General features: G+C 52.4%; 2 protein-coding genes across 3 annotated transcripts; one reads left to right on the top strand and one right to left on the bottom strand.

Moving 5' to 3' along the window:
* Positions 1 to 3,277: 3,277 nt before the first annotated feature.
* LOC142072440 (tripartite motif-containing protein 72-like) lies at positions 3,278 to 12,876 on the top strand. 2 transcript variants are annotated; one of them, XM_075129137.1, is made up of 4 exons: positions 3,278 to 3,372; positions 5,914 to 6,024; positions 9,431 to 9,488; positions 11,432 to 12,876. In XM_075129137.1, the coding sequence occupies exons 2-4, from the start codon at positions 6,013 to 6,015 to the stop codon at positions 12,010 to 12,012; spliced, it is 651 nt and encodes a 216-aa protein (XP_074985238.1). In that variant the 5' UTR covers positions 3,278 to 3,372; positions 5,914 to 6,012; the 3' UTR covers positions 12,013 to 12,876. The 2 variants fall into 2 exon arrangements, with proteins under 2 accessions (XP_074985238.1, XP_074985239.1); XM_075129138.1 differs by lacking the exon at positions 3,278 to 3,372 and adding an exon at positions 4,513 to 4,624.
* A 21,920-nt stretch (positions 12,877 to 34,796) lies between these two features.
* On the bottom strand, positions 34,797 to 44,114 carry LOC142072439 (tripartite motif-containing protein 72-like). Its single transcript, XM_075129136.1, has 4 exons — positions 44,018 to 44,114; positions 41,369 to 41,479; positions 37,967 to 38,024; positions 34,797 to 36,241 (listed from the first exon to the last, which is right to left on the bottom strand). The coding sequence occupies exons 2-4, from the start codon at positions 41,378 to 41,380 to the stop codon at positions 35,661 to 35,663; spliced, it is 651 nt and encodes a 216-aa protein (XP_074985237.1). The 5' UTR covers positions 41,381 to 41,479; positions 44,018 to 44,114; the 3' UTR covers positions 34,797 to 35,660.
* Positions 44,115 to 70,272: the final 26,158 nt, after the last annotated feature.

Genomic DNA, 70,272 nt, shown 5'->3' with positions numbered 1-70,272 from the left:
CAGGGGGTCCTGCACCCCAACTCCGCAGTCAGACGTGACTCTCAGCCAGCCAGTAAAACAGAAGGTTTATTAGACGACAGGAACATGGTCTAACACAGAGCTTGTAGGTGCAGAGAACAGGACCCCTCAGCTGGGTCCATTCTGGGGGGCAGTGAGCCAGACAACCACGTCTGCACTTCACTCCTCTTCCCCAGCCAGCCCCAAACTGACTCCCCCTCCAGCCCCGCCTCCTCTGGGCTTTGTCCTTTCCCGGGCCAGGAGGTCACCGGATTCCTTTGTTCTCCAACCCTTCAGCTCTCACCTTGCAGGGGGGAAGGGCCAGGACATCAGTGGCCAGGAAACAGGGTGTCGACCCTTCTCTGTGTCCAGACCCCTGCACACACCTGCCCTCTAGGGCTCTACAACGATCATACACCCTTATCCCACCACCTAGAGACTTAAGATCTGCACAGGGAAAACTGAGGCACCCCCACAATATTCAGAGGAAACATTAAGAACAGTCCCACGCTGTCACATTAATATCACTGTGAAATGTCTGTATTTAAACTAGAGGAAGAATTATGGATACTCACTGATATGCTTTAAAGTGTATGTTGAAAGAAAGGGAGAAACAGGTCTCTCTCAGACAAGAGGGAAGGCAGCTATCTACTTGTCTCCAATGTAAATGAAACCTATGGAAGCCCTGTTTACATAGGAATCAGTAGTGGGGTGGGAAGTCAACAGGAAGGGGAGAACAGCAGGGGATCATCCTGACTCTGGGGACAAAACAATGAGTTTTGGGAAACATAAGCAGAAGCAAAAAAACATTTGGCATCTGTTACTGAGGGACCATTAGGTGCAACACCCTGCAAGCCAATGAAGGTTGGGTCCCCTGGTCTGGAGCACTAGAGATTCTGATACCTTGATGTAAGTTAGGAAATTGCTTAGGCCAAGATTGTAACTTGCTAGAATTAAGTTTTAGTCACTTGCAAGTGTGTCTTGTTTTGTTTGTAACCAGACCCAGCCAGCTGGGCTGTCAAAGAAGTATCCGAGACACAGCAGAGAACATGAGTCTTTGTTGGCTGTGGCCATGCACGTTGCTCCATCCACACAGCAGGAAATTTGCCAGGTTGAGTGAGCACTTCTTTGGGAAGCTGTCTCGCCTCGTTCCGTCAGACATGGGGGGATATCGCCACCAACAAACGGGTGCTAGATGTCGTCACCCACGGCTAGATCATCCAGTTCATCTCACTCCCCCTTCATCCCTCTTCAGGGGCCCTTCTCCCAGGAGCCTTTTACAAACAGAAATGGCCTCGCTGCTCCACCTGGGAGCCATAAAGGAGCTGGCTCAGGAAATCAGAGGAAGGGATTCATAGAATCATAGAAGGTTAGGATTGGAAGGGACCTCAAGAGGTCATCTAGTCCAACCCCCTGCTTGAAGCAGGACCCATCCCCAATTTTTGCCCCATCGCTTAATGGCCTCCTCAAGGATTGAACTCACAACCCTGGATTTAGCAGGCCAATGCTCAAACCAGTGCACCATGTCTCCTCATCCGGAAGAAGAAAGTGGTGGGGTGGGGGGTCTTCAAGCCTTCCTAGTCTTGAGGAAATCAACCAATACACGCACTGCCTCAGGTTCAGGACGGAATCGTTTGCCTCCACCAGTCCGTCTCCCTCCAGGCTGGATCGTGGCTCTCTACTGGCAGACGCCTGCTTTCCTATCCACCATCCACCCGGCCCACAGCAAGTATCAGATTCACGGGGGCACGTGAGCAGCCAGCCATCCAAGTACAGGTAGCTGTGAAGTCCCAGCTTCCTTAGATGCCCTGCCACCAGGCACTTCGTGAACACCCCTGCTGCCGTGGAGAGACCAAAGGGCAGTAACCTGTACCGGTAATGGCTGAGCTCCCCTGTGGGTCTTCCTAGTTGCCTTCACGCTGGCATGCAGAGTCAGTGAGATCCAGGCCCTCACGGCTGGGTTGCTCTACACGTCACCCCACAGGACAAGGTGGTGATGAGACCAACTCATCTCCCAGGTGGTCTCAGGATTCCCCTTGAATTCTTCCCAGAGCCGCACCTTTCTCCGGGGGAAAGAAGCTTCACACTCGAGATGTCTCCAGAACCTGCTCTACCCCCCGGACAGTGCGACAGATATTGCAACCCCAGGCCGTATCTTGGGGAACCACGCTATGAAATCTATGACTGGTTTGTATGATTATCTTCTGCTCCATGGGGGAGGCTAACGGCTCCTCCAGAAACTAACACCAGTTGGGGTGGTGATTACCCCGGGATTGTTAACAGCTCCAGAGAGCCACCACCCGCCGGAGAGGCTTGTATGGGCTGGCTCAGGCTAGGTTTTCCAGAGACTGAAGGCTTTTGTTATACAAGGCTGAGTTTATCCAGCCTCGTGGCCTCTTTCTGATCCAGCAAACGGACAGAACTTTTGGTCCAACGGACCCGAGTAGTCTGAGGAAGGGTTGGGATTTTAGCCTCCCTGGTTGGGGGATTTCCGGTGCATTCAGTGTGCCTGTAAATCCATTTCTTGTCTCCATGTTTTCTCTGGAGGCTTTTCTCCTGAAGAAGTGAGCTTGCTTTGGAGACACCGTTTGGGTCACTGGTCAATCGCTTGTCATGTCTGTGGAGAGTAAGCACGGCACAGGTGCTGGCCTGATGGCAGACCGGCTGCTGGGGATATCCCAGTGAACTACAGGGGGCCACAGCCAAAAACCTCCGGTCAGATGGGAGTGGGTCACGGGCCCCTGCCCGGAGAGAGCTGACAGCTGGAGGCCTGAGACCCAAACAGGCATTTCTACAGCAGGCCACGGAGAGGATCAAAGGTGTCTCCAACTGTGACAACTGTATGCTAAGTGACTATTCCTTTTGGTTTTCAGCTCAGAAATTTCAGTTTAGATTTTTTTTCCCAAAATGTCAAAATATTCCACAGAAACAATCCCCCAGTTTCTGACCAGCTCCATCAAAAACCCTTTTACCTGCCTAACGCTTTGGAAAATTCTGGCCTTAAGTTTTCCCCTCTTTAGAGTCTAGAGGGAAGAAGAAGGCTGGGCCAAGAAGGAAAACTTAAAGGGGGATTTTTATGGGCAGGGTAGAATTAGTAAAAGTGAAAGTGACACCGGGGAAGAGTTAGCAGCTGGTTACACTAGCCACACTGTGAGATAACAACGTGACTTGAGGCAGAGGGGTGGCTCGTTCTGTGATAGCCAATGGGATTGCAGGGACCTGCATGCTGTACAGCACTCCTGCGCTCTTATTGGCTGGGGCGGTATAATTCCAGTCGATATAATTACAGACCGACGGAATATCTACACCGGTGCTTGCCTCAGCCCTTCAGATCTTCCCTCAGCCCTGGGGCTGTGAGTGCCTGGCTCTCGGCGGGTAAGTCAGTCCTGCTCCATGGGGTTACCAGTCGCTAGATGGGGGGAAGGATAGCTTGGTGGTTTGAGCGTTGGCCTGCTAAACCCAGGGTTGTGAGTTTAATCCTTGAGGGGGCCATTTAGGGATCAGGGCAAAAATTGGGGATTGGTCCTGCTTTGAGCAGGGGGTTGGACTAGATACCTCCTGAGGTCCCTTCCAACCCTGATAGTCTATGAGAGAACGGGCCGTGAGGGAGCAGCGTTGGCTAGTGACTAGGGCAGGAATGAGAGATCTTGGGTCTCTCTTGGCTTTGACTTTAACTCCCTGGGGAGTTTGGGCAAGTCGCCCTTGGGCCGGGGGGCCGCTGGAAGAAAAGTTTGCCCTCGCGTCTGATGAGTGAATTTGGGCTGCACCTTGCCCGCTCCCTGCGCCCCCAGCCAGCCGCGGGCACCCAGCCACAGCCACAGGCAAATGGGGCTTCCCTGGGAGGGGAGCCATCCCTTCCCCGCTCCCTCCCCTTGTCTGGATTCATCCTGCTGGAGGGGTTTTCCCTCCCAGAGAGGAAGTTTTGTCTCCCCCCACACACACACACTCTGGTCAGCACCCCCTCCTCCCCGCATCAGGACGGATTGATTCCCTTCCCCTGGATCCATTCCCCGACCCCCCCGATCTTTGGGAATTTCTCCCATCACATCCAGCCCAGTCCCCTGGATCAGCTTCCAGCCAGGAGCCTCCTTCCCCTGGCAGCACTAGGCAAGCAGCCAGCAGCCCAGCGAGCAGGGGCGGAAAGGGAAAGATAAATGTAAGCGGGGGAATAGTCCCGCTGTTGTGGGGAACTTTCCTGGCTTCTGCACTACCCTGGTGAAGTGGGCCAGCGAAAGGATCTGAGTCCTCGCTCCCACTTCCTTTACCCAGAGGCCTCCCTGCCCTTGAGGACTCCCCTTCCACTCTCCTGTCTGGCAGAGTCCTCGTAACCCCAACAAGGCTGCCCCAGGATTCCTGGGGGGCTCAACCCCCAACCCTGCTGCAGTCACCTAGGACAGGGGCTAGGGTGTCCCCACTCCAGGGCACTCTCTCTGCACTGGGCACTTCTCTGACCCACTGACCATTACGTACAAGTTAAAGCAAATGCAAGTTATTTAATCAACAATTAATCTTAAAAAGGATAAGGGAAAATGGGGAAGGTTAAAGGAAACACATCAGCCCGCTCTGTGGCAGGGAACATCACAAACCGTGTCTCTGGAACGTCCGGGCAGTTCACAGTCTGCTCCTGGTAAGTCCCAGGCCTTCTTCTCCAGCCCTGGCCCTGCTGCAGGGATGCTGGGGGTTGGACACTTGCTCTGGTGGGGGCCACACGCTCTCCGTGGTAGGACCCTTCTGCCCAGTGTCGCCCCCGCCCTGTCAGAGTTAAGATCCAAGCCTGGCCTGCAGAGCCCCTTGGCTGAGGCGTCTCCCTGTGCTGGGCCCGCTGCCCAGGGTCCCCCTCGCTCTCCCCAGCTGCTCACCGCACCCAGCTCCGGACAGCTCCAGCCCCAGCCCCACCACTCGGTCTCTGCTGCTCGGCCTCCAGCTCCCTGGGCTGCTTCTCTCCCCCCTCTGGCTCTGGTTGCTGCAGCTCTGCTCCCAGGGCAAGTCTGCTCTCTCTGGCCTGTGCCTCTGGTCCCTCTGGATCTGGCTCCCCAGCTCTGCTCCCCAGCTCAGCTCGGGCCCCTGCTTTCTCCTTAGCTCAGCCCCACTCTGTCTGACCCAGGTAAATCCAGCTCACACAGAGGACGGGATCTCCCTGGCCTCCTGACTCCCTGATTAGCCTGCCCGCCCTGTCAATCAGGCTGACCTGGAGCATTGGCCTCTCCCCATTGCTCCTGGGGGCTGTCAGGCTCAGGGTCCTGATTCCCCATCAACCCTTCCCCCTCTTTAGTACTGGGAGCTAGCAACTAAAACTCCCCCTCTGAATGTTAGTAAGGGGGCAACAGTCCCCTGACATAAAGGAAAATAATGAAGCAGGAAGCCGCCTTTTAAAGCTTTGCTTTCACTGATTGCAAAGCCGGGAGCCAGTCACGCTCTCCGGCAGGACATTAAAGACAAACCAACCCCCCAAAAAGGCAGAAGCCCGAAGCCACCCAGCCCGGGAAAGCCCCCAAACTAGCAACGTGCTGCTTAAGGAAATGAAATGGCGATTACACACACACAGAAGCCAGTCTGTGCTTGTTCCCCCCTCGCCTTTGGCCATGTCCCACCAGCTGCTCCCCTCCCACAAACGTTGCAGCGTGTGTGAGAGTCCGCGAGCTTCAAAGCGGGGGGTGTGTGTGGGGGGGGTGCAGCCCTGGGGACTGGGAGGAGCTGGAGCACAGACACCTGCTGGGCTGGCGGCTGGGGGGAGAGGATGGGCACCCCCCCAAACTGACAGAGGCCCCCCAAACACAGACACCTTGCCCTAAAGGCAGGAAGGGGCAGAATGGAGAAAGCAGTGGGTGGGAGGCATTGGGGGTGCAGGGGACAGTCAGAGAGCCAAGAGGTAATGATTAAATCCAACAGGGATTAACGTGGATGTGTGTTTTCTAGGAATAAAGCAGAGGCAAGAACATCCCCAGATCCACTTAGATCTGGTCAGTCAAATTGCCTGGATCAACTTGAGACGAGCCTTGGAACTGGAAATTGGCGATGGCTGCCCCGGTAGGTAGATTTTTCCTCTTTTTGCTCTAAGGATCGCGGCATAAGTATCCCCCCCACCCCACTCATCCACTTCTTTTATTAAAGTCGTAATTTGATCACTGGTCAGCATGAAGGGTGATATTAACTCAAGTGAATAAGGAAGAGTAAATTGAATTAGCAATTAAAAAGACATGCATAGTCTGGGGTCACGTGTCCCTCAGGCTGGAGAATAGAAAAGCACGTCAGAGAAGTAGCGTAACTCAAGTCGACGTAGCTTAGATCTACTTGCCGTGGGGTCCAGACCGCACTGGGCTGATGGGAGAAACTCTCCCATTGACTCCCCTTACTCATCTCGTCCCAGTGGGGTACCAGAGTTGACATCCGAGGGATCAGTGGTCAATTTTGCGGGTCTTCACTAGAAGAAACTCCTGTGACCTCCTGGATAGCACTGGCCAGAGAACGTCCCTGAAGTAATCCCTGTCTTTGAACAGATCTTTGGGAGAAACATCCCATCTAGATTTAAAAGTTGCCCGTCATGGAGAAGCGCCCTGCTTCTTCCCCTCTGTCCTTTATCCCCTCCCTCCTCTTCTTTACCTAGCTCCTCTCTCTGAAGTCAAGGAAGTGAATTTGGGAGCCTAAAGAAGGTTAATGAAGCCACTGCTCCATCAGTCCAATTCTGAGGGAAAGTGGCAAATGGTGACCAAGAGCACCCAGAGCTAAGACCTGAACCCTCACAAAAGTGGGACTCACACCCATATGGAAGTCTCCTCATAGGTTTTCAAGGGTCAAGTTTTTTAAAATCCCCCCTCCTGCTTTGAAGCCAGGCTGGCTTAGCTGGTGACTACGCATGTCAAATCTGCGAGGAATGGATTGCTTTTGGATTCACATCTCCAAATAGCGATCCACCTCAAGTGTTGTGTTCCCTTTGAGAGAAACTCTATTTTTTTCCCCACTGCATGCATCCGATGAAGTGAGCTGTAGCTCACGAAAGCTTATGCTCAAGTAAATGTGTTAGTCTCTAAGGTGCCACAAGTCCTCCTGTTCCGTTTACGGATACAGACTAACACGGCCGCTGCTCTGAAATCTATCAAACAACAGTATGAAGCCAGCACATTTGCAATGACGTTTGAAGACAAAACACCCTGTGCATGCGGGTAGGTCAGTAGAATGTTTTCCAAGAAAGCTTTCCGAGTTCCAAACTTTCCAGCTTAAAATGAAGAAAGCTTCAACTCTTTTTACAAAAGCACTCAAAGCTTTGTATGCCCTCTCCCGTCCTGTAGCAAAACCCAAGAAGCCGTACGCAATTGCAGAACATCTAATTCTGCCTGTCACTGTGGTGCTTGCAGAAAACTCTCAGGAAAGTACTGTTACCAAGTGACACCGTGTGTCATAGAATTGAAGAAATGGCTGAGGACATTGTCTCTCAACTTGTAGAGAAACTTAAAATGCCAAAAACATTTGCCCTTCAGCTTGATGAGCCCCCGGATATTAGTGGAGAAGCTCCGCTGATTGCCACTGATATCAACGAGCACATACTGTTTTGCAAAAGTATAAAGGCAAACTCAACCGCAGAGGCCATTTTTAAAATAATTGAGTTTTCTTTCTTCTGAACATGATTTGAGTTGGAATTTATGCAAATTTATCTGCATTGATGGGGCTGCTGCAATGACCGGGAGAGTGAACGGACTTGTAGCTAGGATCAGGAAAGAAAATCCTTACAGTGCAAGGATCATACATGGAAGATGAGTTCTGAGCTTCCAGAAGTTTTGAATGATTCCGTCAAAATTGCCTGCTTCATCAATCCAGACCACGCCATGGGCTCACCTGTTTCACATTCTTTGCAAAGAGATCGGGTCAGAACCTCAGCAACTGGTGCTTCACACAGAGGTTTGCTGGCCGTCAAGAGGGAACATACTCGAGAGATTGTTTGAATCATGCACAGAAGCTCACGTTTCTTTCTGATCATTCATCCCCTCTTGCCTCTGGTGTTTGACAGCACTGTGTGCTTAGCTCAACTCGCCGAGCTCACCGATATATTTAGGTTTCAGAGTAACAGCCGTGTTCGTCTGTATTCGCAAAAAGAAAAGGAGTACTTGTGGCACCTTAGAGACTAACCAAATAAATTGGTTAGTCTCTAAGGTGCCACAAGTACTCCTTTTCTTTTTGCGATATATTTAGCAGGCTGAATGACCTAAATTTGTCCATGCAAAGGCCCTGACGCTAACATTGTGAATCTCTATGACCAAGTGAATGCTTTTATCAAAAAAACTGAATTCTGCATGTCCAAATATGGAGACAAAGACTTTACCTGTTTTCCACTGCTTCATGCATATGTCACTGATGTTGACATAGGGGAAAATGAGCAGAGGAAAATTAAACAAATAAAAGTAGATCATTTTTTTGGCCCACTTGACATCTGAGTTCAAGTCATATTTACTCAACATTCAACGCAGCTCCGCTCAACCCGACTGGGTAGGAAACCCATTCCTTTTTTCAGATGTGAGCAGCCAGTCCTATTTTCCATTAGCCACAAATTCAATACGCCCAAGATCAATTTCCCTTCCTTGCTGGGAATAGGCTGTACAGGTCTGAGCCCCTTTAGACCAGTCTAGGGCATCCATAGTTAACACATCACAATTTTTGTGCCTAGAGAGGAGCACAGCAGCAATATGAGCTCGGTCACCTCCGTCCAGCCCTGATTTTACCGAGGCTGTCAGAGCATGCTTTGCTGTGACCTCTCACACCTTTCCCGATGGGGATGGGCGTTCCCTCATTTTGTCATGTTTGGGTCGGTGGTGGTTGTAGCTGAAACACCTTAAAACTACTGTGGGACAGAGTACTTTTTGGACTAGCATAGAACCCAGGAGTCCTGGCTCCCAGGCCCCCTGCTCTAACCCACTAGACTCCACTTCCCTCCCAGAGCCAGAGATAGACTCGAGCATTCGGAGGCAGCATTGCCCAGTGTATAGGGTAATAGACCAGGGCTCAGGACACATGGGGTCTCTTCCCAACTCTGCTACTGACTATTTGTGTCACCTTGGCCAAGTCATTTCCCCTCCCTGGTCCTTTGTTTCCCCTCCCGCTCTTTGTCTGCCATTTCTACTTGCTGTGAGCTCTTCGGGACAGTGACAGCTTCTCATTGAGTGTCTGGGCAGTGCCTGGCACCTGGGAGCCCAGGTCAGAGTAGCGCCCGGTGCAACGGGCTGCAGTCTTGGTCAGGAGGTCTGAGCAGCACCCAGTGTGATGGGGCCCCTATCTCAGTCAAGGACGGTCTGTGGAGTGCCAGGGTCCCCGATCTTCCTCGGGGCAGGTGGGGGGGGTCTGTGAAGTGCCCTGCCCCATGGAGGGCCCCAGTGTTGGTCAGGGTCTTTGTATAAAGCAATGGGGCTTGGAGAGATTCTCAACTGCCCTTCTGCTCTCCCACCAGAGCAATAAAATGTGGCCAAGGAAAAAAGCTACCAAGAGTGGCCACGAGGACATACCAGGTGAGTGAGGCGACTAGCCTGAGACCAAGTATCTGATCCTGCACAGAGCCAACCAAGGGGGGAGCAGGGGCAAGAATGGAGAAGCTGGAGGGGAAAGTGGGGGGAGATAGAGAAGAGGAGGAGGGGAAGCTGGGGAACGTGAGGAGGGGGGAGCTAAAGGGGACAAAAGCCAGGCCTCAACCCCCCCCAACAGGAGGTCACAGCTTCCCCCACCCTTGGAGTGGTGCAGGGGGAAATCTGGGGGGTTAGGCCTATAGGATCATCAGGGGTCTCCCATGGCCTAGTGTACGTTCCCAGGCTAAGCGGGGTGAGCGTGGGCAATGACTCAGTTTCCCCCCTGCCCTTCAGTGCAGTCCTGGCTGTCACTGGGCAGGGGGAGCGGTCCTGCTGAAATGACCCCCCGCTGGCCGGAGCGCTGGGTAGAACAATCCTTAGGGTCTCTCGTCCCATGGGTCCCCAAAACACGTCCCAGACTGGGTATAACTCTGTGTTAGCAGGAGGGGGGCACGTAAGACACAGGAGGTAACTGTCCCACTCTACTCGGCGCTGGGGAGGCCCCGGCTGGAGAACTGTGTCCAGTCCTGGGTGCCGCGCTTTAGCAGAGATGTGGGCAAACTGGAGAGAGTTCAGAGGAGAGCAGCAAAACTGATGAGAGATTTAGAAATGCTGACCTGTGAGGCAAGATTAGAATAACTGGGCATGTTTAGTCCGGAGAGAAGTCGGAGCGGGGACCGGATAACAGTCTTCAGATATGTTACGGGCTGTTATACAGAGGACGGGGATCCACTGTTCTCCATGGCCACAGAAGGCAGGACAAGACGTAATGGGCTTAATTGGCACCGAGGGCAATTTAGGTTAGCTATTAGGGGAAAGTTTCTCACTCTAAGAGCGGTTAAGCTCTGGAACTGGCTTCCAAAGGAGGTCGTGGGATGCCCGTCACGTAAGTTCCCTCTAAGCCGCGTGGCCGTGCAGCAGGCTATCAAGGGCCGCACAGGGGGGGAGAGGTGCCTCTCCCCCGTCCCCGGGCTGCTGCAGTGAGAGAGCGCTGGGGGGAGTCCTCTCTCCTTGGGGCAGCCCTGGGGCAGCCTGCACCCCAAATCCCTCATCTCGGCCCCCCCCAGAGCCCAGCACCACAACCCTCTGCCTCAGCCCTGAGCCCCCTCCCGCACCCTGAACCCCTCATCCCCGGCTCCACCCCAGACCCCACATCCCCAGCCAGAGCCCTCACCCTCCCGCATCCCAACCCTCTGCCCCAGCCCAGAGCCCCCCTCCCACACTCCAAACCCCTCTGCCCCACCCCCACCGTCCATCACCTTCATATTGGTGCACATACAATTCATTCCGCACATGGACGTAGAAAATTCGAGGGAACATTGCCCGTCCCTGGAGGTTTTTAGGAACAGGCTTCACAAACCCCTGTCAGGGCTGGTCTAGGGTTCCCTGTCCCTGTGCAGAGGGCTGGTTTAGGTGACCTCTCGAGGTCCCCTCCCTCCCCACATTTCTAGGATTCTGTGATTCTATAACAGGGATCCGTCAGCTGGCACTGAGATGCGGCCACCTCTGGGATGGGGCAGCTGTATATACACCCCACTGCCGGCCGCACAGCACCCTCTAGCGCGGCATGACTGGGGTGTTGGGGCCAGCACCGACTGAAAGGGGAGAGCACCCCTCACTGAGCCCCCTGCCGGGCTCCCTGCAGCACCACACCCCCTGCCGCCCTGCTGAGTCCAATGGCAGAGTCCCTCCCAGTGCTTTCCAGGGAGATCTCCCCTCCAAACCGCGACCCGGCCCACTTCTGCTTAGCATGAGATGGGCTGGGCTCACAGCACGGGTGGGAAATCTGTGGCCCTCCCCAAAAATCAATATTAGCTGATGGCTGTGATGGAAACAGCCATAAACCTGCAGAATAAAACCCTTCCCCTGACCCCCTCTGCCTTTCCCAGTGGAGAAGGAGGATCTAACCCTGGACCCAGACACGGCCCATCCCGATCTGGAGATCTCAGCGGACGGGAAGGAGGTGAAATGCGGGAGTTTCAAGAAGAACGTCATCTCCAGCCCCAGCCAATTCGACACGTCCAACTGCGTGGTGGCCCGGCAGAGCTTCAGCTCAGGGCGGCACTACTGGGAGGTGTTCGTGGGCCAGAAGCCGCACTGGAACCTGGGCATCGTCTCGGAGCGAGCGGATAGACGGGGCAGATTGATCCAGAAGACCTCAGGGTCTTGTGAGGTCTGTGCCGAGGGCTACTGGCTGATCGGCTACAACAAGGAGAAGGCCGGGAAGCCATACAGGGCCTTTGACACCAACCAGATGCCCTTTGACTGTAGCCCCCACCCTGAGACTATCGGGGTCTATCTCGATTACACGAGCGGGGAAGTGACCTTCTACAACCCCGATGACCCCGATAATTTGATCCCCCTGTACTCCTTTTACAACGTTGCCTTCAAGAACGCCCCAGTCTACCCCTTCTTCGACCCCTGCTGGCATGACAATGGGGGCAACGCCCAGCCCCTTAAAATCCTGTGAGCGGCTGATTTACTAGTGGGGGTGGGGACCAAAGCCATCCCAGCCTTGGGCTACCAGCATATACCGCGGGCTAGCCAGCTTCACGGCACTGTTCTGAGAGCCACACTAACCTCACCCAGCGACCAGGCAAAGCCGGCACGGTTAGCTGAGACAGGCCGGGGGGGTTGGGATGGGGCTGAAAAAGCAGCGAGCTGAGACCATGAGATACTCACTCGCTACGGGATATTCACCCTCCTTCCCAGAGCTATTGGAGGGGGTTTCCCTTCAGCAACACCCCACCCCCACCCCCCGCCAAGGCCCTTCCTCCAATGCGTTTCTTACTATCACAGTATCTAGGTTACCCCTTGCAGAGCCAGGGAAGGACCCCAGGAGTCTTCGCTCCCAGCCCCCCACCCCTGCTCTAACCACTAGATCCCACTCCCCTCCAGCATTGGGGAGAGAACCCAGGAATGGATCCAGATTGCACCTGGTGTTGTCATTCGCACCTGAGCAAAGTGCACCTAAAACGCCTTCCAGAGCATAAATGAAGGGACAAGCTCGTGGGGAGGGGTGAATTCTGCTCTCAGACAGGCCGATAGATGTCAGGAGTTACCCCATCAGGGAGCTCAGGGCTGATTCTACTCAGTGCAAATGAGGAGTAACTGTTGGACTCCCTGCACTGTAAAGCCAGCGTAAGAGCGAGGACAGTGAGATTTGGTGTTGACACTGGATTTGATTTACACAGATCCAGAATGCGCTGGCTGCTGTATCCCTTTCTACCGCTGTCTGCAATCTGCTGTTGCCTCTCGCTGCTCCAGCCCAGGGCTTGTGCTTCTCTGAGGATTTTATTTTACTTTGCTCAATAAAGAAAAATATTTGCCATAATTCCCCAGAATCCTGAGTTGTGACTCAGTTTCTCCATCCAGATCCCTGGGAATCTGGAGCCTGCTGAGACCTTTCCTCGGGTTAACCCTTGTGCTGCTGCAGATGTATACTGTGATGGGGTCCCCCGGGCACAACCTGGAACTGGGGTACCACTTTGCCCTCTTAACTCTCCACCCTGGGCTGTCTCTCACAGTGCTTTGCTCGTGACAAGGAGCAAACCCCTCCGGGCACTGTGATCACTCAGCCATCAGCATTGGAGCCCCATACCCCGCTGAGTTGCATGAAGGCTCCTGAGCCACTCACGAATCACACAGAGAAAGGCACCAGCCAATTCCCCCAGCTCCACAGCCTTGCGCCCCAGAGCTGCACCATCTTGCCCTGGTTAGAGGCCTGATGAGTGTAAGTATTTAACCCAGTCCCTCCCTCCATGTGGAGAGGACACCAACTAGCCTTTGTAGCCTGCAGGGCCATCCCTAGCTATTCTGGGGTCCTATGCAGGCCCCCCCTGCCCATGGGGGGAGTGAGGAACGGGCCCCAGGCTTCCACGGGGGTGGGGTGGGGCTGGCTTGGGGAGCAGGGGAGAACCACCCCGCAGTACTCACCAGCCACCGGTGAGTGCAGGCCAGGCCCTGCCGCAGTCCTCAGGGGAGTGGGGGCCGGGCAGGGGCGGGAAGAGGCGGGGTAGGGGCTGGAGCAGCCGGCAGCTGCGCAGGGCACCAGGAAATGTGGTGCCCCAAATTGCCTGGTGCCCTATGCAGCTGTGTACTTTGCGTATGCGTAAGGATGGCCCTGGGAACCTGAGCTGAGATTTCCCAAGCACTTCCCGCAAAACACACTGTTTTCGGTAAAATATAAAACAGATTAATTAACTCCAGAAAGACAGGCTTTAAGTGATTATAAGCGGTAGGCACAAAAGGTCAGCGAGAGTTACCAAAGAAAATAAAAGCTAAGTGCACCCTCTAAATCTTCAACCTTATTACACTGGGCAGTATTTGGATCAAGCGATTTTCTCACCCCACTGCATGTTACAGTTCTTCATACACAGGCCTCTCTCTCAAGCCTGGGACCAATCTCCTCAGTTTAAGTTTTCGTCTTCTCACTGTTCTTGTTGTTTCCAGCATCCAGGAGAATGGCCAAGGCATGCTGCCACTGTCCCCTATTTTATACCCTCAGTCCACGGGCCTAGAAGACACTTGCCCAGACATGTCCTGATGGGCTTTGCTGAGTCACAGGGCTGAGCAATCCCCCTGGTGATCTTGTGTTACTCAGTCAAAGGGTTGAGCAGTCCCCATTGTGTGGTGCTTGGGTAGGTGTCATTGAATTGGAAACCCCTTGATCACAACTCCCCTGCTGATTAATGGTCGGTTAATACCCTCCCGGGAGCGGTTAGCATAGAGACTCTCAAATTTACAACGTATTTCAGAAACAACCATACAGCATATTAAATCTCATAACTTCATACACACGAATGACACACATATCTGGACAGAACAACGGGTTTCAGCAGATCATGACCTTTCATAAGATATTGCACATGGCTTTGTATGAAATATCACAACCGTATATAAGTGATGAATATGGGGGTTACAGAGGCTATTTTGAGGTCCCGCTTGTCACATATACACAGCTGTAAATGAGGCCTTCTACTCAAGTCCTCTCCCATAATCCCTGCCCCCTTCTCCCGGATTGCCAACATCCCCATGCTGAGTCCAGGCTGGCAACGCCCTGGCTGCAGAGCCTCAGCTGCAACAGGTTAGTCAATATTAACCAGGGATGGTGTTAAACTCTCACAACCCGTTTATAGGCTAACCAAAATCCCGTCCCTGTTGTTCTTCCGTATACATAGTCCTCTGTATCTAGGACGCTGAACAGTTCTGTCCTTCAGTTGAATCTAGTGAGGGAAAGGAAAACTCCTATTCCCCTGCCCCGATTACCCTTCCCCCCACATTAGCCATTCACTGCAGCTTCTGGCAAACTCTTGTTAAAACCATTCTGAATTTTGCTCCCCAAAAGGGCGGGTGGAGGCTGTGCACATGCTGGGGGTCACCAGCAAGTGACTTAGATGTTTCTTTTGGGGAGTGCTGTATCTCAGGAACCCGGTGGTCAAATGGCCCCACATTTGGCTCTCTGACCATCCCCTGCACCCCCAAGAGGCACCCCCAATGCCAAAGCGATCCGCACAACCATGCGGATTGGAGAGCACATGGAGCAGTCCGGCTTTAAACAGTCCTTACCTCTAGCCGCACGGGTGCTCCCCTCTCCCACACAGAAGAGAGTCCGTTACCTGGCAGCTCCCCAGCTCTGTCCTCTCCCCCAGGGACACAGGGCAGCTTGAGAAAGGAGGGGAATTCTCACTGCAGTGCAGAAGGCGACGGTCACCCTAAATATAGCCCTGAGTCGGGGGCCTGGCTCTGACCTGGATACGCTGCGTAGGAAGGACGGAAGGTGGAATAAGGAAATGGGGGGTGGTTAGCAGAACCAGCTGGAAAATAATTATTTTTCTTGTGGAAATGTTGAATTTTTTTTTCTCTTTTTGAAATTTCCCACCAAAATGTTGCAGTTTTTTATGACAAAGCGAAACAAACTAACGGTGTGGCTGGAAACTGGCCCATTTGCTGGCATTTGGCATCTGCAGAAAATGGAAACCCTGGATGAAAAAAAATATTTCAATGGAAAAACTCCCACATGCTCTAATACTGGGCTTGGGTGATTGCCCGAGCTGGGGGGAACAGTTATGTCTCTCCACCTCAATAGGGCACTAACCCAATCCCATCCCTCTTCTCAGCACTCCCTCCCCCCATCACAAACACCCTGACTGACACCTAACTCTCCCTTGCCTGGGAAACAGCTCTTAGCGAGGATAATAACATGCACCAACGTTTGGCAGACAGTGAAAGTTTGATCGTGATTTACAGTAGCCGGAGTGAAATTGGGGAAACCTCCCTAGTGGGGAGGGAGGAGACCGAGATGCAAATAGTTCAGGGGAGTCAGGTGCTGTCCCCCCCTTCTTAGCCCATAGAGAGACTGTCATAGGGCCTGGCCACCCCAGTGTGCCCTCTTCTGGTCACACATGGTGCTGCAGGGAACCCTGCCTCAGTTTCCTTTTCCAAGGTGGGTCCCCTTGGTTTCCCCACCACTGGTCAGTGACGGAGATGTGGGTTGGCTCTCTGACCAAGTCACTAAACAAATGTAACCTCTTCCGGGTGTGGTGTATTGAGGACTGTGTTGGAATTGCAAGCTATTGCTTCAAGAGGAGGAGAGTTTAGGTCCTGCTTCCAGGCCTTGGGCTCTGGAGGGAAGTGTGAGCTCTGGGTCTAGCAGCAGGGTCTGCAGAGAGCCAGCCTGGAGAAAGGTGGGGTGAGGTGGGCCTCACTGCAGAGGGAGCAGCCTGCTTTTGTCTCTCTCTGTTTTTGGTTCCTGTGTGTTCTGGAGAAATAAAGTCATGTTACATTGCAACTGTCAGGTGAGGGCATTTATGCATTGATCTAAAAACTTCACTCCAACAGAACTGACCAGAACTGCACTGGTCTTTGTTATTTGCACACTTGCAGAGAAGTGGGATAAAAACATAGTCTCCTCTTGCTGGAATGTGGCACCGCTTTAGAATGAGAATACACAAGAATTCAAAACCAGAGAGAGACAAACCAGGTTGCTCCCAAAGGCAGCGAGGTACAACTCATCCTACCTTCCCCTACCTGGCTCTTTGCCCACTGACTCTCATCTCATGCTTCCCTACAAGGCCCCTGTCCTACAAGCGGGGCCAGGAAATCCCACTCACTTAAGGTGATAGCTTGTAATTCCAACACAGTCCTCAACACAGCACTGTCTTTTCAGAGCAGCCAGGCTCAGGGCTTCTCCCTGGGCCTCTCCACAAAATGCAAAACTGGAACCAAAATCCAGCGCTAGAGAAGCATCATCTGCCCCTCTCTGGGCTTGATCCCCTTGTCCCACGGGGGCTCCTCTCCAGAAAACCAACAGCCAGGAGTGGAGCCTATCCCTGGTGCCGGTGCCTCCCAGCGGCGTAAGCTCCGCTCATAGATTTCAAGGCCCGAAGGGACCGTTGTGATGGTCTAGTCAAGGGCTCTCAAACATGTGGCCCACGGAGTTCTTTGCTGCGGTCGCTAAGCTCCCCGCTTCCCCCCACATCCACGTGCTGCTCCCTGCTCTTCTGCCTACCTCCAGGGAAGATATTGGGGGGTCTGAAGAGGAGGTTGGGGAGATATTGGGGGTCTCTGATGGGGAATGTCAGGGGCTTTCTGGGGTCAGATATTGGGGATTTCTGAGGAGGGAGGTTGGGGGTCTCTGAGGGGGGAGATTGGGGGAGCTCTGAGGGGAGAGGTTGGAGAGATATTGGCAGTCTTAGGGGGGATACTGGGATCTCTGAGGTGGGATATTGGGAAGATATTGGGGATCTGTGAGGGGGGGTGTCGCAGGTCTCTGAGGTACTAGGTTGGAGAGATATTGGGGATTTCTGAGGGGGGACGTCAGAGGGTTTCTGAGGTCAGATATTGGGGATCTCTGAGGGGGAGGTTGGGAAGATATTGGGGGACTCTGGGGGGTGTCACAGGTCTCTGAGGGGGAGGTTGGGGAGATATTGAAGGTTTCTGAGGGGGGATGTTGGAGAGATATTGGGGGTCTCTGATGGGGGATGTCAGAGGGTTTCTCAGGTTGGATATTGGGGATCTCTGAGCAGGGGAGGTTGGGGAGATATTGGTGGGCTCTGAGGAGGGTATCAGGGGGCTGTTGGGGGGGGGTTTCTCGGGGGCAACTGAGGAGGTTTTCATGGATACCTTTGCCCAGGGTAGGGGAGGGTCAGGGCATCACAACACAGGTGGGGTGTACATGGGGGCGGGGTGGGACCCAATGCAGGGAGGGCTGTGTCTGCGATTTGGAAGAAAGGGGGGAGTTTTACTTGTCCCCACACACTCCCTCCACTTCCCTCTTCTGTTACCCACCGGAGCTGGGTGAGTTCATTCTCAGGGACACTGGTGTCGTTTACGAGGGTTATTAATTAGATTTGTGAGGAAGCAGAGGTGGAGAGGGAGGGGATAATAGCAGCAGGGAGCCCAGATGTGGCCCACGGTCCGGTGATCAGAAGGGACCCGGCAGGAGGGTACGGCGAGACAGCGGGGTGAGGGGGGCTGAGGGAGGGATTGGACCCAGCTCCCAGGGTCCCTGGGTGGGTAGCGGTGGGGTGGGGTAGAGGGAGGAGCTAACAAAAGCCCCTCTGGGATCTTTTCCAAAGTGATTTGCATCTGGTATTTGGCCAGAACTGGCAGGCTGAACACGGGATTTCCTCGAAAGCAGGGGAAATTTTCCAGATATTTACAGTCTGTTACTGCACAGAGAGCGCACTGATAAAGTTTGCGGACGACACCAAGCGGGGAGGGGTTGCAAGTGCTTTGGAGGACAGGATGAAAATTCAAAATGATCTGGACAAACAGGAGAAATGTTCGGAGGTAAATAGGATGAAATTCAATAAGGACAAAAGCAAAGTCCCCCACTTAAGAAGGAACAATCCGTTGCACGCATACAAAACGGGCAAGGACGGCCTAGAAAGGAGAACTGCGGACAGGGATCTGGGGGTCAGAGTGGATCACAAGTTAATATGAGTCAACAGGGTAACGCTGCTGCAAAAAAAAGAAAAAAAAAGGCAAACATCCTTCTGGGCTGTATCAGCAGGAGTGTTGAAAGCAGGACACGAGAAGTGATTCTTCCGCTCTGCTCCACACTGATTAGGCCTCAACTGGAGTATTGTGTCCAGTGCTGGGTGCCAAGTTTCAGGAAGGATATGGACAAATGGGAGAAAGTCCCGAGAAGAGCAACAAAAAAGATTCAAGGTCTAGAAACCATGAGCTGGGAGGGAAGATTGAAAACACAGGGTTTGTTTAGCCTGGAGAAGAGAAGACAGAGAGGGGACGTGAGAACAGGTTTCCAGTAGGTAAAAGGTTGTTCCAAGGAGGAGGGAGAAGAATTGTTCTCGTTAACCTCTCAGGATAGGACAAGAAGCAATGGGCTTAAATTGCAGCAAGGGAGGTTTCGGTTGGACATTAGGAAAAACTTCCTACCTGTCCGGGTGGTTAAGCCCTGGAATAAATTGCCGAGGGAGTTGTGGAATCTCCATTATTGGCGATTTTTAAGAGCAGGTTGGACAAACACCTGTCAGGGATGGTCTAGATCAGAGGTGGGCAAACTTTTTGGCCCGAGGTCCACATCTGGGTAGAGAAATTGCATGCAGGGCCATGAATGTAGGGCTGGGGCAGGGGGTTGGGGTGCAGGAGGGAGCATGGGGTGTTGGAGGGAGTGCAGTGTGCAGGAAGGGGCTCAGGGCAGGGAGTTGGGGGCTCAGGGCAGGGGGGTTGGGATATGGGCTCCGGCCCGGCGCCTCCTACCTCCAGCGGCTCCAGGGTAGTAGTGGCGTGCAGCGGGGCTAAGGCAGGCTCCCTGCCTGCCCTGGCCCTGCACCACTCCCGGAAGTGGTCAGCATTTCCAGCAGTGGCTCCTGGGGGTGGGGTGGGGTGGGGCCGGGCAGGTGGCTCCACTGCATGCTGCCCTCGCCTGTGGGTACCACCCCCAAAGCTCCCATTGGCTACGGTTCCCCGTTCCTGGCCAATGGGAGCTGTCGGGGATGGCACCTCCAGGCAAGGGCAGCACACAGAGCCCTCTGCTCCTCCCTTCCCCACAGGCTGCAGGGACATGGTGCCGGCCGCTTCCAGGAGTGGGGCCAGGGCAGGCAGGGAGCCTGCCTTAGCCCCGCTGTGCCACAGGGCTGGCAAGTCCACGGACCGGATTGAAAGCCCTGATGGGCCGGATCTGGCCCGCAGGCCGTAGTTTGCCCTCCCCTGGCCTAGGTAATACTTAGTCCTGCCATGAGTGCAGGGGTCTGGACTAGACGACCTCTCGAGGTCCCTTCCAGGCCTGTGATTCTCAAAAGCCCAAGCCCACTACTTCCAGCCTGCTGTGAAACCCACTACACACTCAGCCTGCTGGCTGTCGGCCTTATATACTGGTTGCTCTCTCAAGGTCAGCTCCTCTCAGCCAATCAGCTTTTCCAGCTCCTTCCCATGACATCATTCCTATTGTTAGGTAAGCTCCTCTCCTGGCGCCATCTTGGATTCTAGACCTTTCTAAGCTCCTCCCCCTGACACCACCAGGTTTGCTAGAACTTTCCATCACCTAAGTTATCCCTGTCTGCATCATTTTGATCCGCATTGTTGGATTTTTTAAATTTAAACTATCATTAATTCCTACTTAATTAGAGCCTTAATCTGAAACTGATTCCTGTTTTATGCAAACCAAAGCATCCTGATACTGTCACCACCTTAATTATATCAACTGGGAGAAATGAATTTTGCCGAGGTTTTTCTGTGAGCTTCTATTAAGGTGCTGCAAAGTATCTCAGCGCATTCAAAGCAAAAATCTCTCGCTACACGGCGAGCTCTCCACAGGCCACTGTCAGAGACAGGATCCTGGGCCAGATGTTCCCAGGTCTGACCCAGTCCGGCAGCTCTGGCGCTCTGAGAAGCGCTGTTTGTGGGGCAGCACCGAGGGGTTCAAACGCCGAACCAGGCCGTGGAAGCCAGCAGGTGAGTTCCAGGGCACAAGGAGGGAGACAGAAAGGAAAGTCGGCCCCGGTGGGCTGTGCCCCGGGAAGGCTGGAGTGTCCGTGGGGTGGGGCGGGGTGGAGCACATGGACTAGCTGGAGGCAGGGGGTGGCAGGGCAGAGCCCCTCCCCGAGATGTGGGCCTGCTGCAGGGGGAAGGGGCTCTCCAGGCCCACCTGCAGCACTGGAAGCTGAGAGAGGTGTGGTGGTGAGAACACCCGGCCCCATGGAGATGACACAGCCTGACACGCTGGCTCTGAGACACGTGACCTGCCCCTTTCATCTCAGGGGTGTTCCTGCCCCTGTCCCTGTGTTGCCAGAGCTTGTGGACCTGTGCCGTGCACCGAGCGTGCCTGCTCTCAGCTCCCCACCCAGCCTTGGCACAGCTCAGTGCCCTGAGCCACTCACTGTCTGCAAACCCTCCGGCCTGCACCCAGGCCTGTGCCCACTTCCCGTTCTCTAGCCTGTCAGTTTGCCTTGAGCTAAGCTGGCGTCACCATCGGTACCCTGGATAGCGTCGCTTCCCAAAGGGGCAGTGGGGGCCGGACACCGGCTGAGATCAATCCTGGGCAGGGGAGACCAGGCTGGGCAGGATCAGAGCCATGTGTGAGCCCCAGGGCTCATAACACCCTGATGTTAGGTGTATTTCTGGGGGCAAGCTTGCTCAAGGAACCCCAATCTGGACACTAACCCTCGCCCGGATCCCCATGAGCGATACAGTGCCGGTTGTGGTCTGGTTCTGTCTTCTGGGTTTTCAAACTTCTGGGGTCACGTTTTCATGATTTTCTTCCCAGCCACCCAGGCTACAAAATGAGTTTAAAAAACAACTGAAATTCTCCCCTAATCCCGGGACTCTGGGAGTTGGGAGCTTTTATGTTGAAGCTTGTGATAAAAACCACAAGTGTTGGTGTCATGCCCCTCGCTGAGCGCACACCTGTTCAACACGGCTGCCTCTGGGTCGCTTGGACAGTCCTCCTGCCCCTCTGCGCTTCGTCTGGGTTGGTTGGGACCACTCCACCAACCCGTCCGTCTGCTGGTGGTAGACTGACGTCTTGAGGGATTTGACCTTTAGCAGCTCATGCAATTCCTGATGTGAAATTCTTGATGTGAAATTGGACCCCCGGTCCACCAGGATTTCTCTAGGTATCCCGACCCCGATGAAGACCTTCATGAGTTTGGTCGCAATGGTGGGTGTGTTTGTCATGCAGTGGCTGGGGGGCGGGGGCAGAATAGCCTCAGGTGTACCGTGTCCTGTAATCCTCTGTCACCAATACATGCCAAGAACCCAACGGGTTTTTCTCGAGTGGCCCTATTAAGTCCAGGCCTGTTCATTCAAAGGATACCCCCAGCACCAGGAGGGGGACCAGGGGAGACTTTGGGGTTCTCTTGGGCCCCGCCGGGTGACAGTCGGTATCGCAGGCCAGTGAAATCTGAGGCTCATCCTTTCCAGTGTCTTCTACCTCTCCAAGTACCCATCTCATTGCACCAATTGAACTGGGTGTAACTCATTTTCAGATCTCTTGGGGACCAGAAGCTGAACCCTATTTCCCTGGTTTGGGGGTTCACTGTCACCTGGTGCAGTCGTTGGTTTCTGCATTCAAAGGGTCGATCTCTTTGCCATTAGCCATAGCTCTGTGTTCATATGCCTAACTCAGGGTCTGGTCTTCGTGCTGTTCCCTTGGAAATCCACATCTTGCATTAGCCACTTGATACTTACAACCTTGGGTGCCCGGCAGTTGGTGGGGTGCTGGGTTGAGTTTCCTGGCTGCAGGGAGGTTCCATCTTCTGGGTCTTCTCTCTCTCCAGCTCCAATGAGTTCCCCTGGTTTGGTTGTTTCCATTGTCCCTAGACTTCCAGCTGGTCTCCAGTCCATGGTCTCAGGATCTCCCCGAAGTGCTTCAGATCCCAACCTGAGATTACAGGGTAGGCCAAAGCGGGTGACAACCCCATACAGCAAGTCTCCATGTGGTTCCCTGCCATCAGCTGCACTTCCTCCATGGGATAGGGCCATACGTCCTGTGGATGCTTTGCTGGCAGATCGTGGCACCAGGTGGATCATGGGCCTGCACTAAGTTCTCACGCACTGATGTCCTGAATCCTTAGGCCTGTCACCTCGGCCCCAGTGACCCTCACCGGTACTGTCATTTTGGCCAGGCTGTTTGGGAGCTCTCGCATTGGCTGTCCAGGCTTGCCCGTTGCTGCAATCCATGAAGGCCCAGTCACACCACAAGTGCCCCCTCTGGCTACACTCAGAGCACTGGGGGTCCTTCTTTGGAAGTGTTTACCGGTCCAGGGGTCTGCAGTGATTGTCCACTGTCAGTTTTAGCTCCTGGACAGAGTTCAGTAACCCACCCCAACCAGCCAGCGTGCAACCTCTGGCCCAGAGGTGCTGATAACTTTTATAAAGTGGAGACGGGTGTCACAGAGAGATGCCTGGGTTTGTCAGAACTGTCACAGCGGAGGCTTAAATATGGATTTAGGTACCAAACTTTAGGCAGTCAGCTTTGGAAACTTTTAACTTGACCTTATAAAACAGGAGCAAACAATGAAGTTTGCCGGGGACAGAACAGGAATGGAGTCTTAGAACTTAGTCAGTAATCTAGCTAGAGACGCGTTAGATTCTGATTCCTTTAAATGGCTGATAAAATAAGCTGTGCTGAATGAAATGGAGATTCCTGTCTATGTGTCTTTTTGTAACTTAAGGTTTTGCCTAGAGGGATTCTCTGTGTTTTGAATATGATTACCCTGTAAGGTATTCACCAGCCTGATTTTACAGAGGTGATTCTTTTCCTTTTTCTTCTATTAAAATTCTTCTTTTAAGATCCTGATTGCTTTTTCATTGTTCTTAAGATCCAAGGGTTTGGGTCTGTGTTCACCGATGCAAATTGGTGAGGATTTTTATCAAGCCTTCCCCGGGAAGGGGGTGTAATGTTTGGGGAGGATTTTTGTGGGGAAGACATTTCCAAGAGGGCTCTTTCCCTGTTACATATTTGTTAGATTCTTGTTGGTGGTAGCAATAAAAAGTTCAGGGGCAAAAGGTAAAATAGTTTGTACCTTGGGGAAGTTTTAACCTAAGCTGGTAAAAATAAGCTTTTTTTCATGCAGGTCCCCACATCTGTACCCTAGAGTTCAGAGTGGGGAAGGAACCTTGACAGACATTTAAGAACATAAGAACGGCCAGACTGGGTCAGACCAAGGGTCCATCTAGCCCAGTCTCCTTTCTTCCAACAGTGGCCAGTGCCAGGTGCCCCAGAGGGAATGAACAGAACAGGGAATCATTAAGTGATCCATCCCCTGTTGCCCATTCCCAGCTCCTGGCAAACAGAGGCTGGGGACACCATCCCTGGACATCCTGGCTAATAGCCACTGATGGACCTGTCCTCCACGCATTTATCTAGTTCTTCTTTGAACCCTGTTATAGTCTTGGCCTTCACAACATCCTCTGGCAAAGAGTTCCACAGGTTGACTGTGCATTGTATGAAGAAATACTTCCTTTTGTTTGTTTTAAACCTGCTGTCTATTAATTTCATTGGGTGGCCCCTAGTTCTTGTGTTATGAGAAGGGGTAAATAACACTTCCTTATCTACTTTCTCCACATCAGTCATGATTTTATAGACCTCTATCCTATCCCCCCTTCGCCGTCTCTTTTCCAAGCTGGACAGTCCCAGTCTCATTAATCTCTCCTCATAGGGCAGCCATTCCAGAGCCCTCATCATTTTTGTTGCCCTTTTCCAAACTTTTTCCAATTCCAATATATCTGCTTTTGAGATGGGGCGACCCGATCTGCACGCAGTATTCCAGATGTGGGCGTACCGTTGATTTATAGAGAAGCAACGTGATAATTCCCATTTTATTATCTATCCCTTTCTTAATGATTCCCAACATGCTGTTAGCATTTATTTTCTTTTGGGCAATTTCTTTGTTTTCTGTGTTGTAATCTATTACAATAGATCCATTGTCTGGAAATATTACACTTGTGTGTAAGATATAAGAGGTAATTGTTCTGCTCTGCTGAACAGAGGTGAGGTCTCAGCTGCAGTTCTAGAAAACAAGACCTTTCATAGATTCCAAGGCCAGAAGGGACACTTGTGCTGTTAATAAATTGTATAGTCAGTTGTTTGACCACACTTCGGTTCTTTATTTCATGATGAAATATACCCGAGACCAAATGGCCAAGGCAGCTTTATTAATATGGTAGAAGAAGAAGGTTCTGTATCTTACCAATTTCTGAAGAGCCGTCCTGTGCAGCGATGTTACATTCACCTTACACAGACAGTGATTGTAACGATTTTGGGGTTCATTAAACAACAAACTAGTGAAAGAGAAAGGAATAAAACCTGTAATAAACCAAACTAGAGAGCGTCTGCGGAGAACTGCTGAACAGGGCTACATGGGGTTCTCAACCCCAGCTTCCGGGCACAGCTCGAAATTCCTATATTCATAGACTGTCCCTTTTGAGGGAGCATCTCTAAATCTTCCACAAACATGTCTCTACAGCTTCCCTCTTAAAGAAAAATGAATGAACTCTTACCTAGAGATATATATAAAAAGCTAACGTCTGTCTATCAGCACATGCATTAAATTCTCCACCCACCTAGTAGATTTCCATAAACCCAATGTGTCAGCTACCTAGCAAGGAAAGGTTGTTAGCACATCACTCTGGAGTGAGTTTTTACCACTCACTTTCCTCAACTTCCCCTTCTCCAGAAAGGTTAGTAAGAATCTGTGAGTCAGGACATTTAATCTTCTGCTCTGATCTTCTCAGTACCAGCCTTTCACTGGAGTCTGAGTTGTTCTCGTGTTCCTTCGACAGTTTCTCCTTTGTGTGTGGTTGATAAAGGATCAGTCAGATGGGAAATGCCAGAGTCCACATCTACTGTCAATGTCTTGGAACTTTCTGGGATGACTCGTAGATCCCTTCAATTTCATCAACATGTGTCTCCCTGGTCTGTCTGGTCTACCTTAGACCGGGAATGCAGCTGTTCTTTAATGGTGCCCCTTTGGCCCCAAGTATTAGAGGTGGGATCCCTCAGGCACACTCTATCATCTGGGTTAGAGATGGGAGATCACGGGCCCTTTTCTCAATATAAAGTTTCTGCTTCTGCTTCCGATTGTCTTTCATCTTCCGTATGGTTTCATTGTTATGAGATTTCAGCAAGTTATCAGTGACTGGTAAATTCTTCCCATTACCATCTGAGCTGGAGAAAAGCCATTCTCCGGGGGTGTACTTTGGTAAACCAGTAATGCTTTATACAAATCACCCCAAATGTCAAATTCTTTACTGTCCATACAGACCTTTCCACAAATCCATCAGATTGGGGGTAATTTGGACTTGATTTTTGTGATGAAAATCCCAATCCAGGGCAAATTGCCTAAAATCTGCACTGGAAAATGGCAGCCCATTATCGCTGAAGACTTCATCTGGAATTCTGTGTCTGGAGAAGATTCCCTTCATGCCGGCTACCACTGACTATTGTTAGTACTATGCAGTGTGCAATTTTCTAGACATAGAGAACAATCATAGACTCCTAGAATATCAGGGTTGGAAGGGACCTCGGGAGGTATCTAGTTCAACCCCCTGCTCAAAGCAGGACCAACACCAACTAAATCACCCCAGCCAGGGCTTTGTCAAGCCGGACCTTAAAAACCTCTAAGGAAGGAGATTCCACCACCTCCCTAGGGAACCCATTCCAGTGCTTCACCATCCTCCTAGTGAAATAGTGTTTCCTAATATCCAACTGGACTAATAATAATAATCTGTGACTATTGAATAATCCTTTGATTGCCAGGTAACGCAGTCAATGCCGACCTTCTCATAAGGCCTTTGTGGACCTGGATGAGGTCTCAGAGGCTCTGCTTGTTGGCTTGGCTTGTATTTCAGGCATGAAAAGCTGTTTCTTACCACGTTAGTAATGTCGTGAGTGATCTTCAGCCTACACCACACCTCTCATGCTCGTTGTTTGCGCTTTTCAATTCCTAATTGTCTCTCCCGGATCTTCCGTGGCTTTACTTTTCGGAGTCTCATTGGAATTACAACCTTACTGCCCTGGAAAATCACCCCCTCTATCACAGTAAGTTCATGTTTCTGTTCCAATAGTCTCTTATACTGGAACACCAGCTGCTTATTTCTTCTGGCCACCCTTTCATGATCACTTCTTTAAGGGTCCCCGACGATTCATCTTACTTCATTTCCTCTCTCATTTGTTGCAGTTTCCTGTTAGCTACTGGAATTGCCTTTACAATCAGATCTACATAGGCTTATGTCTCTGTCTCGAAAGTCTTCTCTGGTTTCGTGGGAGCCACTGCTCTGGAAAGCGCATCTGCCGTGAAGAGGAATTTCCCGGGAGTGTAGGTCACAACCAAATCATACGTTTGCAGCTTTATCCTCATTCTCTGAATCCTTAAGGTTCAGTCGTTTAGCAGTTTGCTATATAACGCTACCAGGGGCTTATGATCTGTCAAGGTTCCTCCCCCACTTTGAGCTCTAGGGTACAGATGTGGGGACCTGCATGAAAACCTCCTAAGCTTACTGTTACCAGCTTAGGTTAAAACTTCCCCAAGGTACAAATTAATTTTATCCTTTGTCCTTGGAATATCCACTGCCACCACCAAACTCTAACTGGGTTTACTGGGAAACATACTTTGGACATGTCTTTCCCCCCAAAATCCTCCCAACCCTTGCACCCCACTTCCTGGGAAAGGTTTGGTAAAAATCCTCACCAATTTGCATAGGTGACCACAGACCCAAACCCTTGGATCTGAAAACAATGAAAAAGCATTCAGTTTTCTTACAAGAAGAATTTTAATAGAAATAGAAGTATATAGAAGGAAAGGAATCACCTCTGTAAAATCAGGATGGTAGATACCTTACAGGGTAATTAGATTCAAAACATAGAGAATCCCTCTAGGCAAAACCTTAAGTTACAAAAAAGACACACAGACAGAAAGAGTCATTCTATTCAGCACAATTCTTTTCTCAGCCATTTAAAGAAATCATAATCTAACACGTACCTAGCTAGATTACTTACTAAAAGTTCTAAGACTCCATTCCTGGTCTATCCCTGCAAAAGCAGCATACAGACAGACACAGACCCTTTGTTTCTCTCCCTCCTCCCAGCTTTTGAAATATCTTGTCTCCTCATTGGTCATTTTGGTCAGGTGCCAGCGAGGTTACCTTTAGCTTCTTAACCCTTTCCAGGTGAGAGGATTTTTCCTCTGGCCAGGAGGGATTTTTAAGGGGTTTACCCTTCCCTTTATATTTATGACATCATCCATTTCAACTTTCACTGTCCAACCATAAATATACTGACTGAATCTCTCACAGGCAAACAATATTCCTAAAAGCTCCTCTCAATCTGTGTGTATCTGGTTTCTGCCTCAGTCAGGGATTTGGATGCATATGCCACTGGCTGCCAACAATCCTCATTCTGCTGTAAAATCACTGCTCCTAACCCAGACTGTGAAGCATCTGCGGAGATTTCCGTCGGCCTTCCTGGTGCATAGAACTTCAACACTGGCTCTTGGATCCGTTGTTGTTGTTTTAAACTTTCCCATGATTCCTTCTGTTCTGCGCCCCAGGACCATTCATTTGTATTCTCTGGGAGTTTTCGCAGAGCTAATGAACCAGTCCCAGGAACTGTTGGAAATCTTCCTTTGACTGCAGCTGGGGCATCATTTCTTCCTCTTAGCTGGTTTTACACCTTTGTTGGAAATAATGTCTCCAACAAAAGTCTGTTCTGTAACCCCGAAAACACCTTTCTCCCTATCGAGTTTGAAGTTTGCAGTTCTAGTTGCATCCAGGACTTCCCGAAGTCTACGATCATGCTCCTTTTCCTTTGGGCCCCAGATGATTATGTCCTCCACTGAGGTGTCGTCACCGTTAGTATGTTCGTGGACCATATGCATGGTTTTGCGGCACACGTCTCGTGGTGAAGCTCTGCTGAAGGGTAAAGTGCAAGAATCTGCATCTTCCCAACAAGCAGGGAATTACATGGGCATAGTTTTGAGCTTTCTTCCATTAATTTTAGCTGCCAAAAACCTGAGGACCTCTGCCGAACCCCGGGCTGCCCCTCTGCAGTTTATAAACTGCCCATTCTCTTCTTCTCTCTGCACTGAGCTGAGGGTGGGAGAGCACTGAGCACAGGGCTGGGGGTGAAGGAGCAGGCTGGGGGTTGGGGTGCAGGGTCTGGCCAGGGCAGGAGGTTTGGGTGTGGAGTGCGTACCTGGGGCACCTCCCATTTGGTGCGAGGGGTGCAGGTGGGAATGTGGGGTGTGTGTGCAGGAGATCCCGTATGGTGCTCAGGGTGGGAGTGGGGATGTGGGGGGTGCAAGAGTCAGGGCATGGGGTGTGGGGGGCTGGGGGTGTGTGGGGGGTGCAGGGGTCAGGGCAGAGGGCTGGGGTCTGTGAGGGGGGTGCAGGGGTGAGGGCAGAGCACTGGGGGTGTGGGCTGGGGTTGTGGGGGTGCTCCCAGCCCCCTGCCCTGAGCGGCTCACAGCAGGGGGCTGGAGGGGATATGCCGATTCCACCCCCTTCCCCAAGGTCCCCGGAGCAGAGAGCTCACTGCCGCCCCGCTTTTCCCTCTTCCCCTCTGTAGCAAGGGGCGTTGCTGATGGGCTGCAGGGAGGGAGCGGAGGAGGGGCAGGAACCCAGCACGCTGGGGGAAGAGGCAGGGGGAGGGGGAAGCTCGCCTGCCCTGCCATTAATAATTGGCTCGCGTGCCGTGTTTGGCCCAGGTGCCATAGGTTGCCGACCCCTGCTCTAGACCGTCCCTGACAGGGGTTTGTCCAACCTGCTCTTAAAAATCCCCAGCGGTGGAGATTCCACAACCTCCCTTGCTGCAATGTAAGCCCATGGCTTCTTGTCCTATTCTGAGAGGTTAACGAGAACAATTCTTCTCCTTCCTCCTTTGAACAACCTTTTACCTACTGGAAACCTGTTCTCACGTCCCCTCTCCGTCTTCTCTTCTCCAGGCTAAACAAACCCCGTGTTTTCAATCTTCCCTCCCAGCTCATGGTTTCTAGACCTTGAATCATTTCTGCTGCTCTGCTCCGGACTTTCTCCAATTTGTCCACATCCTTCCTGAAACGTGGTGCCCAGAACCGGACCCGATACTCCAGCTGATCCTGTATCAGAGCGGAGTGGAGAGGAAGAATCACTTCTGGTGTCCTGCTCACAACACATCCCAAAAGGATGTTGCCTTTCTTTGCAGCAGCGTTACCCTGTTGACTCATATTTAGCTTGTGATCCACTCTGACCCCCAGATCCCTGTCCGCAGCTCTTTCCTAGGCTGTCATTGCCCATTTTGTATGCGTGCAACGGATTGTTCCTTCTTAAGTGGGGGACTTTGCATTCGTCCTTATTCAATTTCATCCTATTTACCTCCGACCATTTCTCTCGTTTGTCCAGATCATCTGGAATTTTCATCCTGTCCTCCAAAGCACTTGCAACCCCTCCCCGCTTGGTGTCCTCCACAAACTTTATCAGTGCGCTCTCTGTGCAGTAACAGACTGTAAATATCTGGAAAATTTCCCTGCTTTCGAGGAAATCCCGTGTTTAGCCTGCCAGTTCTGGCCAAACGCCAGCTGCAAATCACTTTGGAAAAGATCCCAGAGGGGCTTTTGTTAGCGCCTCCCTCTACCCCACTCCACCGCTACCCACCCAGGGACCCTGGGAGCTGGGCCCAATCCCTCCCTCAGCCCCCCTCACCCCGATGTCTCTCCGTACCCCCCTGCCGGGTCCCTACAGATCACCAGAGCATGGGCCAGATCTGGGCTCCCTGCTGCTATTACGCCCTCCCTCTCCACCTCCGCTTCCTCACAAATCTAATTAATAACCCTCGTAAACGACACCAGTGTCTGTGAGAATGAACTCACCCAGCTCCGGTGGGTAACAGAAGAGGGAGGCGGAGGGAATGTGTGGGGACATGTAAAACTCCCCCGTTTCTTCCAAATCACAGACACAGCCCTCCCCACATCAGGTCCCTTCCCCGCCCCCATCTACACCCTGTGTTGTGATGCCCTGACCCTCCTCTACTCTGGGCAAAGGTATCCATGAAAACCTCCTCAGTTGCCCATGAGAACCCCCCCCAACAGCCCCCTGATATCCCTCCTCAGAGCCCACCAATATCTCCCCAAACTCTCCCTCAGAGACCCTCAACATCCCTCCTCAGAGACCCCCAATATCTCCCCAACCTCCCCTGCTCAGAGATCCCCAATATCCAACCTCAGAAACCCTCTGACATCCCCCATCAGAGACCCCCAATATCTCTCCAACATCCCCCCTCAGAAACCTCCAATATCTCCCCAACCTCCCCCTCAGAGACCTGTGACACCCCCCCCAGAGACCCCCAATATCTTCCCAACCTCTTTCCTCAGAGGCCCCCAATATCTTCCCAACCTCCCCCCTCAGAGACTCCCCAATATTTGACCTCAGAGACCCACAATATCTTCCCAACCTCCCCCTCAGAGACTCCCCAATATTTGACCTCAGAGACCCCCAATATCTTCCCAACCTCTGCCTCAGATATCCCCAATATCTGACCTCAGAAACCCTCTGACGTCCTCCCTCAGAAATCCTCAATATCTCTCCAACCTCCCATCTCAGAGACCTGCGACACCCCCCTCAGAGGTCCCCAATATCTTCCCAATCTCCCCCCTCAGAGACCCCAATGTCCCTCCTCAGCAATCCCAATATACCCCTCAGAGACCCCCAATATCTCCCCAACCTCCCCCCTCAAAGATCCCCAATATCCGACCCCAGAAACCTCCTGACATCCCCCATCAGAGACCCCCAATATCTCCTCAACCTCCTCTTCAGACCTCCCAATATCTTCCCTGGAGGTAGGCAGAGGAGTGGGGAGCAGCACGTGGTGGGGGGGGGGGAGCTTAGCGACCACAGCAAAGAACTCCGTGGGCCACACGTTTATGACCCCTGGACTAGATCACCACTCACCCCACCTTTCTCCAGGCTGGCTCTCTGCAGACCCTGCTGCTAGACCCAGAGCCCACACATCCCTCCAGAGCCCCAGGCCTGGAAGCAGGACCCAAACTCTCCTCCTCTTGAAGCGATAGCTTGCAATTCCAACACAGTCCTCAATACACCACACCCGAAAGAGGTTACATTTGTTTAGGGACTTGGTCAGAGAGACAACCCACATCACCATCACTGACCAGTGTGGGGAAAGCCAAGGGGACCCACCTTGGAAAAGGAAACTGAGGCAGGGTTCCCTGCAGCACCATGTGTGACCAGAAGAGGGCACACTGGGGTGGCCAGGCCCTATGACAGTCTCTCTATGGGCTAAGAAGGGGGGGACAGCACCTGACTCCCCTGAACTATTTGCATCTCGGTCTCCTCCCTCCCCACTAGGGAGGTTTCCCCAATTTCACTCCGGCTACTGTAAATCACATGATTAAACTTTCACTGTATGCCAAACGTTGGTGCATCATATCATCCTCGCTAAGAGCTGTTTCCCAGGCAAGGGAGAGTTAGGTGTCAGTCAGGGTGTTTGTGATGGGGGGAGGGAGTGCTGAGAAGAGGGATGGGATTGGGTTAGTGCCCTATTGAGGTGGAGAGACATAACTGTTCCCCCCAGCTCGGGCAATCACCCAAGCCCAGTACTAGAGCATGTGGGAGTTTTTCCATTGAAATATTTTTCTTCGTCCAGGGTTTCCATTTTCTGCAGAAGCCAAAAGCCAGCAAATGGGCCGGTTTCCAGCCACACCGTTAGTTTGTTTCGCTTTGTCATAAAAAACTGCAACATTTTGGTGGGAAATTTCAAAAAGAGAAAAAAAAATTCAACATTTCCACAAGAAAAATAATTATTTTCCAGCTGGTTCTGCTCACCACCCCCCATTTCCTCATTCCACCTCCCGTCCTTCCTACGCAGCGTATCCAGGTCAGAGCCAGGCCCCCGACTCAGGGCTATATTTAGGGTGACCGTCGCCTTCTGCACTGCAGTGAGAATTCCCCTCCTTTCTCAAGCTGCCCTGTGTCCCTGGGGGAGAGGACAGAGCTGGGGAGCTGCCAGGTAACGGACTCTCTTCTGTGTGGGAGAGGGGAGCGCCCGTGCGGCTAGAGGTAAGGACTGTTTAAAGCCGGACTGCTCCATGTGCTCTCCAATCCGCATGGTTGTGCGGATCGCTTTGGCATTGGGGGTGCCTTTTGGGGGTGCAGGGGATGGTCAGAGAGCCAAATGTGGGGCCATTTGACCACCGGGTTCCTGAGATACAGCACTCCCCAAAAGAAACATCTAAGTCACTTGCTGGTGACCCCCAGCATGTGCACAGCCTCCACCCGCCCTTTTGGGGAGCAAAATTCAGAATGGTTTTAACAAGAGTTTGCCAGAAGCTGCAGTGAATGGCTAATGCGGGGGAAGGGTAATCGGGGCAGGGGAATAGGAGTTTTCCTTTCCCTCACTAGGTTCAACTGAAGGACAGAACTGTTCAGCGTCCTAGATACAGAGGACTATGTATACGGAAAAACAACAGGGACGGGATTTTGGTTAGCCTGTAAACGGGTTGTGAGAGTTTAACACCATCCCTGGTTAATATTGACTAACCTGTTGCAGCTGAGGCTCTGCAGCCAGGGCGTTGCCAGCCTGGACTCAGCATGGGGATGTTGGCAATCCGGGAGAAGGGGGCAGGGATTATGGGAGAGGACTTGAGTAGAAGGCCTCATTTACAGCTGTGTATATGTGACAAGCGGGACCTCAAAATAGCACTCTGTAACCCCCATATTCATCACTTATATACGGTTGTGATATTTCATACAAAGCCATGTGCAATATCTTATGAAAGGTCATGATCTGCTGAAACCCGTTGTTCTGTCCAGATATGTGTGTCATTCGTGTGTATGAAGTTATGAGATTTAATTTGCTGTATGGTTGTTTCTGAAATACGTTGTGAATTTGAGAGTCTCTATGCTAACTGCTCCCGGGAGGGTATTAACCGACCATTAATCAGCAGGGGAGTTGTGATCAAGGGGTTTCCAATTCAATGACACCTACCCAAGCACCACACAATGGGGACTGCTCAACCCTTTGACTGAGTAACACAAGATCACCGGGGGGATTGCTCAACCCTGTGACTCAGCAAAGCCCATCAGGACATGTCTGGGCAAGTGTCTTCTAGGCCCGTGGACTGAGGGTATAAAATAGGGGACAGTGGCAGCATGCCTTGGCCTTTCTCCTGGATGCTGGAAACAACAAGAACAGTGAGAAGACGAAAACTTAAACTGAGGAGATTGGTCCCAGGCTTGAGAGAGAGGCCTGTGTATGAAGAACTGTAACATGCACTGGGGTGAGAAAATCGCTTGATCCAAATACTGCCCAGTGTAATAAGGTTGAAGATTTAGAGGGTGCACTTACCTTTTATTTTCTTTGGTAACTCTCGCTGACCTTTTGTGCCTACCGCTTATAATCACTTAAAGCCTGTCTTTCTGGAGTTAATTAATCTGTTTTATATTTTACCGAAAACAGTGTGTTTTGCGGGAAGTGCTTGGGAAATCTCAGCTCAGGTTCCCAGGGCCATCCTTACGCATACGCAAAGTACACAGCTCCATAGGGCACCAGGCAATTTGGGGCACCACATTTCCTGGTGCCCTGCGCAGCTGCCTGCTGCTCCAGCCCCTGCCCCGCCTCTTCCCGCCCCTGCCCGGCCCCCACTCCCCTGAGGACTGCGGCAGGGCCTGGCCTGCACTCACCGGCGGCTGGTGAGTACTGCGGGGTGGTTCCCCCCTGCTCCCCAAGCCAGCCCCACCCCACCCCCGTGGAAGCCTGGGGCCTGTTCCTCACTCCCCCCATGGGGGGGGGGGGGGGCTGCGTAGGACCCCAGAATAGCTAGGGATGGCCCTGCAGGCTACAAAGGCTAGTTGGTGTCCTCTCCACATGGAGGGAGGGATGGACTGGGTTAAATACTTACACTCATCAGGCCTCTAACCAGGGCAAGATGGTGCAGCTCTGGGGCGCAAGGCTGTGGAGCTGGGGGAATTGGCTGGTGCCTTTCTCTGTGTGATTCGTGAGTGGCTCAGGAGCCTTCATGCAACTCAGCGGGGTATGGGGCTCCACATGCTGATGGCTGAGTGATCACAGTGCCCGGAGGGGTTTGCTCCTTGTCACGAGCAAAGCACTGTGAGAGACAGCCCAGGGTGGAGAGTTAAGAGGGCAAAGTGGTACCCCAGTTCCAGGTTGTGCCCGGGGGACCCCATCACAGTATACATCTGCAGCAGCACAAGGGTTAACCCGAGGAAAGGTCTCAGCAGGCTCCAGATTCCCAGGGATCTGGATGGAGAAACTGAGTCACAACTCAGGATTCTGGGGAATTATGGCAAATATTTTTCTTTATTGAGCAAAGTAAAATAAAATCCTCAGAGAAGCACAAGCCCTGGGCTGGAGCAGCAAGAGGCAACAGCAGATTGCAGACAGCGGTAGAAAGGGATACAGCAGCCAGCGCATTCTGCATCAGTGTAAATCAAATATAGTGTCAACACCGAATCTCACTGTCCTCGCTCTTACGCTGGCTTTACATTGCAGGGAGTCCAACAGTTACTCCTCATTTGCACTGAGCAGAATCAGCCCTGAGCTCCCTGATGGGGTAACTCGTGACATCTATCGGCCTGTCTGAGAGCAGAATTCACCCCTCCCCACGAGCTTGTCCCTTCATTTATGCTCTGGAAGGCGTTTTAGGTGCACTTTGCTCAGGTGCGAATGACAACACCAGGTGCAATCTGGATCCATTCCTGGGTTCTCTCCCCAATGCTGGAGGGGAGTGGGATCTAGTGGTTAGAGCAGGGGTGGGGGGCTGGGAGCGAAGACTCCTGGGGTCCTTCCCTGGCTCTGGAAGGGGTAACCTAGATACTGTGATAGTAAGAAACGCATTGGAGGAAGGGCCTTGGCGGGGGGTGGGGGTGGGGTGTTGCTGAAGGGAAACCCCCTCCAATAGCTCTGGGAAGGAGGGTGAATATCCCGTAGCGAGTGAGTATCTCATGGTCTCAGCTCGCTGCTTTTTCAGCCCCATCCCAACCCCCCAAGCCTGTCTCAGCTGACCGTGCCGGCTTTGCCTGGTCGCTGGGTGAGGTTAGTGTGGCTCTCAGAACAGTGCCGTGAAGCTGGCTAGCCCGCGGTATATGCTGGTAGCCCAAGGCTGGGATGGCTTTGGTCCCCACCCCCACTAGTAAATCAGCCACTCACAGGATTTTAAGGGGCTGGGCGTTGCCCCCATTGTCATGCCAGCAGGGGTCGAAGAAGGGGTAGACTGGGGCGTTCTTGAAAGCAACGTTGTAAAAGGAGTACAGGGGGATCAAATTATCGGGGTCATCGGGGTTGTAGAAGGTCACTTCCCCGCTCGTGTAATCGAGATAGACCCCGATAGTCTCAGGGTGGGGGCTACAGTCAAAGGGCATCTGGTTGGTGTCAAAGGCCCTGTATGGCTTCCCGGCCTTCTCCTTGTTGTAGCCGATCAGCCAGTAGCCCTCGGCACAGACCTCACAAGACCCTGAGGTCTTCTGGATCAATCTGCCCCGTCTCTCCGCTCGCTCCGAGACGATGCCCAGGCTCCAGTGCGGCTTCTGGCCCACGAACACCTCCCAGTAGTGCCGCCCTGAGCTGAAGCTCTGCCGGGCCACCACGCAGTTGGCCGTGTCGAATTGGCTGGGGCTGGAGCTGACGTTCTTCTTGAAACTCCCGCATTTCACCTCCTTCCCGTCTGCTGAGATCTCCAGCTCAGGATGGGCTGTGTCTGGGTCCAGGGTTAGATCCTCCTTCTCCACTGGGAAAGGCAGAGGGGGTCAGGGGAAGGGTTTTATTCTGCAGGTTTATGGCTGTTTCCATCACAGCCATCAGCTAATATTGATTTTTGGGGAGGGCCACAGATTTCCCACCCCTGCTGTGAGCCCAGCCCATCTCACGCTAAGCAGAAGTGGGCCGGGTCGCGGTTTGGAGGGGAGATCTCCCTGGAAAGCACTGGGAGGGCCTCTGCCATTGGACTCAGCAGGGCGGCAGGGGGTGTGGTGCTGCAGGTCACCTAAACCAGCCCTCTGCACAGGGACAGGGAACCCTAGACCAGCCCTGACAGTGGTTTGTGAAGCCTGTTCCTAAAAAGCTCCAGGGACGGGCAATGTTCCCTCGAATTTTCTACGTCCATGTGCGGAATGAATTGTATGTGCACCAATATGGAGTTGATGGACGGTGGGGGTGGGGCAGAGGGGTTTGGAGTGTGGGAGGGGGGCTCTGGGCTGGGGCAGAGGGTTGGGGTGCGGGGGGGTGAGGGCTCTGGCTGGGGATGTGGGGTCTGGGGTGGAGCCGGGGATGAGGGGTTCAGGGTGCGGGAGGGGGCTCAGGGCTGGGGCAGAGGGTTGTGGTGCTGGGCTCTGGGGGGGGGGGCGTAGATGAGGGGTTTGTGGTGCAGGCTGCCCCAGGGCTGACCCAAGGAGAAAGGACTCCCCCCAGCGCTCTCTCACTGCAGCAGCCCGGGGACGGGGGAGAGGCACCTCTCCCCCCCTGTGCGGCCCTTGATAGCCTGCTGCACGGCCACGCGGCTTAGAGGGAACTTACGTGACGGGCATCCCACGACCTCCTTTGGAAGCCAGTTCCAGAGCTTAACCGCTCTTAGAGTGAGAAACTTTCCCCTAATAGCTAACCTAAATTGCCCTCGGTGCCAATTAAGCCCATTACGTCTTGTCCTGCCTTCTGTGGCCATGGAGAACAATGGATCCCCGTCCTCTGTATAACAGCCCGTAACATATCTGAAGACTGTTATCCAGTCCCCGCTCCGACTTCTCTCCGGACTAAACATGCCCAGTTATTCTAACCTTGCCTCACAGGTCAGCATTTCTAAATCTCTCATCAGTTTTGCTGCTCTCCTCTGAACTCTCTCCAGTTTGCCCACATCTCTGCTAAAGCGCGGCACCCAGGACTGGACACAGTTCTCCAGCTGGGGCCTCCCCAGCGCCAAGTAGAGTGGGACAGTTACCTCCTGTGTCTTACGTGCCCCCCTCCTGCTAACACAGAGTTATACCCAGTCTGGGACGTGTTTTGGGGACCCATGGGACGAGAGACCCTAAGGATTGTTCTACCCAGCGCTCTGGCCAGCGGGGGGTCATTTCAGCAGGACCGCTCCCCCTGCCCAGTGACAGCCAGGACTGCACTGAAGGGCAGGGGGGAAACTGAGTCATTGCCCACGCTCACCCCGCTTAGCCTGGGAACGTACACTAGGCCATGGGAGACCCCTGATGATCCTATAGGCCTAACCCCCCAGATTTCCCCCTGCACCACTCCAAGGGTGGGGGAAGCTGTGACCTCCTGTTGGGGGGGGTTGAGGCCTGGCTTTTGTCCCCTTTAGCTCCCCCCTCCTCACGTTCCCCAGCTTCCCCTCCTCCTCTTCTCTATCTCCCCCCACTTTCCCCTCCAGCTTCTCCATTCTTGCCCCTGCTCCCCCCTTGGTTGGCTCTGTGCAGGATCAGATACTTGGTCTCAGGCTAGTCGCCTCACTCACCTGGTATGTCCTCGTGGCCACTCTTGGTAGCTTTTTTCCTTGGCCACATTTTATTGCTCTGGTGGGAGAGCAGAAGGGCAGTTGAGAATCTCTCCAAGCCCCATTGCTTTATACAAAGACCCTGACCAACACTGGGGCCCTCCATGGGGCAGGGCACTTCACAGACCCCCCCCCCACCCGCCCCGAGGAAGATCGGGGACCCTGGCACTCCACAGACCCTCCTTGACTGAGATAGGGGCCCCATCACACTGGGTGCTGCTCAGACCTCCTGACCAAGACTGCAGCCCGTTGCACCGGGCGCTACTCTGACCTGGGCTCCCAGGTGCCAGGCGCTGCCCAGACACTCAATGAGAAGCTGTCACTGTCCCGAAGAGCTCACAGCAAGTAGAAATGGCAGACAAAGAGCGGGAGGGGAAACAAAGGACCAGGGAGGGGAAATGACTTGGCCAAGGTGACACAAATAGTCAGTAGCAGAGTTGGGAATAGACCCCATGTGTCCTGAGCCCTGGTCTATTACCCTATACACTGGGCAATGCTGCCTCCGAATGCTCGAGTCTATCTCTGGCTCTGGGAGGGAAGTGGAGTCTAGTGGGTTAGAGCAGGGGGCCTGGGAGCCAGGACTCCTGGGTTCTATGCTAGTCCAAAAAGTACTCTGTCCCACAGTAGTTTTAAGGTGTTTCAGCTACAACCACCACCGACCCAAACATGACAAAATGAGGGAACGCCCATCCCCATCGGGAAAGGTGTGAGAGGTCACAGCAAAGCATGCTCTGACAGCCTCGGTAAAATCAGGGCTGGACGGAGGTGACCGAGCTCATACTGCTGCTGTGCTCCTCTCTAGGCACAAAAATTGTGATGTGTTAACTATGGATGCCCTAGACTGGTCTAAAGGGGCTCAGACCTGTACAGCCTATTCCCAGCAAGGAAGGGAAATTGATCTTGGGCGTATTGAATTTGTGGCTAATGGAAAATAGGACTGGCTGCTCACATCTGAAAAAAGGAATGGGTTTCCTACCCAGTCGGGTTGAGCGGAGCTGCGTTGAATGTTGAGTAAATATGACTTGAACTCAGATGTCAAGTGGGCCAAAAAAATGATCTACTTTTATTTGTTTAATTTTCCTCTGCTCATTTTCCCCTATGTCAACATCAGTGACATATGCATGAAGCAGTGGAAAACAGGTAAAGTCTTTGTCTCCATATTTGGACATGCAGAATTCAGTTTTTTTGATAAAAGCATTCACTTGGTCATAGAGATTCACAATGTTAGCGTCAGGGCCTTTGCATGGACAAATTTAGGTCATTCAGCCTGCTAAATATATCGCAAAAAGAAAAGGAGTACTTGTGGCACCTTAGAGACTAACCAATTTATTTGGTTAGTCTCTAAGGCGCCACAAGTACTCCTTTTCTTTTTGCGAATACAGACGAACACGGCTGTTACTCTGAAACCTAAATATATCGGTGAGCTCGGCGAGTTGAGCTAAGCACACAGTGCTGTCAAACACCAGAGGCAAGAGGGGATGAATGATCAGAAAGAAACGTGAGCTTCTGTGCATGATTCAAACAATCTCTCGAGTATGTTCCCTCTTGACGGCCAGCAAACCTCTGTGTGAAGCACCAGTTGCTGAGGTTCTGACCCGATCTCTTTGCAAAGAATGTGAAACAGGTGAGCCCATGGCGTGGTCTGGATTGATGAAGCAGGCAATTTTGACGGAATCATTCAAAACTTCTGGAAGCTCAGAACTCATCTTCCATGTATGATCCTTGCACTGTAAGGATTTTCTTTCCTGATCCTAGCTACAAGTCCGTTCACTCTCCCGGTCATTGCAGCAGCCCCATCAATGCAGATAAATTTGCATAAATTCCAACTCAAATCATGTTCAGAAGAAAGAAAACTCAATTATTTTAAAAATGGCCTCTGCGGTTGAGTTTGCCTTTATACTTTTGCAAAACAGTATGTGCTCGTTGATATCAGTGGCAATCAGCGGAGCTTCTCCACTAATATCCGGGGGCTCATCAAGCTGAAGGGCAAATGTTTTTGCCATTTTAAGTTTCTCTACAAGTTGAGAGACAATGTCCTCAGCCATTTCTTCAATTCTATGACACACGGTGTCACTTGGTAACGGTACTTTCCTGAGAGTTTTCTGCAAGCACCACAGTGACAGGCAGAATTAGATGTTCTGCAATTGCGTACGGCTTCTTGGGTTTTGCTACAGGACGGGAGAGGGCATACAAAGCTTTGAGTGCTTTTGTAAAAAGAGTTGAAGCTTTCTTCATTTTAAGCTGGAAAGTTTGGAACTCGGAAAGCTTTCTTGGAAAACATTCTACTGACCTACCCGCATGCACAGGGTGTTTTGTCTTCAAACGTCATTGCAAATGTGCTGGCTTCATACTGTTGTTTGATAGATTTCAGAGCAGCGGCCGTGTTAGTCTGTATCCGTAAACGGAACAGGAGGACTTGTGGCACCTTAGAGACTAACACATTTACTTGAGCATAAGCTTTCGTGAGCTGCAGCTCACTTCATCGGATGCATGCAGTGGGGAAAAAAATAGAGTTTCTCCTCAAAGGGAACACAACGCTTGAAGTGGATCGCTATTTGGAGATGTGAATCCAAAAGCAATCCATTCCTCGCAGATTTGACATGCGTAGTCATCGGCTAAGCCAGCCTGGCTTCAAAGCAGGAGGGGGGATTTTAAAAAACTTGACCCTTGAAAACCTATGAGGAGACTTCCATATGGGTGTGAGTCCCACTTTTGTGAGGGTTCAGGTCTTAGCTCTGGGTGCTCTTGGTCACCATTTGCCACTTTCCCTCAGAATTGGACTGATGGAGCAGTGGCTTCATTAACCTTCTTTAGGCTCCCAAATTCACTTCCTTGACTTCAGAGAGAGGAGCTAGGTAAAGAAGAGGAGGGAGGGGATAAAGGACAGAGGGGAAGAAGCAGGGTGCTTCTCCATGACGGGCAACTTTTAAATCTAGATGGGATGTTTCTCCCAAAGATCTGTTCAAAGACAGGGATTACTTCAGGGACGTTCTCTGGCCAGTGCTATCCAGGAGGTCACAGGAGTTTCTTCTAGTGAAGACCCGCAAAATTGACCACTGATCCCTCGGATGTCAACTCTGGTACCCCACTGGGACGAGATGAGTAAGGGGAGTCAATGGGAGAGTTTCTCCCATCAGCCCAGGGCGGTGTGGACCCCACGACAAGTAGATCTAAGTTACGTCGACTTGAGTTACGCTACTAAATTGCTAATTCAATTTACTCTTCCTTATTCACTTGAGTTAATATCACCCTTCACGCTGACCAGTGATCAAATTACGACTTTAATAAAAGAAGTGGATGAGTGGGGTGGGGGGGATACTTATGCCGTGATCCTTAGAGCAAAAAGAGGAAAAATCTACCTACCGGGGCAGCCATCGCCAATTTCCAGTTCCAAGGCTCGTCTCAAGTTGATCCAGGCAATTTGACTGACCAGATCTAAGTGGATCTGGGGATGTTCTTGCCTCTGCTTTATTCCTAGAAAACACACATCCACGTTAATCCCTGATGGATTTAATCATTACCTCTTGGCTCTCTGACTGTCCCCTGCACCCCCAATGCCTCCCACCCACTGCTTTCTCCATTCTGCCCCTTCCTGCCTTTAGGGCAAGGTGTCTGTGTTTGGGGGCCCTCTGTCAGTTTGGGGGGGTGCCCATCCTCTCCCCCCAGCCGCCTGCCCAGCAGGTGTCTGTGCTTCAGCTCCTCCCAGTCCCCAGGGCTGCACCTCCCCACACACACACCCCCCGCTTTGAAGCTCGCGGACTCTCACACACGCTGCAACGTTTGTGGGAGGGGAGCAGCTGGTGGGACATGGCCAAAGGCGAGGGGGGAACAAGCACAGACTGGCTTCTGTGTGTGTGTAATCGCCATTTCATTTCCTTAAGCAGCACGTTGCTAGTTTGGGGGCTTTCCCGGGCTGGGTGGCTTCGGGCTTCTGCCTTTTGGGGGGTTGGTTTGTCTTTAATGTCCTGCCGGAGAGCGTGACTGGCTCCCGGGTTTGCAATCAGCGAAAGCAAAGCTTTAAAAGGCGGCTTTCTGCTTCATTTCTTTCCTTTATGTCAGGGGACTGTTGCCCCCTTACTAACATTCAGAGGGGGAGTTTTAGTTGCTAGCTCCCAGTACTAAAGAGGGGGAAGGGTTGATGGGGAATCAGGACCCTGAGCCTGACAGTCCCCAGGAGCGATGGGGAGAGGCCAATGCTCCAGGTCAGCCTGATTGACAGGGCGGGCAGGCTAATCAGGGAGTCAGGAGGCCAGGGAGATCCCGTCCTCTGTGTGAGCTGGATTTACCTGGGTCAGACACAGTGGGGCTGAGCTAAGGAGAAAGCAGGGGCCCGAGCTGAGCTGGGGAGCAGAGCTGGGGAGCCAGATCCAGAGGGACCAGAGGCACAGGCCAGAGAGAGCAGACTTGCCCTGGGAGCAGAGCTGCAGCAACCAGAGCCAGAGGGGGGAGAGAAGCAGCCCCGGGAGCTGGAGGCCGAGCAGCAGAGACCGAGTGGTGGGGCTGGGGCTGGAGCAGTCCGGAGCTGGGTGCGGTGAGCAGCTGGGGAGAGCGAGGGGGACCCTGGGCAGCGGGCCCAGCACAGGGAGACGCCTCCGCCAAGGGGCTCTGCAGGCCAGGCTTGGATCTTAACCCCGAGAGGGCGGGGGCGACACTGGGCAGAAGGGTCCTACCACTGAGAGCCTGAGGACGTGTGGCCCCCACCAGAGCAAGTGTCCAACCCCCAGCATCCCTGCAGCACGGCCAGGGCCGGAGAAGAAGGCCTGGGACTTACCAGGAGCAGACTGTGAACTGCCCGGACGTTCCAGAGACACGGTTTGTGATGTTCCCTGCCACAGAGCGGGCTGATGTGTTTTGTTTAACCTTTCCCATTTTCCCTTCTTCTTTTTTAAATTAATTGTTGATGAAATAACTTGCGTTTGCTTTAACTTGTATGTAAGGGTCAGTGGGTCAGAGAAGTGCGCAGTGCAGAGAGAGTGCCCCGGAGTGGGGATACCCTAGCCCCTATTATAGGTGACCGCAGCAGGGTTGGGGGTTGAGCCCCCCAGGAATCCTGGGGCAGCCTTGTTGGGGTTACGAGGACTCTGCCAGACAGGAGAGTGGAAGGGGAGTCCTCAAGGGCAGGGAGGCCTCTGGGTAAAGGAAGTGGGAGCGAGGACTCAGATCCTTTCGCTGGCCCACTTCACCAGGGTAGTGCAGAAGCCAGGAAAGTTCCCCACAACAGCGGGACTATTCCCCCGCTTACATATATCTTTCCCTTTCCGCCCCTGCTCGCTGGGCTGCTGGCTGCCTGCCTAGTGCTGCCAGGGGAAGGAGGCTCCTGGCTGGAAGCTGATCCAGGGGACTGGGCTGGATGTGATGGGAGAAATTCCCAAAGATCGGGGGGGTCGGGGAATGGATCCAGGGGAAGGGAATCAATCCGTCCTGACGCGGGGAGGAGGGGGTGCTGACCAGAGTGTGTGTGTGTGGGGGGAGACAAAACTTCCTCTCTGGGAGGGAAAACCCCTCCAGCAGGATGAATGTAGACAAGGGGAGGGAGCGGGGAAGGGATGGCTCCCCTCCCAGGGAAGCCCCATTTGCCTGTGGCTGTGGCTGGGTGCCCGCGGCTGGCTGGGGGCGCAGGGAGCGGGCAAGGTGCAGCCCAAATTCACTCATCAGACGCGAGGGCAAACTTTTCTTCCAGCGGCCCCCCGGGACTCCCCAGGGAGTTAAAGTCAAAGCCAAGAGAGACCCAAGATCTCTCATTCCTGCCCTAGTCACTAGCCAACGCTGCTCCCTCACGGCCCGTTCTCTCATAGAATCATAGAATCTCAGGGTTGGAAGCGACCTCAGGAGGTATCTAGTGCAACCCCCTGCTCAAAGCAGGACCAATCCCCAATTTTTGCCCTGATCCCTAAATGGCCCCCTCAAGGATTAAACTCACAACCCTGGGTTTAGCAGGCCAACGCTCAAACCACCAAGCTATCCTTCCCCCCATCTAGCGACTGGTAACCCCATGGAGCAGGACTGACTTACCCGCCGAGAGCCAGGCACTCGCAGCCCCAGGGCCGAGGGAAGATCTGAAGGGCTGAGGCAAGCACCGGTGTAGATATTCCGTCGGTCTGTAATTATACCGACTGGAATTATACCGCCCCAGCCAATAAGAGCGCAGGAGTGCTGTACAGCATGCAGGTCCCTGCAATCCCATTGGCTATCACAGAACGAGCCACCCCTCTGCCTCAAGTCACGTTGTTATCTCACAGTGTGGCTAGTGTAACCAGCTGCTAACTCTTCCCCGGTGTCACTTTCACTTTTACTAATTCTACCCTGCCCATAAAAATCCCCCTTTAAGTTTTCCTTCTTGGCCCAGCCTTCTTCTTCCCTCTAGACTCTAAAGAGGGGAAAACTTAAGGCCAGAATTTTCCAAAGCGTTAGGCAGGTAAAAGGGTTTTTGATGGAGCTGGTCAGAAACTGGGGGATTGTTTCTGTGGAATATTTGACATTTTGGGAAAAAAATCTAAACTGAAATTTCTGAGCTGAAAACCAAAAGGAATAGTCACTTAGCATACAGTTGTCACAGTTGGAGACACCTTTGATCCGCTCCGTGGCCTGCTGTAGAAATGCCTGTTTGGGTCTCAGGCCTCCAGCTGTCAGCTCTCTCCGGGCAGGGGCCCGTGACCCACTCCCCTCTGACCGGAGGTTTTTGGCTGTGGCCCCCTGTAGTTCACTGGGATATCCCCAGCAGCCGGTCTGCCATCAGGCCAGCACCTGTGCCGTGCTTACTCTCCACAGACATGACAAGCGATTGACCAGTGACCCAAACGGTGTCTCCAAAGCAAGCTCACTTCTTCAGGAGAAAAGCCTCCAGAGAAAACATGGAGACAAGAAATGGATTTACAGGCACACTGAATGCACCGGAAATCCCTCAACCAGGGAGGCTAAAATCCCAACCCTTCCTCAGACTACTCGGGTCCGTTGGACCAAAAGTTCTGTCCGTTTGCTGGATCAGAAAGAGGCCACGAGGCTGGATAAACTCAGCCTTGTATAACAAAAGCCTTCAGTCTCTGGAAAACCTAGCCTGAGCCAGCCCATACAAGCCTCTCCGGCGGGTGGTGGCTCTCTGGAGCTGTTAACAATCCCGGGGTAATCACCACCCCAACTGGTGTTAGTTTCTGGAGGAGCCGTTAGCCTCCCCCATGGAGCAGAAGATAATCATACAAACCAGTCATAGATTTCATAGCGTGGTTCCCCAAGATACGGCCTGGGGTTGCAATATCTGTCGCACTGTCCGGGGGGTAGAGCAGGTTCTGGAGACATCTCGAGTGTGAAGCTTCTTTCCCCCGGAGAAAGGTGCGGCTCTGGGAAGAATTCAAGGGGAATCCTGAGACCACCTGGGAGATGAGTTGGTCTCATCACCACCTTGTCCCTGTGGGATGATGTGTAGAGCAACCCAGCCGTGAGGGCCTGGATCTCACTGACTCTGCATGCCAGCGTGAAGGCAACTAGGAAGACCCACAGGGGAGCTCAGCCATTACCGGTACAGGTTACTGCCCTTTGGTCTCTCCACGGCAGCAGGGGTGTTCACGAAGTGCCTGGTGGCAGGGCATCTAAGGAAGCTGGGACTTCACAGCTACCTGTACTTGGATGGCTGGCTGCTCACGTGCCCCCGTGAATCTGATACTTGCTGTGGGCCGGGTGGATGGTGGATAGGAAAGCAGGCGTCTGCCAGTAGAGAGCCACGATCCAGCCTGGAGGGAGACGGACTGGTGGAGGCAAACGATTCCGTCCTGAACCTGAGGCAGTGCGTGTATTGGTTGATTTCCTCAAGACTAGGAAGGCTTGAAGACCCCCCACCCCACCACTTTCTTCTTCCGGATGAGGAGACATGGTGCACTGGTTTGAGCATTGGCCTGCTAAATCCAGGGTTGTGAGTTCAATCCTTGAGGGGGCCATTAAGCGATGGGGCAAAAATTGGGGATGGGTCCTGCTTCAAGCAGGGGGTTGGACTAGATGACCTCTTGAGGTCCCTTCCAATCCTAACCTTCTATGATTCTATGAATCCCTTCCTCTGATTTCCTGAGCCAGCTCCTTTATGGCTCCCAGGTGGAGCAGCGAGGCCATTTCTGTTTGTAAAAGGCTCCTGGGAGAAGGGCCCCTGAAGAGGGATGAAGGGGGAGCGAGATGAACTGGATGATCTAGCCGTGGGTGATGACATCTAGCACCCGTTTGTTGGTGGCGATATCCCCCCATGTCTGATGGAACGAGGCGAGACAGCTTCCCAAAGAAGTGCTCACTCAACCTGGCAAATTTCCTGCCGTGTGGATGGAGCAACGTGCATGGCCACAGCCAACAAAGACTCATGTTCTCTGCTGTATCTCGGATACTTCTTTGACAGCCCAGCTGACTGGGTCTGGTTACAATCAAAACAAGACACACTTGCAAGTGACTAAAACTTAATTCTAGCAAGTTACAATCTTGGCCTAAGCAATTTCCTAACTTACATCAAGGTATCAGAATCTCTAGTGCTCCAGACCAGGGGACCCAACCTTCATTGGCTTGCAGGGTGTTGCACCTAATGGTCCCTCAGTAACAGATGCCAAATGTTTTTTTGCTTCTGCTTATGTTTCCCAAAACTCATTGTTTTGTCCCCAGAGTCAGGATGATCCCCTGCTGTTCTCCCCTTCCTGTTGACTTCCCACCCCACTACTGATTCCTATGTAAACAGGGCTTCCATAGGTTTCATTTACATTGGAGACAAGTAGATAGCTGCCTTCCCTCTTGTCTGAGAGAGACCTGTTTCTCCCTTTCTTTCAACATACACTTTAAAGCATATCAGTGAGTATCCATAATTCTTCCTCTAGTTTAAATACAGACATTTCACAGTGATATTCATGTGACAGCGTGGGACTGTTCTTAATGTTTCCTCTGAATATTGTGGGGGTGCCTCAGTTTTCCCTGTGCAGATCTTAAGTCTCTAGGTGGTGGGATAAGGGTGTATGATCGTTGTAGAGCCCTAGAGGGCAGGTGTGTGCAGGGGTCTGGACACAGAGAAGGGTCGACACCCTGTTTCCTGGCCACTGATGTCCTGGCCCTTCCCCCCTGCAAGGTGAGAGCTAAAGGGTTGGAGAACAAAGGAATCCGGTGACCTCCTGGCCCGGGAAAGGACAAAGCCCAGAGGAGGCGGGGCTGGAGGGGGAGTCAGTTTGGGGCTGGCTGGGGAAGAGGAGTGAAGTGCAGACGTGGTTGTCTGGCTCACTGCCCCCCAGAATGGACCCAGCTGAGGGGTCCTGTTCTCTGCACCTACAAGCTCTGTGTTAGACCATGTTCCTGTCGTCTAATAAACCTTCTGTTTTACTGGCTAGCTGAGAGTCACGTCTGACTGCGGAGTTGGGGTGCAGGACCCCCTGGTTTCCCCAGGACACCGCCTGGGTGGACTCGCTGTGGGAAGCGTACCGAGGGGCAGAGGATGCTGAATGCTCCGAGGTCAGACCCAGGAAGGTGGAAGCCGGGTGAGCTGTGTGTCCTGCAGACAGGCTGCTCACAGAGAGGAGACTCCCCCAGAGTCCTGACTGGCTTCACAGGGAGCAGTTCCAGAGCATCGCCCAGGGACTCCATGACAATTAATCACCAGTGTGTCACCAGCTTTCATAAGAGACTTCCTTGAGACACTTTTACATTACCCTGGGGTGTCTGGACCCTGATCATCACACTGGCTGCTTCTGGAGGGTGGGCCAGGCTCAACTGAGGGTGAAGCTCAGCTCGGGAGGAGCTGCGTGGTGATGATAAAGAAGAGAAGCACAGATCAGAAAGGGGGAGGGCTGCAAGGAGAATCATAGAACTGGAAGGGACCTCGTGAGGTCATCTAGTCCAGTCCCCTGCCCTCAAGGTAGAACTAAGTATTCTCTGGACCATCCCTGACAGGTGTTTGTCCAACCTGCTCTTAAAAATCCTTAATGATGGAGATTCCACAACCTCCCTGGGCAATTGATTCCAGTGCTTAACCACCCAGACAGGTAGGAAGTTTTTCCTAAGGTCCAACCTGAACCGCCCTTGCTGCAATGTAAGCCCATTGCTTCTTGGCCTATGCTGAGAGGTTAAGGAGTACAATTTTTCTTCCTCCTCCTTGTAACAAACTCTTGTGTACTTGAAAACTGTTCTCACTTCCCCTCTCAGTCTTCCCTTCTCCAGAGCAAACAAACCCAGTGTTTTCAATCTTCCCTCACAGGTCATGTTTTCTAGACCTTTAATCATTGTTGTTGCTCTTTTCGGGACTTTCTCCGATTTGTCCACATCCTTCCTGAAAAGTGACGCCCAGAACTGGACACAATAGTCCAGTTGAGGCCTAATCAGTGTGGAGCAGAGCAGAAGAATCACTTCTCGTGTCCTGCTTACAATACTCCTGCTGATACAGCCCAGAAGGATGTTTGCTTTTTTTGCAACAGCGTTACACTGTTGACTCATATTTAGCTTGTGATCCACTGTGACCCCCAGATCCCTGTCCGCAGTTCTCCTTCCTAGGCAGTCATTGCCCGTTCTGTATGCGTGCAATGGATTGTTCCTTCCTAAGTGGGGAACTTTGCATTTGGCCTTATTTAATTTCATCCTGTTGGCTTCAGACCATTTCTCCAGTTTGTCCAGATCATTTTGAATTTTCCTCCTATCCTCCAAAGCACTTGCAACTCCACCCAGGTTGGTGTAGTCCACAAACTTTATCAGTGCGCTCTCTGTGCCAGTAACAGACTGTAAATATCTGGAAAAGTTCCCGTGCTTTCACTCCCATTTCAAGAAAATCACATACTCAGCCTGCCAGTTCTGGCCAAAGGCCAGCCCTAAATCACTCTGGAAAAGTAGCAAATGGGCTTTTGTTAGTCCTGCGCTCCTCCCTGTACTCCACCCCACCGCTACCCACCAGGGGACCCTGAGAGATGGGCCCAATCCCTCACTCAGCCCCCCGCACCCTGATGTCTCTCCACACCCCTGCTGCAGGGTCCCTACTGATCACCGGAGTGTGGGCCAGATTTGCGCTCCCTGCTGCGATTACACCCTCCTTCTTCTCCGCTTCCAATTCCTCTTCTCATTCATCCAGAAAGCTTCCACTGCTCCAAGCCACCCCAAATTGCAGCTGAGGAGCCAGCAGGCCAGGGGGATTCCCTGCCTGGGGGCACGAGCTAGCGCCCTCTACTTGGTCAATCAATATCTCTCCATCTCCAACTGCTTCTCTTTTTCTATCCGTCTCTCTCTGCTGTTATTTCTTCTTTGTATTATAGTGGAACCTAAGGCCCCACTGAAAACAGTGCTGGGAATGGCACAGACCACCTGACCCATATCAGAGCACCCACGGTGCCGGGCGCTACACAGACCTTGACCGAAATCTGGGCCCCGGACGTGCCGGGCGCTACACAGATGGATATAAGAGATGGCCCTGACCCAATGAGGTTACAATCCATACCTAAATATATCCTCTTCCTTCCCCCTTGCCCCTCACAACAGCCACCATCTGTCCTTCCCTTTCCTACTGCCAGAAATTTAGTAAAAGCTAGAGGGTTAGAGCAGGGGACTTGAGACTCCTGGGTGCTATCCCTGGCTCTGGGAGGGGAGTGGAGTCTAGTGGTTAGAACAGGGGGGACGGTGGGAGCCAAGACTCCTGGGCTCTATTCCCAGCTCTCCGTTATGGATGCAACTTGCTGCATACTCTGTGCTTCCTGTTTTGGGGAGGGCGGGTGGAAGAAGGGGTGGGCAGGAGGAGGTGGAGGCTCCTCTCCCCTTGCCGCCTATCAGCAGGACACGCTGGAGCAGCTGAGCCGGAGCGAGGGCCGGGCAGGGGGCTTGGGGGCATGTGCTAGAGGAGGAAGCGCAGCCAGTCTCCAGCCCAGCCCCAGTGAAAAGAGACGAGCGTGGAGGGGACCCCTCGCACCTTGGCGGGTGCCATGCAAGTCCTGGAGAACATCACCAGATGGCTGAGGATGGAGGAGGTGGCTCAGGAGGTTGGGAGGATCCAGGAGCCGCGGGTGATGAAGGAGCAGACAGAGGAGGGAACCAAACTCTATGGCAGGAGAATGCGACGGTGAGGAAGAAGCTGGAGTTCATGAACTGCCCCAGGCTGATCACAGTGAGTGACCTTGTGCTCACCCAGCGCGCCGCGGCCACAGGAGAAAGCCCTGAGCAGGAAGGAGAAGCGGTTTCCTCGTCTGGTCGATGAGTGCAGGGGAATGCGGGGTGACCTGGAGAAACCGGAGCAGGAGAACAACACGTTGAGCGAGCCCTCCCTGGAGAGCTTTGGCCCTGCTAAAGGAGGTCACTGCTCCCATCTTCACTTCCTCACACAGGGACCCCTCGCCAGGTGCTGAGATGCAGTTGCTGCTGGCCCAGGGCTGTTTAGCGTGAGATCCATTGGGATGGCTGACCTAGGTGGGTGGCTTGTTCCAAAAAGAAATAGAAGGGGGGTGAAGACAGGAAGAGACATGAGATGGAATCAACCCTCCCTCTCACCCGTCCCTCTGCATTGAGGAGTAAAGGAGGGTTTGGCCCTGGACCCCAGCACGGCTCACCCCGAACTGGAGATCTCAAAGGATGGCAAGGAGGTGACGTGTCTGAGAGTCACGAACCCACAGCGATGGAAAGTGGAGAAAGGCGTGCTGGCCCATCAGAGCTTCAGCGTGGGGCAGCACTACTGGGAGGTGTTCGAGGGCCAGAAGCCGGGCTGGAGCCTGGGGGTGGTCTCGGAGCAAGTGCTGGTTAACATTTTACTTGCTGCTTTACTGAGTTGGCTCATCAACATGCATGTTCCTACTGCCCTGTTTAAACAGGGGTCCCTCATCCGGCGCTGAGCTGCGACCTCTCTGGGATGGAGCCCAAAGGCTGTTTACACAGGGACCCTTTGCCCAGCATTCAGATACAGCCCCTGTGGGGAGGAGTGCCGGGGCTGTTTACACAGGGATCCCTTGTCTGGCGCTGAGGGTGTCTCTACACTACGAAATTAGGTCGAATTTATAGAAGTCGTTTTTTTAGAAATCATTTTTAGATCGTCGATTTGTGTGTGTCCCCACACAAAATGCTCTAAGTGCATTAACTGGGTGGAGTGCTTCCACCGTACCGAGGCTCAGCTCACGGTCACTGTATGTCTCCTGGGTGCTGGCAGACGTGGGACTGCATTGCTACACAGCAGCAGCAACCCATTGCCTTGTGGCAGCAGACGGTACAATAGGACTAGTAGCCGTCATCGTCATGTCCGAGGAGCGCCTGGACAGACATGGGTGCAGGGACTACATTAGAAGTGACTCGACCAGGTCACTCTCTTTAGTCCTGCAACCAGTCCTATTCTACCATCTTTTGGTGAGCAGGCAGGCAATATGGATGGCTAGCAGTCCTATTGTACCATCTTTTGCCAGGCAGGCAGGAGATGAGGTTGGCTAGCAGTCCTATTCTACCATCTTCTGCCGAGCAGCCAAGAGATGTGGATGGCTTGCAGTCCTTCTGCACCGTCTGCTGCCCGCCAAAGATGTAAAAGATAGATGGAGTGAATCAAAACAAGAAATAGACCAGATTTGTTTTGTACTCATTTGCTCCCTCCGTCCCTCCCTGAAGTCCTGCCTGAAATACTCCTTGATGTAAAGCCACCCCCTTTGTTGATTTTAATTCCCTGTAAGCCATGTCGTCAGTCGCCCCTCCCTCCATCAGAGCAATGGCAGAGAATCGTTACGCGCCTTTTTTCTGTGCGGACGCCATACCACGGCAAGCATGGAGCCCGCTCAGCTCACTTTGGCAATTAGCAGCACATTAAACACCACATGCATTATCCAGCAATATATGCAGCACCTGAACCTGGCAGAGCAATACCGGGCGAGTAGACGACGTCAGCGCAGTGACGTGAGTGATGAGGACATGGACACAGACTTCTCTCAAAGCATGGGTCCTGCCAATGTGGACATCATGGTGCTAATGGGGCAGGTCCATGCCGTGGAACGCCGATTCTTGTCCCGGGAAACAAGCACAGACTGGTGGGACCGCATAGTGTTGCAGGTCTGGGATGATTCCCAGTGGCTGCGAAACTTTCGCATGCGTAAGGGCACTTTCATGGAACTTTGTGACTTGCTTTCCCCTGCCCTGAAGCGCATGAATACCAAGATGAGAGCAGCCTCCACAGTTAAGAAGCGAGTGGCAATAGCCCTGTGGAAGCTTGCAACGCCAGACAGCTACCGGTCAGTCGGGAATCAATTTGGAGTGGGTAAATCTACTGTGGGGGCTGCTGTGATGCAAGTAGCCCACGCAATCAAAGATCTGCTGATATGAAGGGTAGTGACCCTGGGAAATGTGCAGGTCATAGTGAATGGCTTTGCTGCAATGGGATTCCCTAACTGTGCTGGGGCCATAGAGGGAACCCATATCCCTATCTTGGCACCGGAGCACCAAGCCGGAGAGCACATAAACCGCAAGGGGTACTTTTCAATGGTGCTGCAAGCACTGTTGGATCACAAGGGACGTTTCACCAACATCAACGTGGGATGGCCGGGAAAGGTACATGACGCTCGCATCTTCAGGAACTCTGGTCTGTTTCAAAAGCTGCAGGAAGGGACTTTCTTCCCAGACCAGAAAATAACCATTGGGGATGTTGAAATGCCTACAGTTCTCCTTGGGGACCCAGCCTACCCCTTAATGCCATGACTCGTGAAGCCGTACACAGGCAGCCTGGACAGTAATCAGGAGCTGTTCAACTACATGCTGAGCAAGAGCAGAATGGTGGTAGAATGTGCATCTGGATGCTTAAAAGCACGCTGGCGCAGTTTACTGACTGGCTTAGATCTCAGCAAAACCAATATTCCCACTGTTATTACTGCTTGCTGTGTGCTCCACAATATCTGTGAGAGTAAGGGGGAGACGTTTATGGCAGGGTGGGAGGTTACGGCAAATCACCTGGCTGCTGGTTTCACAGAGCCAGACACCATGGCGGTTAGAAGAGCACAGAAGGTTGCGGTGCGCATCAGAGAAGCTTTGAAAACCAGTTTCATGACTGGATAGGCTACGGTGTGAAAGTTCTGTTTGTTTCTCCTTCATGAAACCCCCCGCCCCTTGGTTCACTCTACTTCCCTGTAAGCTAACCACCCTTCCCTCCTTCCTTCGATCACCGCTTGCAGAGGCAATAAAGTCATTGTTGCTTTCCATTCATGCATTTTTTATTCATTCATCACACAAATAGGGGGATAACTACTAAGGTAGCCCAGGAGGGGTGGTGGAGGAGGGAAGGACAAGGCCACACAGCACTTTAAAAGTTTACAACTTTAAAACTTATTCAATGCCAGCGTTCTGTTGCTTGGGCAATCCGCTGTGGTGGAGTGGCTGGGTGGCCGGAGGCCCCCCCACGGCATTCTTGGGCGTCTGGGTGAGGAGGCTATGGAACTTGGGGAGGAGGGTGGTTGGTTACACAGGGGCTGTAGCGGCAGTCTGTGCTCCAGCTGCCTTTGCTGCAGCTCAACCATATGCTGGAGCATATTGGTTTGATCCTCCAGCAGCCTCAGCATTGAATCCTGCCTCCTCTCATCACGCTGCCACCACATTTGAGCTTCAGCTCTGCCTTCAGCCCGCCACTTACTCTCTTCAGCCCGCCACCACTCCTCCCGGTCATTTTCTGCTTTCCTGCACTCTGACATTGTCTGCCTCCACGCATTTGTCTGTGCTCTGTCAGTGTGGGAGTACAGCATGAGCTCAGAGAACATTTCATCACGAGTGCATTTTTTTCTTTTTCTAATCTTCACTAGCCTCTGGGAAGGAGAAGATCCTGTGATCCTTGAAACACATGCAGCTGGTGGAGAAAAAAAAGGGACAGTGGTATTTAAAAAGACACATTTTATAGAACAATGGGTACATTCTTTCACAGTAAACCTTGCTGTTAACATTACATACATAGCACATGTGCTTTTGTTACAAGGTCGCATTTTGCCTCCCCCTCCCCCCTCCCCATGGCTAACAGCGGGGAACATTTCTGTTCAGGCACAGGCAAAGAGCCCAGCAGGAACGGGCACCTCTGAGTGTTCCCTGAAGAAAAGCACCCTATTTCAATCAGGTGACCGTGAATGATATCACTCTCCTGAGGATAACAGAGAGATATAAAGAACGGATGTTGTTTGAACGCCAGCAAAGTTACACTGCAATGCTTTGTTGTACAATGATTGCTGAGTACGTGCTACTGGCCTGGAGTGGTAAAGTGTCCTACCATGGTGGATGGAATAAGGCTGCCCTCCCCAGAAACTTTTTGCAAAGGCTTTGGGAGTACATCCAGGAGAGCCGCGAATGCCAGGGCACATTAATCATTACACATGCTTGCTTTTAAACCACGTATAGTATTTTAAAAGGTACACTCACTGGAGGTCCCTTCTCCGCCTGCCGAGTCCAGGAGGCAGCCTTGGGTGGGTTCCAGGGGTACTGGCTCCAGGTCCAGGGTGAGAAACAGTTCCTGGCTGTCAGGAAAACCGGTTTCTCCTCTTGCTTGCTGTGAGCTATATACAACCTCCTCCTCCTCATCTTCCTCATCCCTGTTTCTGTGTTGCCTCCATCTCCATTGAAGGAGTCAAACAACACGGCTGGGGTAGGGTGGCTGAACCCCCTAAAATGGCATGCAGCTCATCATAGAAGCGGCATGTTTGGGGCTCTGACCCGGAGTGGCCGTTCGCCTCTCTGGTTTTCTGGTAGGCTTGCCTCAGCTCCTTAAGTTTCAAGCAGCACTGCTTCAGGTCCCTGTTATGGCGTCTGTCCTTCATGCCCTGGGAGATTTTGACAAATGTTTTGGCATTTCGAAAACTGGAACGGAGTTCTGATAGCACGGATTCCTCTCCCCATACAGCGATCAGATCCCGTACCTCCCGTTCAGTCCATGCTGGAGCTCTTTTGCAATTCTGGGACTCCATCATGGTCACCTCTGCTGATGAGCTCTGCATAGTCACCTGCAGCTTGCCACACTGGCCAAACAGGAAATTGAAATTCAAAAGTTCGTGGGCCTTTTCCTGTCTATCTGGCCAGTGCATCTGAGTTGAGAGTGCTGTCCAGAGCGGTCACAATAGAGCACTCTGGGATAGCTCCTGGAGGCCAATACCATTGAATTGTGGCCACAGTACCCCAAATTCGACCCGGCAAGGCCGATTTAAGCACTAATCCACTTGTCAGGGGTGGAGTAAGGAAATAGATTTTAAGAGTCCTTTAAGTCGAAAAAAAGGGCTTCATCGTGTGGACAGGTGCAGGTTTACATCAATTTAACAATGCTAAATTTGACCTAAACTCCTAGTGTAGAGCAGGGCTGAGATGCAGTTTTTCAGTTTAGAAGTGAATTAAGGTAAACCGAATTAAGGCTACTTGTCTTCCAAAGGAAAGTGGCCAGAGATTTGTACCTCTGTTGCCAGTTTACTGCAGGTACCTACCACATTTGTAAATGGTTGTTCCAGGGCACAACTTAGACTATTGGAAAAAGGCAAATATCGTGCTCATCTTTCAAAAAGGGAAGAAGGAGAATCTGGAGAACTACAGGCCAGTCAGCCTCACCTCTGTCCCTGGAAAAATCATGGGGCAGGTCCTCAAGGAATCCATTTTGAAGCACTGGGAGGAGAGGAAAGTAATCAGGAAGAGTCAGCATGGATTCACCCAGGGCAAGTCATGCCTGACCACCTGATTGCCTTCAATGACAAGAGAACTGGTCTGTGGATATGGGGAAAGCAGTGGACTTGATATATCTTGACTTTAGAAAGCTTTTGATACGGTCTCCCACAGTATTCTTACCAGAAAGTTACAGAAGTATGGATTGGATCAATGGACTATAAGGTGGATAGAAAACTGGCTAGATTGTCGGGCTCAACGGGTAGGCATCAACGGCTCCATGTCTAGTTGGCAGCCAGTATCAAGCGGAGTGTCTCAGGGCTTGTTCCTGGGGCTGCTTTTGTTCAACACCTTTATTAATGATGGGGATGATTGGATGGAATGTACCCTCAGCAAGTTCCCAGATGATACTAAGCTGGGGGGAGAGGTAGATACGCTGGAGAGTCGGGATAGGATACAGAATGACCTAGACAAATTGGAGGATTGGGCCAAAAGAAACCTGATGAGGTTCAACAAGGACAAGTGCAGAGTCCTGCACCTAGGATGGAAGAATCCCATGCACCGCTACAGGCTGGGGACCGAATGGCTCGGCAGCAGTTCTGCAGAAAAGGACCTGGGGATTACCGTGGATGAGAAGCTGGCTATGAGTCAGCAGTGTGCCCTTGTTGACAAGAACACTAACAGCATATTGGGCTGTATTAGTAGGAGCACTGCCAGCAGATAGAGGGAAGTGATCGTTCCCCTCTCTTCAGCACTGGTGAGGCCACATCTGGAGTATTGCATCCAGTTTTGGGCCCCCCACTAGAGAAGAGATGTGGACAAATTGGAGAGAGTCCAGCAGAGGGCAACGAAAATGATTAGGGGGCTGCGGCACATGACTTATGAAGAGAGGCTGAGGGAACTGGGGTTATTTAGTCTGCAGAAGAGAAGAGAGAGGGGGGATTTGATAGCAGCCTTCAACTACCTGAAGGGGGGTTCCAAAGAGGATGGAGCTCGGCTGTTCTCAGTGGTGGCAGATGACAGAACAAGGAATGGGTTACCGAGGGAGGTGGTGGAATCTCCTTCCTTAGAGATTTTTAAGGCCTGGCTTGACAAAGCCCTGGCTGGGATGATTTAGTTGGGGTTGGTCCTGCTTTGAACAGGGGGTTGAACTAGAAGACCCTGAGGTCCCTTCCAACCCTGATATTCTATGATTCTATTCTATGAACAGCCCTTGTTAACCTAAGATGAGATTCCCCAAGAACTTCAACCAAAACACACTGCTTTAGGTAAAATATAAATAGGTTTATGAACTACAGACTGACAGATTGTAAGTGCTGATGAGTGGTCAGCATAGAAGTCAGAGCTAGTTACCTGAAGAAAATGAAAAGTAAACATGCCTTCTAAATCCTAAACTTTTAGGCCTGGTCTACACTACAGCTTTAGGTCAACATATGCTTCGTCAGGTCAAATGTGTAATGTTCTGGAGTGCTCTGCTGTGACTGCTTTGGACAGCACTTTCAACTCCATTGCACTTCAGTCTGGTGCACAGGAAAAGCCCCGGGAACAATTGAATTTCATTTCCTGTTTGACCAGCGTGGAGAGCTCACCAGCACAGCTGACCATGCCTGCCTAGGGCCACAAACACACTCCAGCATGGAGCATACAGGGGACACTGGATCTGATGGCTGTGTGGGAAGAAGAGTCTGTTGCATGCAGAGCTTCGAACCAGCAGAACAAACGTTGACATCGATGCCAAAATCACACAGGACAATGGTGAACCAGATTGTGTGTCAATGAGCCATTAACGCCTTCTGGCTATTGATGGTCCCTGCAATGTTGGAACTGAAAGGCTGTTTGTGGGTGTTCCCAACCTCACCACTTATTTCAGTAACTCATAGAGCAATACTTCGTAACTCCCCATCCAGTGACAGCTCACACAGTCCGACAGGGTCTTATAGTTCAACAGATCAAGACATGCAAAATGAGGGAGGGATCACTCAGTGGTTTGAGCCTTGGCTTGGTAAACCTAGGGTTGTGAGTTCAATCCTTGAGGGGGCCATTTAGGGATCTGGGTCAAAAATTGGGGATTGGTTGTGCTTTGAGCAGGGGGTTGGACTAGATGACCTCCTGAGGTCCCTTCCAACCCTGAGACTCTATGGTTTTATCCCTCACCAAGCGTACTTTGTACAACACAGATTGTAATCATAGCACAGTGGTGAATATTGGGGTTCCAGGGTGCTCCTTACAGCTACAGAGCATCACACCCTCCCGTAATCCCTGACTCCCTGTGCCAGATTTCCAACATCCCCACGTTGGCTCCTGGCCAGCAGTACCCTGACTCCAGGAACTTAGTGGCCAGGTGTTAGTAAATATTGACCTGTGATGATGTTAAACTCTCCCACCCCCCGACCCAGCCCTGAACCCCCTCCTGCCCCCCCAACCTCCTGCCCCAGCCTTGAGCCCTGTTCCACACCCTAAACCCCTCATCCCCACCCCAGAGCCTTCACCCCCAGCCCGAGCCCTCCCACACTCCAACCCCTTGCCCCAGCCCTGAGCCCCCTCCTGCACCCTGCATCCCTTCCGGGAGCACACACCCCACACACCCTCCCACACCCGAACACCCTGCCCCAGCCAGGTGAAAATGAATGAGTGAGCAAGAGTGGGGGAGAATGAGCGATGGAGGGAGGGGGTCTGGAGCCTCGGAGAATGGCGGGGCATTGGTGGGAGCAGGGGCGGAGCTTTGGGGCGGTGCAGGGGTTTTCCGTTGTCTGCCATCAGAAAGTTGGGCAACTCTACCTTTGTTCCCCCTCAGGCTAGAACCAGCTGTCAGCTCACCGAGGTCCTCTCTCCTTTGCCCTTTGTCCTTACACTGGTCCTAATCGGCTGCCTTCCAACCTTCCTGCCCCAGCCACCACGTCACCAGCTGCTGGGGTCCCCTGGGGAAGGTCACCCCTGGTCCTCCACAACAACCACCCCCTCCCACCTCATTGCACACACGGCACACAGGGAAACTGAGGCACACATGGTATTCGTGTAAAAAACCAAGGAAATTCCCTGCTTTACTGCACAGGGCTCTTCATCTCCCCCCGGTGGGTCGCTCGCAGCCCAGGCTGGCGTGAGAGGCAGCAGTTACCAAGTTCTCTGCTATGGGCAGATCGGCAGGGACCCCACTGAGTGGAATGGGGTGATGCTGGAGATCACAGTGGGAGCCGGCCTGAAACAGAGAAGGAGCCCTGGGGGTCCCAGTCCCAGGGCTACGTGCAGCAGGGGAGAGAACCCAGGAGTCCCAGACCCACCCCTGCTCTAACCCACCAGACCCCACTCCCCTCCCAGAGCCAGGGAGAGAACCCAGGCGTTCTAGCGATCTGCCCCTTTGACTCTCACCAGCTGGGGGTCTGGCCCCCTTAGCTCAGATGTTCTCAGTCTCACAAGTAACCCAAAATTCAGGTTCAGGATGTGGCTGGCCACGGGGGTCGGACCAGAGCCGGCCTGTGCATGGGCTGGGGAGGCAAAGGAGGTGCTGAGGGCCTGGGTTTTGCAGCTGAAGCTTTGTCCTATTGAGAAACCAGGACACAGCTAAAAGCCCCTCCCTCAGCCTCAGAGGGGAGCTACTGAACCAGGACTCAACTGATTTGGGGGACAACGAAGGCAAAAAGCAGGAGCAGACGTGGGGGCCATAGGGCCAAAAGTAGGGAACCTGAGGGGGACACTGAGCAGAGAGCCCCGGACAGCACCCACTGCTCCTCGAAAGCATCCAAGGAGCCAGCGGATGCGGCCAGAGGAACTCTGCCCGGATATGTGAGCGGATGGAAGAACAAAAAACAGGCCCCACAGTCACAGGGCCCCCTCAGCCAACCGCCTCGCCCTGGTGTTATAAATGGCCACCTTAGCCATGGCTAGGAGGAGGTGGACGAGGAGGTCCCTGGACTTCGCGGGACCAGGGATGGGGTGTGCGTACACAAACAAGTGGGGGGGAAGCGCAGCCAGAACCGCAATAAGAGGTTCTGGAGGAGCCGGAAGAGGGGCTGCAGCCTGGCACAGCGAAGATACGAAATCGGACCAGCTGCAACTCACACAGCCAGCTCAGGGTACGGAAAGGAGAGGGCCAGGAGAGCTCGAGGGGCAGGGCCCCTGGAGCTTTGTCACTAGCTGTGTTGAAATCCCCAGGGCAGGGCAGGGGTATTTCCCCACCATGGCTAATAGGGTATCCGCACGCTCCTTCATGAGTCCCTGAGTGCCAACGAGCCCTTGCCGACCGGGCTGTTGTTGGAGTCGGGGGCTGGCTGGCTGAAAAGAGACGTGTGTGTGCGTTTGTGTGAACAATGTGGCCATCTAGTGGCTGAAGCTCCCAGGGGTGATACAATTCCTGCCATAGCGAGGGCGGGGGGGTTACATCTTTATTGTGTGTGCCCACCTGCCCCTGCCCCTGCTGGAGGGGATGAGCCCTGAGCAGTGTGGGAATATGGGCAACTGTGAATGACCTCGGCTTTTCCAGAGACAGGCCACGTTTTGGCCCAGATTCAGCAGAATACTGAGGCACATGCTTAACCGTAAGCGCTGGAGTCATTCCACTGACTTCCAAGGGAAGCTTGCGCCCGAGGGGTTGTCTGAATGGGGGCTTGGATGTGATCACCTGCAACATTACCTGCTCCCGTCACAACATGCTGGGCCACGAGACATTAGCAAGAGACCCCATTAAATAACACAAAGTATATCTCCCGGGAGGAAGGGGTGAAGGTGGCAGCCCCTTTGTCCCTCCGTAAATCAACTAGTACTTCATTGTCCAGTCAATTCTTTGTTAAACTTATTCTTCAGCAAACATCTTACCTGCCAGAAGATTGGCCAGCATCCTAGGAAAGAAAACAACACACATACACACACACAAAGGCACTGAGTTCAGCTGGCTTCAGTGCGTGCTCGACCCCCATCTGTTCCCGGTCCCACCCCGACTCCACCCCTGCCCCGCCCCTTCCCACCTCTGCTCCGCCCCCATTCCAACCCCTTCCCCACATCCCCGCCCTGGCCCCGCCTCCTCCCCTGAGTGGGGAAGGAAGCTTGGCTGCTGGTGGGTGCAGAGCACTCACTAATTTTTCCCCGTGGGTGCTCCTGCCCCAGAGCACCCACAGAGTCGGTGCCTAGGCACACACACAAAACAAAAAGAAACAAAAACACACCAGGGTAGAGCTGTTAATACCAGGACAGCATGAGAAAAGCAGCCTGTCATGGTTTAAATTTCAAACCCTGTCCAAAATCTGTTTTATCCAGCAGATTTGTGTTTTTTGCTGAACAAATGCATCGCGTTTCCCTCCGAGGGGGTAAGTAAAACTGAAGAGAACAACACGACAATTACAAAACAGGGAACCCTGCCACACTGGTAACCTGCTGATCCGCAGCAGAGCAGAGCCGTGGGGAGGCCAGGGGTGGTGGGTAATGGAGGCTGGGGCAGGCTAAGCCTCCCCAAACCGCCGCTAATGGTCCCCACCGTCGCCCCGGGGCCAGGCCATGGCGGGACATAGAGCTCTTCTGGGCGGCACGGGCTCGGCTCAGGCCTGGGCTCCTTCAGTGGGCCAGCTGGTGAGAACAGGTGGGTGGGGGGCAGAGTGGGGGCAGGGCCTTGGGTGGAAGAGGTGGGGCCGGGGCTAGCTTCCCCGAATGGGGGGTGCACACGCCATGCATGGGGGAGGAGATCCCAGGGCTGGGCTAGCAGGGGCTGCGGCTCAGGAGTGAGGGGCACCGGCAGAGTTTAGATGAGGTGGGTTTGGGAAGTTTCCATATCAACTGTGCTCGCCAAGCATCAAGCTATCCCTTGTTTGTTAAAGACTAAACTCCCTATTTTACGTGGTGTTTGTTGTTAACCCAGACACCCAACGCAGGGCAGGACATAGGATCCTCCATTCTCAGCATCGTCCCCCTGATGCGGGAGCTGCTGTGGGTCCTGCCTCTGGCCCCGCGCTCGCTCTGGTGAGGGATAACGGGGGTGACTGGAGACACCTCAGTTCTGTGTCTGGCCCAGCAGAGTCGGGGCTGGAAACGAGCGGCTCCCTTACCTTCAGAAAGGGCAGCTTCCTCAGCGAGCTCTGGAAAACGGGGCTCACTTTATATTTCCCTGGTGAGTTTTCTTCCGCCTCAAAATCTGTTTCTCAAACCCCTTGAATTTCCTGGGTGAGACTGAACATCAAGAGTCACTGGGAACAGGCGTCTTAATGTCGCTACAACGGTTTCAATAATGATCAGTTATTGAATGAAGTGTCTGATTTCAGCATCTCCAGCCTTGTCCACACACAAAGTTGCATCGGTTCAGTCAAACCAGTGGAAACCCCTGTGTGGACGCGCCTTATTTTCACCCTAAATCCATTAGGAGCAGATCGAAGGTAAACAAAAATACGTGGCTCTTAAACCAGAATGAGAGCTTCCCCCCAGGGGGTTGCACTGGTTTAACCATCGTTAGTAACTCTGAGAGGTGTGAACTGCCCACCTGTAAGCGGTGGAATAGTCCTGCTCTTGTGGGGAACTTTCCTGGCTTCTGCACTACCCCGGCGAAGTGGGTTAGCGAAAGGATCTGAGTCCTCGCTCCCACTTCCTTTACCCAGTGGCCTCCCTGCCCTTGAGGACTCCCCTTCCACTCTCCTGTCTGGCAGAGTCCTCGTAACCCCGACAAGGCTGGGCCCAGGATTCCTGGGGGGCTTGACCCCCAACCCTGCTGTGGTCACCTAGGACAGGGGCTAGGGTGTCCCCACTCCGGGGCACTCTCTCTGCACTGGGCACTTCACTGACCATTACATACAATTTCTGGTACCCATGGGTTAGGTAAAAAGAAAGCTGTAATCTTGTGCAAGGTTGAGTGGCCAGCACTAACAACTCAAACACCTCTCGAATGGCCACCGGATGGGTCCTTTGCTGGGGAAAAATTAACCGCGCTTCGGAAAAGGCTGGAGGACAAAAGTCCAGCCCAGATGGATTATTGGTATGTATGGGACAACTGGGCTTATGCACGTGCAAAAGGACGTCCTCTTTCCTCCTCCTTTTCTTATTCATCTCAGGGGTCTCCAGACCCATTCTGTGCTATGCCTGCTTCTGCCCCTCCTCCGGCTTACCCTTGGCTTTCTGACCTGTGCCAGGACCAGTTGCAAGCCTTTAGACAGGACTTCCAGGCAGAAAAGGAAGCACTGGCTAAGCAAGTACCAGTCCTTCAGAGACTTGACAAAATTTCACCATTTGTGCTCAGCATATGCCGTAACAGCAGTGTGTCTGCCATAAGAGGAAATTAAATAGTTAAACCACCAATTGGCCGTGCATTCTGTCCAGGTGACAAGCCTCACGGGGGAGGACTTGGGTGGCTCTTGTGAGTGAGAATATTTAAGAGAAGAGAGCAGGAGGGCTGGGGGCTAGTTAAGAAGCCCACCCTCCTTGTGAAATTGGTAGTGGGACAAAACTGGTGCTCATGGAAGGGACAGTTCAGAAAGAAAAACAGGATCACGCTCAAGCGGGCAGGCAACAGATAGAAAGATTGGAAAACAGGTTAGAAACTTGGAGGGGATAGTGGAAAAAGAGGAGTAAATAATTACAGAAATGGGAAACGTAAATCCCGGAATAATGCTTGGAATGATAAAATCTGAGTTGAATGGGTGTGGTTTTGGGAGATAAGTGAGTGATTTAAGAAAGGAAAGTGAGAAGTTAACTCTGTCGTTGTTGGAGGGAATTAAGCAGTTGAACTTTGTGAAATACGAGAAAGAAAAAGAATTCTTGGTTTCTTTGCAGCCATTTTGAGGAAAATGGGGCCTTCTCCAAAGGAATGCAATTATAGAGTGCTACTTAATTACTATCTTATCAGGCTCCAAGGGGCTACAATAGGTGGTGTCTTCCTTTTCAGGTCACTGTGTGTTTGACAGCAGGAGTTAAAAGTAAAAGGCAATCAAAAGTCTGGTAAAGTTTATTGTGCCCTTTTTAAAGTAAGCATCTTTAAGCTGTGGATAGCTTTGGATCCAAAAGCAAGCTGGAAAGCATCTGTGTTAATGTAAATTACCTAACTGATAAGGTAGAAGCCACTGAAACCTGGGCTGCCTATGAAACAAATACAAGAAAATATGGGTAATTCCTCTGGTTTGCCTGCCATTAACGAGGGTATTTGTATAAAAAGGAGATATTTGAAGCAATGACTGACTGCCCAGAAGGTAACGCTGACTGCTCGAGCATAATAAACTTAATGTCTTTGGGAACTCTGCAGTTGTGGACTTTGTTTGTGTGCCTCAGCCGAGACTCGAACTGCACGTGACCTATCAGGTATAATTCGCAACAGTGGCAGGGAACATCACAAACAGTGTCTCTGGAACATCAGGGCCATTCACAGTCTGTTTCTTGTCCCAGGCCTCCTTCTCAGGCCCTGGCCGCGCTGCAGGGATGCTGTGGGTTGGACACTCGCTCTGGTGGTGGCCATACGCTCTCAGGCTCTCAGTGGTAGGACCCTTCTTCCCAGTGTCGCTCCCGCCCTGTCGGGGTTACGATCCAATCCCGGCCTGCAGAGCCTCTTCGCTGAGGCATCTCCCTGTGCTGGGCCCGCTGCCCAGGGTCCCCCTCAGTCTCCCCAGCTGCTCACCGCACCCAGCTCCGGACTTCTCCAGCCCCAGCTCCACCACTCGGTCTCTGCTGCTCGGCCTCCAGCTCCCTGGGCTGCTTCTCTGGCCCCTCTGGCCCTGGTTGCTGCAGCTCTGCTCCCAGGGCAAGTCTGCTCTCTCTGGGTCTGGCCCAGCTCTGCTCCCCAGCTCAGCTCGCACCCCTGCTTTCTCCTAGCTCGGACCCACTCTGTCTGAACAAGGCAATTCCAGCTCACATGGGAGACGGGACCTCCCTGGCCTTCTGACTCTCTTATTAGCCTACCCGCCCTGTCATTCAGGCTGACCTGGAGCATTGACCTCTCCCCATTGTTCCTGGGGGCTGTCAGTCTCAGGGTCCTGATTCCCCATCAACCCGTCCTCCTTTGAGTACTGGGAGCTAGCATCTAAAACTCCCCCACTGACTGTTAGTAAGGGGGCAACAGTCCCCTTACATGCCCATGCCTGAGGTGTTAGCTCAAATGCCCAATGCATGTTCCAGGTCCCCTCTGTGGCTGGCTAGGGAGGATCTGATCTGTTACAGCCCTAGCCAGGGAGCTCCAACAATCCACATTTAAATAAAACCCCAAACTTCCAGCCTTTTGTTTCACACACACCGGAAGGCAAACAGCTAGAGCATTTGAAAGATAAAAAGTCAAGGAAGTCACATTTTTTAATCCCCTTCCCCATTTAGTTGGATAGAGTCATTTCAAAGGAAAATCCCTGGCTTTAGAGGGGATCAGACACGGTGTTGAATAATTTGGCTGGGAAAAGGAAGCTGGTTTATTTAGATGGCCACTTTTGCTTTAGTGTTCTTACCTCTCACTCTTCTTTTTGGAAAGCTGAACAGACCGAGCTCTTTTAGTCTCCCACTGCCAGGGATTTTCTCCAGCCCTCGGATCATCCTTGGGGCTGTTTTCTGCCCCCTCTTCAACCTTTCAACTTCTTCTTACAAAACACCCCCCCCAGCAGTGGGTGCACTAGTCCAGCATCAGTCTCCCAATGTCGTATGGCAGAGGGTAACTGCACAAGCACTTTGGAAGAGACCAAAAGGACTGAAGAGACAGTTTTCTTTTGGCCAAATAAAGAACCAGGCTAATCTATAGAGAGGCCATGTCAGTCCACGCTGAAATGAATTAAGTGTCCACATCCTCTGTGAAACAATAGCTCGGGAAGATAGTGACACTGTTCAACTTACAGAACGACCTACTAGGCTGAGAGAGCGAAGGTGCATTACTGTGATGGGGGCGTCCATGCTCTCAGTGATCAGAGTCCAGGTCATCTTCCACGGAGCTCCCCAGACCCAGGTCCGGCGTCTGAGCTGTCTGTATTACAGGGAGGCAGCTCTCTCCCTGTGGACATTGGGAAATGGTTCACACTCCAGATCACAGCCTTGGCTAAGACACCCAGCGATATACAGAGAGATGTAGGAGGGAGTCAGCAGATGCAGAGGTAGGAGAACATGTCTCCTGCGTCCCTTACCTTGGTAAGTAACTCCAGCACAAAAAACCCTTGAGACTCCTTGAAGACCTCCGCTATGCTCTGAATCAACCAGGATCCGTCCTGTTCATGTCGATAGGTGACGTCTCCTGGTGAATGGCCAGGTAATTAAGTTGTGATGTCAGAGGGGAAGCCTGGTATCCCCTCCCATTATAAATCAGGAGCTGGATTGATTTCATTACATAAGAACGGCCATAGTGAGTGAGACCAAAGGTCCAGCTAGCCCAGTGTCCTGTCTGCCGACAGTGGCCAGTGCCAGGTGCCCCAGAGGGAATGAACAGAACAGGGAATCATCCAGTGATCCATCCCCTGTCGCCCATTCCCAGCTCCTGGCAAACAGAGGCTGGGGTCACCATCCCTGCCCAGCCTGGCTAATAGCCATTGATGGACCGATCCTCCATGAATTTATCTAGTTCTTTTTTGAACCCTGTTATAGTCTTGGCCTTCACAACCTCCTCTGGCAAGGAGTTCCACAAGTTGACTGTGTGTTGTGTGAAGAAATACTTCCTTTTGTTTCTTTTAAATCTGCTGCCTTTTAATTTCATTGGGTGGCCCCTAGTTCTTGTGTAAGAAGAAGGAGTAAATAACACTTCCTTATTCACTTTCTCCACACCAGTCATGATTTTATAGACTTGTATCATATCATCCCCATAAACCCGGTGTGACCCCTCCAACTTCGTTCTGCCTTTCCCAGGGGAGAAGGAGGATCATAGAATCATAGAATATCAGGGTTGGAAGGGACCTCAGGAGGTCATCTAGTCCAACCCCCTGCTCAAAGCAGGACCAATCCCCAATTTTTGCCCCAGATCCCTAAATGGCCCCCTCAAGGATTGAACTCATAACCCTGGGTTTAGCAGGCCAAAGCTCAAACCACTGAGCTACCCCTCCCCCCAGGATCTAACCCTGGACCCAGTCATGGCCCATCCCCTGCTGGAGATCTCGCCGGCTGGGAAGGAGGTGAAATGCGGGAGTTTCAGGAAGAACGTCAGCTCCAGCCTCAGCCAATTCGACACGGCCAACTGCGTGGCGGCCCGGCAGAGCTTCAGCGTGGGGCGGCATGACTGGGAGGTGTTCGTGGGCCAGAAGACACGCTGGAACCTCAGGCCTGGCGGAGAGACAGGGCAGGTTGATCCAGAGGAAATCCCGGTGGCCGACCTTGGCTGAGGTTTGTGCCGAGGGCTACTGGCTCATCGGCTACAACCAGGAGAAGGCCAGGAAGTTGTACTGGGCATTTGACACCAACCCGATGCCCTTTGACTATAACCCCAACCCTCAGACCATCGGGGTCTATCTCGACTACGAGGCCCGGGAGGTCTCCTTCTACAACACCAATGGCCCCAATGCGCCGATCCGCCTGTACACCTTCCACACCGCCTTCTGCGGCACCCCCGTCTATCCTGTCTTCGACCCCTGCTGGCACAACAAGGGGGGCAACACCCAGCCCCTCAAGAGCCTGTGACTTGCCAGCTCCCTATTAGGGACAAGGGGGTAGAGACCAAAGCAATCGCAGCCTCCAATACCAGCGTAGCTATAAGGCCAGCTAGTTATGCCGCACACATGGGTGGATAGTTGGTAAGTTGGGACCGCCCCAGGGACTTCGGATGTTAAAGTACGAGTCTCTTCTGCTCCAGATCCCAGATGCAGTTGCATGGCATGGCTGTTCTGGCTGCATCCAAACTCCTGTGCAGGAGAGACATTGAAAATACAGTGAGCTGAGACAATGAATGCCACAGCAGGCCCCTTCTGACACCCCGTGCCCAGCGCTGACACCAGTGTCACCTCCTCTGCTGAGCAGCAGCTGAATTCAGGGCTTCTCAGGCCAGCTGCCCAATGGAGGAGAAATCAGTGACCCAGAGCCTGGGTGTTTTCTCAGTGCACCTTTATATTGCACCAGATACACCAGTCCTGGCACAGAGGTGGGCACAAATGGCACACAGACAATCCCTTCGTTCAGAGATCTCAGCCCAAACATCAGTGTCTGGGGAATGCAGTCTAGTTAGAGAGACTGAGGCAGGAACAAACTCTCCTGCTGCTTGCAACAGTGCCCCCCCAGAAAGCCTGCATCCTAAACTACCATCACCACAATTGTGAAATCCCCGTCATTGGAGGTTTTTAAGAACAGGTTGGACAAACACCTGTCAGGGCTGGTCTAGATTAACTTGGCCCTGCCTCAGTGCAGGGGGCTGGACTTGATGACCTCTCAGGGTCCCTTCCAGATCTATGGTCCTACATCTCTTCCAAAGACTGAACACTTGCTCACACACTAAGAAAAAACCACTTAAGATGTCTTAACAGCATCATCTGGTGGCTCCTGCGCTAACAACATTCAACCTGTTTCCCTGAACTATTGAGGGTTTTCCTGGCCAGTCCTTCAGAAAACCCTCCCTTCCAAACATCATCCCTGTATAAGTCACTGTCAGGGCATTTCATTGTCTCAGCTCTCTGCATTTTGCCTTGATCTACACAGATGGTCAGTCGTGATTGGCGTTATATCAGCTAACTCAGGGAGACATGACCAAAGAGCACTCAACACCACGGTGATGGGCACAGAATAAGATCCAGAACACACTAGAAAAAGAGGAGCGAACAGATCCTCCCCAACCTTCTGTTGCCCGTCATTTCTTGCTGCAGGACCTGCACCAGACCCCCTATAACACAGAGACCAGGGCTAGGGTTTTCCAAAGCAACAAGTGATTTGGGGTGCCCAAATGGAGAGAGCTGATTTGCAGAGCACTTTCTGAAATCCCAGCGCTGTAACTTACTTTTCAAAATCTTGGCCTAATTGTGAGCGGGATCCCAGGCCCCCCAGGAGAGACCAAACATCCATTGTCTCTGTTTAGATTAGTGAAACCCCACTGTGCACCTAATTCCTCTCTGCCCCACTAACCCGTCCCCTGTATTAATCATATTAACTTTCTCAGGATCGTTTTGATTTGCTACGGGCTTTAGTACACGTGTGGCTAAGATTTTACAGGGCTTGTGCTTTTACAGGGCTTGTCCTTTTCTGCGGAAAAGGACCTAGGGGTGACAGTGGACGAGAAGCTGGATATGAGTCAGCAGTGTGCCCTTGTTGCCAAGAAGGCCAATGGCATTTTGGGATGTATAAGTAGGGGCATAGCGAGCAGATCGAGGGACGTGATCGTTCCCCTCTATTCGACATTGGTGAGGCCTCATCTGGAGTACTGTGTCCAGTTTTGGGCCCCACACTTCAAGAAGGATGTGGATAAATTGGAGAGAGTCCAGCGAAGGGCAACAAAAATGATTAGGGGACTGGAACACATGAGTTATGAGGAGAGGCTGAGGGAGCTGGGATTGTTTTGCCTGCAGAAGAGAAGAATGAGGGGGGATTTGATAGCTGCTTTCAACTAGCTGAAAGGGGGATCCAAAGAGGATGGCTCTAGACTGTTCTCAGTGGTGGCAGATGACAGAACAAGGAGCAATGGTCTCAAGTTGCAGTGGGGGAGGTTTAGGTTGGATATTAGGAAAAACTTTTTCACTAAGAGGGTGGTGAAACACTGGAATGCGCTACCTAGGGAGGTGGTAGAATCTCCTTCCTTAGAGGTTTTTAAGGTCAGGCTTGACAAAGCCCTGGCTGGGATGATTTAACTGGGAATTGGTCCTGCTTTGAGCAGGGGGTTGGACTAGATGACCTTCTGGGGTCCCTTCCCACCCTGATATTCTATGATTCTATGATTCTATGATTTCGCCTCAATGTGATTTTTATTTTGCTCAATAAAAAAAGATAATGGAATTCTCCATGGTTGCCTAGCATCCTGAATCCAGACCCGTTGTCTCCCTCCAGATCCCAGGGAATCCAGGGCTGGCTGAGTTTCTCTTAACCCCCTCTCAATTTAACCCTCCCACTGCTGTGGACACATAGACACCGCTGAACACAGAGTCCTTCCACTCCATCTCCCTCCTGTAATCCCGACTCCCCAGCTCACTGTTGTCACCTTTCGGGGGGTCAATTCAGACCAGGGAGAGGTGGTGTCAACACCTGCCTTGTAATCCTGAGTGTCTCAAATGCGTCTCTGCTGTCCCAGCCCAGAAATCCACAGCCAGCCAACGGGCGTGTAGTTCCCCGAGTGCCATGCAGCCCTGGATCGGTGCTTTGACTGCAGGAGCCTGCTTGTTACACCGTGGCCACACGCTGGTCTCCGCCAGCCTTGGTGACTACTTGCAGGGTGAGCCCAGCGCCCTCAGTGCTGAACTTCCCCCAACTCAGCTGCCTTGAAGTGCCCAGCCCTCTCCGGGGCCACTCAGAGATGTAATAATGTCCCTCACTCCCTTCTCTAGAGCAAAGCCCAGGATTTACCCCCAGCTGCTGCTGGAACGGAGCTTTGCACGTTCAGCACCGCTGGTGAGTTCGGGTACGTGCGAGAAAGACACAGTGGTTACAAGCAAATAAAAGTGAAATACGCTTCCGAGTGGCTCAACGTAACTCAACAAGCTACCACCTGGGTCCCTATCGACAAAACAGGGATCATGATACTGACCTCCGTTTGTAAGGCCTATCTGAGAGATTAAAGCTGCTTGGAATGTTTTTCAAACACATTTTTAAAACATCAGAAATTTCGCCTGTTTTGAAAAACAGAATTTTTGGTGAAAATATTTAAATTTTTTCAAAAAGTTCCTTTGAAAAAA

This window comes from Caretta caretta, chromosome 6 (genome assembly GCF_965140235.1).
Source record: "Caretta caretta isolate rCarCar2 chromosome 6, rCarCar1.hap1, whole genome shotgun sequence".
In the NCBI taxonomy this organism is placed as follows: domain Eukaryota; kingdom Metazoa; phylum Chordata; order Testudines; family Cheloniidae; genus Caretta; species Caretta caretta.
The sequence above is the reverse complement of the archived record's forward strand: the minus strand, read 5'-3'. Positions and strand labels throughout refer to the sequence as shown.

Bases quoted from the DNA above. Each gene is read 5' to 3' on its own strand.
- LOC142072439 (XM_075129136.1), bottom strand. The intron at 36,242-37,966 runs GTGAGTGAGGCG...TGCCTTTCCCAG, and splicing joins TGGCCACGAGGACATACCAG to TGGAGAAGGAGGATCTAACC.
- LOC142072440 (XM_075129137.1), top strand. The intron at 9,489-11,431 runs GTGAGTGAGGCG...TGCCTTTCCCAG, and splicing joins TGGCCACGAGGACATACCAG to TGGAGAAGGAGGATCTAACC.